At 37.9% G+C, this 72,089-nt stretch overlaps 1 protein-coding gene across 4 annotated transcripts; it reads right to left on the minus strand.

Moving 5' to 3' along the window:
* Positions 1-805: 805 nt before the first annotated feature.
* SLC36A4 (solute carrier family 36 member 4) lies at positions 806-45,484 on the minus strand. 4 transcript variants are annotated; one of them, XM_067750694.1, is made up of 11 exons: positions 45,306-45,439; positions 35,683-35,806; positions 34,427-34,517; positions 32,884-32,972; positions 31,763-31,858; positions 29,621-29,705; positions 24,545-24,772; positions 22,508-22,606; positions 19,330-19,499; positions 10,945-11,114; positions 806-5,076 (listed from the first exon to the last, which is right to left on the minus strand). In XM_067750694.1, the coding sequence occupies exons 1-11, from the start codon at positions 45,355-45,357 to the stop codon at positions 4,769-4,771; spliced, it is 1,512 nt and encodes a 503-aa protein (XP_067606795.1). In that variant the 5' UTR covers positions 45,358-45,439; the 3' UTR covers positions 806-4,768. The 4 variants fall into 4 exon arrangements, with proteins under 4 accessions (XP_067606795.1, XP_067606797.1, XP_067606796.1 ...); XM_067750696.1 differs by lacking the exons at positions 35,683-35,806; positions 45,306-45,439 and having other exon boundaries at positions 32,913-32,972; positions 34,427-34,488; XM_067750695.1 differs by lacking the exons at positions 32,884-32,972; positions 34,427-34,517; positions 35,683-35,806 and having other exon boundaries at positions 45,306-45,484.
* Positions 45,485-72,089: the final 26,605 nt, after the last annotated feature.

A 72,089-nucleotide genomic window follows, 5' to 3' on the forward strand; every position in this document is an offset into this window, starting at 1 on the left:
TTGTTCCTCTCTCAAAATCTTCTTTCTTTTTCTCTCACAGCCTTCCTTTAACTAGTCACTTAAAAACAGTAAAACCCATCTCTTTCTCCTACCACTATGGTTCCACTTTCTGCCAATCCTCCTTTCTTGGTCCAAAAGCATATTTTTACACAGCTGCAGTTAAAAATGAATTGTATGTATTTATTCTTTATCAAATTACTAATCTTCAATATAACATTAGTATAATTAATATGATCCCCATTGTATGCTAGGCTAAGATATCAGAATTTATGATTTCCTTATTGTTGAACATTTAGGTTGTTTTCAGTTTTTCACTATTAAACATAATGTTGCCAATGCACCTTTAGGTATAGGGTCTTTCTCTTCTGATGAACTATAGTATGTCCTTTAATTAAGTTCAAAGAGCAGAATTATTGATGTAAAAGTGTAAATACCTTTATGGTCTCTGACTTGGGGTTGGCATAATGCAAGCAAAATATATTAGTGGGACTGGTACATATTCTTGACCTTAAGAGAGTGGTAAATGACCTCATGGATGCAGCATCTGCAGACTGCCCTCCCTGCATTCACTCTGAAGGAAGTTCTGGTCATGGTTTTGAGTATGACCTTTCATTTTTAGTCAACTTCTGCTCTTAAATCCCAGAGGTGCATAATATCAGCTTCCAAGATTGAGGGTCACATGACAAGGAATTAACCGCAAAGACTTATTAAAATGTTATTATGAGAATATACTAGTGCCTTTTCCAGTTTATGACTTTTTCAATGTCATTTAACCTTATAAAAGAAAAATTTATTTAAAAAGGTATTTGCAAGCAAAATAATATTTTATTGAAAATTCAGAAGTTACAGTACTTTAAGACATTTTTTCATATTATAAAGAAAAATAAGTTAAAAGAGAAAGAATTAACTCAAGTGCACTGATATTTAGTTTTCATTCAAACAAACATCATTTTGAAAAACCAAAATCCATAGCTTAATTTATTCACGGTATAAACACATATTTTCCTATTTCTCATCAAGAAAACTAATGGAATAATCTTCAGAGTAATCTTTCAACACATCACCTTCCTGGATCCAATTTAAATGGCAAATTAGTATCTAACTCCACAGACTACTGGAGTGTGTGTATGTGTATACATAAGAACTAGGTAAACTTGATATAAAATTTTAAGAATGAGAGTGATCTGTCACTTCATTTTATCATAGGACAATAAACAGCATTTCTAAAGCATGTTTTCTTATCCCCTAGGTCAAAACCAACCACTTTCAGAAAGGTGTTTAGCCTAGTGAGCACTAGTGGCATAAATAAGATTAATTAAGGTTAATCATACTGCCAAAGTGTTAGCTATTACAGTCAGCCATTTAGTATTAAGAAGTATCTTGTTATGACTTTTAGATCAAAGTCTCTCAAATTTTCTTATGAAGGGGAGCTAGTTGAGCCAAAAAGATTAAAAGACTCATTTTTTAAAAACTCACTTTATAGTATCAATGGTCTATATTTTTACCAAATTATTTTCTCAACAGAACTTATTCATTGAGCCACTGGTATCACTTACATAATTTTATTTGTTATTTCCATTAGCTCTATTATGTATCCTCTCCCTTTCAAATGAAGAAAGGAGTGGGTATATACTTTTAGTAAACAAATGCAGTACTAAGCTGCTGTACTGCCATCTCTGGCATGTCAGTCCCAGAAGATGCCACGGGGAAGCTACAGTAAGCATGTCCACAGCTGGACACTAATGTAGGACGTCAATTAATATTTGTATAGTACTTTACAGTTAGAGAGCTTTTCTGTAACTACTATGAAAACAGTGAATGAAATCACCCCACGTTAGGACATTTACAACATGCACGTTGCATAAAATGCTTACAAAAATGTTAATTGCATTACATAGGCAAAAGGCAGAAATTGTTTTAATAGAGGAGAATCCAGAGAGGACAGAATTAAAACATAATGTAGCACTTGCTAACACAGTGCTTTTTTTCATTTGGTAACATCATACAAATTTGTCTTTAACTAAGAAAAAACTAGGTCTTCAGTTGTGGAGAAATCTGGCCATGGCGGGACAAGAAAATACTCTGATAAAAAATAAAAAAGTCTGAAAGCCACTGTTTTGACAAGTTGACTCTGAAACTGGTGAAACCCTTTTGGCTGTAAGGGAACAGTGATGACTGACTTAGCTCAGAGGTCATCAGAGGTGAATACAGCTTTCCTTCCCCCACTCCCCCGACTCCACTAGTAGAAAAGGCTCGTAGGCACCTGATTAGCTTTCAGAGAAGAGGATGCTTTACTGTGGTGGCAGATGAAATGCTGAAGTCATTTAAGCAATAATGTAATGGACCAAAGATACTGGATACAAAATTTGACAGGTGCAATCACTCTCATTTTTCCAGGTCCCAAAGTAAAATCAACAGCTGGTTTAATCAAAATATCTTCTCCAAGCATCTTAGAAAATGTTGTGACTCATTAAAACTAAATTTTCAGAGGAAAAATACTGCTTGATTTTTTGCAAATAAAACACATCATTAAAAATCCTTAAGTAAGAGTGCATTTATACATCTAAATAGTATTTCTTGTTAAGAATTAAAACCGCTCTCTCCCTTCTTAGCCCCTCTTCCTTTCTGCATTTCAACTTTTCTCTTGTATTTAAAGTACTGATAATTTAGTGAATTGAGTACTGTATGTCGAGTCAGCACTCATTGCTTAAGGAAGCCTGGTTGATAATGTACTCAACATTTGTTCATTGAATTTAAAATTTATATATTACTATTATCAGCTATTTGAAATTTCATTAAATGTGATAAATTCCATAAGGAAAATAAACAAAGGCGAAAGTATAAAAATAAAATATCACACATAGACTAGAAATACTATCTGAAGACAGCTGACAAAAACCTAATAGTGCTTTCTATTAAATAATAGTCTTCAAGTCATATTATACCAAGTTATACATTAAAAAACACCTAATTTACTCTTAGATTCAAGATTATATAACATTAGTTTCAATGACAATTACTTTGCCTATAACTTCTTCCGCATTCTCCCGTGACTAAAGGTTCAACATAACAGATTTGACATAAAAGTGTCACAATTATTGGTGATTCTCAATGCAAATGTTTTTTAAAAAGTTTTGATTCTTAAGAATCTGTACCAAAATAAAGCTTCTGATATATCTTTGGATTATACTTGATGACTCAATGATGTAAGCAAAAAAATACTCGAGGTAACATTTACATATAAAAATACAGAATATATACACTACTGTGATCTTGGTGATATCTTACAGTATTACAAATTAGAGTATCACCAACCTGACTAAAAAGTTCGATGAATTTTAAAGTATGAATTAAAAAAAATATATCAAGATTCTTAGTTTTAAACTTAACCATTTTCATATTCCATGCCCACTGAGATTCTTTGTTTTGGTTAATAACTGGGCTTGAAGAATATGGAGGAATAAAAGGTATTTCTCTGGAAGAAGCCTGGAGTGTCTCAGTATCTAGCAGAGTTTATTATTGTCTTGATTTTTTCCTAGGCCTGAATCTTTCTCTTATTCTGCCCATTCAGATCAATGGAAGGCTATGATAAGGAAAGCCATGAGGCCGAAAAGAGTACACAAGTCCTGTATTGTGTCAGATCTCTATTTTTTGCCATTAGGAAAGATAGTGCCTACAAACCTAGAAAGAAACAAACAATAAGGAGAGCTGAATCCACACATAGGACAGCTGGGCACCTTCTACCATCCAGCAGTTAAACCAGCAAGCATTTCTATTCTGTTTAAAAAGCATTGCTTCTTTCCCATGTTGAGGCTTACATGGCCATAGTGCAGGCTTTTTAGAGTTCCCTGACTTTCTGCTCAGGTCACATATACTTGTCAAAGATCATGACTTACAAAATACTGAAATATAATTAAACAGACTTAATACTAAAGTTAAACAACATAATTGATTCTTTTTCTAGGATGTGAAGTGAAAGATAAAAAATCCTGGACTGGGAATCAAAAGATCAGGTTCTCTTCATCTCAAGGCTGAGTGGTCTTGACCAAGTTACTTAGCCATCCTGGCTATTCATTTCCTCAGGTAAAAAAAACAAGGGAATATGTATTGGATAACTTTTAAAGTCTCTCAAATTTGGTTGAAACACTAAGTCAGAATCTTGCACAGTGCCTTTTGGTTTTCAGTATGAAGATCAGCTACCATTAAAGAATAGTGTCAAAATAATTCTGGTTTGGGGGATTTTCTGATTCTTACATTATGGCTAATGAGAGTTTTCTAAACTTCCACGGGGAAAACGTAAGTATTTGGCTCTCTAATAAAAACATAATCGAGATATTTCTACATCATATACAAAGTATACTTTAAAATTATTGGGATGGTCAGATTTTAGTCACCTATACTTCTTTCATTCTCTTATTGTTGAAACCCTGTTCTCTCCTCAACTGGGTGGCAACAGAGTAGCATGGAGGTAAAAGAGAGAATCCTAGTTAAAGTATTTGATTGAGAGAAGAATAACAGAAGCATTTTCATTCTTTAATTTTTTTAACATTTTAATTTTTTCAATTTTCAGAACTAAAATTTTTGAAATTGCTGCTAATACGTAAAACCACAAATCTGTCGTAGTTTATCAGTATTGGTAAAGAATTATAATTTATTGCCAAAATATCAACGTTGTGCCGAAAGAAAACGGTTTTTAAGTGTATGGCAATGTGTTCCAATGTTCTTATTTTCAACATTTTCAGACTTGAGACTCATTATTCTGCTTCTACTATTTCAAACCAGATGTAATGCATGTCGAATTCAAATTTAAAGAGGAACTTTGTGGAGTGCCAGCGAAAACTTTGACAGTAGGATAAATAATTTCTTCAACAGTCACATATGCACCTAACAAGAAACCAACAACTCCAGTGAACGCGATAGAAATATTTTTCAGGATCATCCATATACTGTAGTGCTCCTTAGAAAATGTAAGAATTTCAACCAGAGGCGGCAGGATCAAGGCCAATGTGCTGCTGCTCACAGCTCCGACGAAGGAAATCACAATGTCTAAACGAGGAATCAGAATCGCTCCAGCACCTAGAAAATTGAAAATACAAATTTTCCTTATGTAAATATTTAATACTTATATGAACACTAACTGTAGATACATTCACTACATTAAAATTAATTGATGCAAGTAGGCACTACTAAACTATTGCTTGTGGGAGAATCTGTCACATTCTGTTCTGAGCTAAAAAAGAAAACAAAGAGAGAAACCAAAACAGTGAGTGATATTTCTCGGACTTTGACTTATCAACAGAGTTTCTTACATAAACGACTTTTAATTTTTGCTATGAAGTTCTGGGTGAAGAATGTATTTTCATTACTCTGCCATATAGCTCATTCTATAAAGCACAAAACCTGGGGTGGTGTGATATAAATAAATCATTAAATAAATGAGAGAGAAGAGATAGCTATTCCTTACATTAGAATTCCAATTAACCAAAATAGAAGAAACAATGGAAATAGAAAATCATTATTAAGCAAACACCACGGTAATAACTGTTGCAGGAAAAGTCGCTGAAGGATGCTAAAACTGTATGAGAACAGGATATCTCTCTACAAGATATTTATCAATTATAAAGGGAAAAAGAGTACCTTTACAGTGGAGATATCTGACAGACACCACCTTAACCAAGTGATCAACGTTAACATCACCAGTAATAAGAAATACTGATGCCACGATGTGATGTACTGAGAAGTGCAAAGCATCACCTGTGGCACTCTTGTTAAAAATGCCTAACTTCAACCTAATCATAAGAAAGCATCACACAAATCTACACTGAAGGAAATTCTGCAAAATTACTGACACTTCAAAGATATCAAGGTAAATAAAGAAAGATAAAAAAAGATAACTGTCAAGACTGGAGGAGACTAAGTAGACATGACAACTAAATTCACGTGGGACCTTGGATTGGCTCCTTGATCAGAAAAAGGGTATCAGTGGGAAAACTAGCAAAATCAAAATAAGGTCGATTAGTTAACAGCAGTGTATTAATGTTAATTTCCTTAACTATACTGTGGTATGTAAGCTGATAACATTAGAGGAAATTGAGTAAAGGGCTTATGGTAATTCTACTTTCTTTTACAACTTTTCTAAGTGATTTCAAAATGAAAAGTTAAAAACAAATAATGTACCATTATTGTCAACAGGATTTTAGTCCAAGCTACCATCAAGTCTTCTGCAAGTTTTGATCTGGAACTTTCTTGATCTTTATCTTTATCTTACCAAATACCGACAGAAGGTTTGCAAAAATCAAGACTTATATTTGGGACTTCCCTGGTGGCTCAGTGGTTAAGAATCCACTTGCCAGTGCAGGGGACATGGGTTCCAGCCCTGGTCCGGGAAGATCCCACATGCCGCGGAGCAACTAAGCCCGTGCGCCACAACTACTGACCCTGCGCTCTAGAGCCCGCGTGCCACAACTACTGAAGCCCGCGTGCCACAACTTCTGAAGCCCACGTGCCTAGAGCCTGTGCTCCACGACAAGAGAAACCACCGCAATGAGAAGCCCGCGCACTGAAACGAAGAGTAGCCCCCGCTCGCTGCAACTAGAGAAAGCCCGCGCACAGCAACGAAGACCCAACGCAGCCAAAAATAAAATAAATAAGTTTTTTTAAAAAGACTCATATTCTTTCTCCAAATTGTCCTTAGATGGTTCATTGAATGATCTGTTGAGGGTTGGAGCTGCCATCAGAAATAACAGCTGAGTTTGCTCACATGAAAGCTGTGACAACTATATCACTACTGCCACCAGAGGTGACTACGTAACCACAGTTCCAGCTGTGAGGACTCTAATTATGTATGTGTTGGCTTTCTTTACTTGTCTTCAAAAGGTATCAGTTTTCTCTCCAATCTTTGTTATCCCTCTTTTATTTCTAAGTTTACCTCCTTTTGCTTTTCTTTTTTCTCTGTCTTTGTCTCTTACTGAACTTTCTGTGGTATATGTACAATTTAATTCATGCTCTTTGTAATTAAGTCTTGAGTTTGCAGTCTACTGGCTTCTTTGCTTCTTAATTTTCAGTTTATGGTTTTCTCCCCTCCCCTATTCTCTTTGTGGCCCTCGATGTTTTTCAGGAGGATGTGGGATTAATTTGGAAACACCACATTTCTTAGAACCACAATTATTTACCACTTTTTATTTACATTATTACAAAAGCTAAAACCCTAAAAATTATTTTGAGATCATAAATCTAGCTGCACACCTACAAGGCTGAAGTACAAGAAACCTTCCTAAGTAAAACAACTGAATTTGAAGAAGTTGGAACTCTAAACTAGAAATACTTTGTAAAGTGGACCCGTTTAATGGATGCGTGCTACACCCTTTTAACATTTCTCTCAAGGGAACTATAAAGTATAACTGTCAAACACAATCAGAACCTTTTAAAATTCATTGACTATATCCATTTTGTGGAAACATGCTTCACCTACTTATAGTAGGTGGCAGTATTTAAAAGGACAACCATACAAACATGACTACAACCTTGCCATCTGAAGAATGGAACCTATTTTTCATCATTAGTGTCTTCCGATAATCCAATATGTTACTAGTAAATCAAGTGAAATGTTGGAAAACCATGCGGAGGAACACTATAGTATTTTAGAATTTACGCATTCAGACTAAAATTCCACTTATCAAACACTTTTAATTTTTTTTTTTTTTGGTGGTACACGGGCCTCTCACTCTTGTGGCCTCTCCCGTTGCGGAGCACAGGCTCCGGACGCGCAGGCTCAGTGGCCATGGCTCACGGGCCTAGCCACTCCGCGGCATGTGGGATCTTCCCAGACCGGAGCATGAACCCGTGTCCCCTGCATCGGCAGGCAGACTCTCAACCACTGCGCCACCAGGGAAGCCCTATCAAACACTTTTAAATCATGAAATTTATTGATTAAAGTCATTCTTTCAATGTTATATAACCATTAGATATCTGCAAGTAAAAAATGGCTTGAAACGTTATTTGATAATGTTATTAGTCAGACAAGGAAGAGAAATATATACACTTTAGGCAAATCCAACATAGAAGAACTCAAAAATCACAAAAACAGTAAGTCAAAGGAAAGTTTGGGATAAGGATAGTTTATGCATTACAAATATTCGCTATAGGATTACTATAAATAGGTTGCCCCATGTCATTTACAGACAGTTGTTATGAATATATCTATTAAGTACTAATTAAGCTTATCCAGTATTTCCCAAAACTATATTATAGAGAAAAAGAATGTATCCTTAAGGTACAAAGTTTCCTCTAACATGAAAAAGAAGCCTATTTAGGTCCATTTTTTTGCATCTAAATGGTGAAAGCAGATATATCAGAAAATAAAATAAAATGCTTGATATTGTAACATCAACAACAAAACTGTGAGAAACACTCTAGCACATAAATTTTAATTACACAAAGAGTGAATGGTCCTCTCCATATACCTACTGGCTCTTAAGATAGAATATTAGGGTACAGAATGGTACTTTTTCTCATCTGCAGTGACAACTAACTTAAATGAAGGATTTTAGTATGTCTTCTTAGTATTCTACAAACTACCAAAGATTTATGCTTTATGTCGTCATAGTTTACTAAAAGTAGAAAGCACACTCTCAGATCCAAGGGCTTTTCAAATTAGAAATAGTAGAAGGATCAATGAATTGGACAATAACAGAAATAAGCAGTATTTAACATATTTTGCAGGTTCAATTCAAACAGGGAATCAAAATACTCGTGTCAAATCAAAATTTAACAGCTTTTTCTACAGGTCTGCTTTTAAAATAAAAGGCATTTCTTGTAGTCCAAGGTGGCCTCTGGCCAGTTTCTATCCACCCTTCTCCCTCACCTGTGCAATGCCTATCTAGCAGGTAAGTGCCTACAGGGAACATGCAGGAAGAGTCTGACCCATCCTTTCAAGCTTCTGAGTTCCACCAAGAAGATACTGTGAAACAGTGATTCAAATACTAAATGGAGACTTGGACATAACCAGTATAACCCAAGCTGATGAGCCCACTACTTTGAAGACCCATCCTGTAAACGTGGATTCAGTACTTGGAAGGGATTATGGAACGCTGAAACATGCAAACCCAGCTGAGCCTCCACTCTCATTGCTAGTGCTGCACTGCCTGCTCTACAGATATGACAAGGTCCCATCAGCTCTCCACGCATTCATCAATAAAGAGCCTGACCCAGAGTCTTATCAAGTGCTTTGGAGAACAGATTCAAAACAGTCCCGTCATGAATATCACTTGGCTTTTACTTTAATTTGGAAGGATGGGCCAAAGACGTAAATGAAGCTCAGTGTCCAGTGATGTGTTTCAGTGAAGTAGGACAGAATGTGGCACGCTCTGTGTTCTCTTTGTTCAAAGTATGCTGTAAATATAACCCTCATATATGGTTAAGTAGGTTTACCTACTTTTAACTAAAAGAAAGAAGCAGCAAAGAAGAAGCTGCAATCCTCTGTGACATGAACTCAGCTCCTGAGGAAAAGCCCTGGCTTCTGGGAATAAACCCTGGTAACAGATGTGCAGTATGGTCTGTACCTCAGCAGACAGGCAGCTCAACATAACGACAGCAGCCCATGTGCAGAAACGGATGAAGTTATTAAAATTCAGTAACTAACTCTAAAAGGAGACATACTATCAGAATAGAACGGTCTTACATCTACTGATAAAAGGACTTTGACTGAAATAAGTCTTTGTATTTAGTAGTTGTCAAAATGTCAATAAAAGCAATGTGTAAAAAATATTCCAAAATGTTTTAAAGTAACTTTTTCCTCCTGAATGTTTCATTAGTCGTCAAAGTATGGGCTTATTGACGTCATTCCTCAATGTGATTTCCCTTCTTAGTTTACTTATTTCATTTAAGTGATTACTTTGAAAAATAAGTTTTATCTAATTTTCCCAGTTTTGCTTTTTCTTTGAACACAATGTAATACACCCAATTCTTTAAATCTAGGCATAAGCTCCACCCCAAGCTGCTCAATGTAATTGACAGAGTTGCCCAGAATTTCTAGTTCTACCATTCTCTAACCTTGAGTGGGCCAAGATGGTTATTCACATCTTCTATAGAATTTCCAAAGCCGCTTGTTCCCCAAAATCCCCAGTAATCTGGTCTCTGGTATCATTCTAAGCAATCCCGTTAGTTCAGTGTTGCAGTCATCTTTCTATTTGAGATTATCGTAAAAGTGGTGGCAATAAAACAATTATTTCTAACTACTTTGTTAATATTTTTAAATGTCTTATCTTCATTTCACAGTGGAGGAAAGCAGGACTCAAAGGTGGTTTGTAACTTACCTAAAGACACCAGCAAGTGAGTGGGAGGCCTGAGTTTGAACCGTCAGTTCAGTGTAACTGTAAAACTCATACTCTCTCCACTATCCCAAACTCAAGCTCCCTCTCCACGAGCCTCCATCCTTAATTCTACCTTGTGGAGGCATTCTACAATGTGAAACTTTAATAAAAGATTATACACACTCCTTCAAATAACAAGTAAAATAAGCCACTGAAATTATTAAAGACCAAAACAGAAAAAAACCCATTTGTATAGGTAGACATGGAGAGTTAAAATGTTAAATATACAAAAGTTAACAGATACAAAAAAGTTGAGGAAAACTAGAAAACCAAAGTAAAATGTGTATCAACAATATAAGGGGTCTTTTATGCATATGATTTAAATATACTTATATTTCAATCATGAGTGAGGTCATTTCCAAAATAGTAAGTTCATTAGTTGTTTTAAGTGTGATAGGAGCTAGTTTGTGTTTTTCTTCTATAGATATAGAATAACAGAATTTTAAACCAAAATGTATCCCAGCTAGGTGAACAAAATTGTTTTAAAAATATTAAAAAAATACTTTTAAGTAGCTTCATTATAAGAAATTCAACAATAAAAATCATTATGCTACAAATATGCAGTGATACTTACAAGTAATAGTAACCAAGAAGGACCTTATAGCAAATTCACAGATTTGCTTCCATTTAGCTTGAAATTTGGATGTGATCACAGGGATAATTATCTCTGCTGGAACATAGAACTGAATTGAATATGTCACAAAGATGCCGAAGGAATAGAGAATTTTCACTGATTGATATAACCTGTTAAAAAATTTCAAAATTTAGTCATTCTTTTATTTCCAGCTTTATTGAGGTATGACTGACCAATAAAATTATAATACATTTAAAGTCCACAACATGATGATTTGATATATGTATACATTGTGAAAGAATTCCCACAACTGAGTTAATCAACAAACATATCCATCACCTCACATATTTGCCTTTTTTTTCCGTTTTGGCGATAACACTTTGATTCTGCTCTCTTGGCAATTTCAATTATATAACACATATCAACCACAGTCACCATGTTATACATTAGATCCTCAGACCTTATTCATCTTTTAACCGAAAATTTGTACCCTTTTACCAAACTCTCCTCTTCTTCCCCATCCACCAGCCCCTGGCAACCACCAGTCTATTCTCTGTTGATTTGAGTCATTAAAAAGAAAGTTAGATTAAGACAACAACATGCATGAACCTGGCAGGCATTATGCTAAGTGAAATAAGCCACAGAAAGACAAATTCTGCATGGTATCACTTAGATGTCAAGATTATAAACAGTTTCCTAAACTGTCGTCAAGTAAGAAGGAATTCGGTAAGTCTCCTTCTATAATGTATTCATCATACGAGTGAAGGAGGAAGGAAGAAAGCTGAGTAGAAATAGATTTGAGGGAGGGGATATGGGGATATATGTATACATATAGCTGATTCACTTTGTTATACATCAGAAACTAACATAACGTTGTAAAGCAATTATACTCCAATAAAGATGTTAAAAAAAAAAATGAAGTCCCCAAAATACAAAGTGAAAAAATTGTAAAAAAAAAAAAAAGAGAGAGAGAGAAATAGATTTGAAAATACTACAAACAGCATAATTAAGGCAAGAAGGAATGCCTTAGGGCCAGCAACAATACTATCTTAATTTTAAAATGATTCAAGATATATTTCTCAGCTTGATGCTTAAATATAAATGGTCAAGCTACTGAAATGTACAAAATAACCAAAAGATTGCTTCATATACTCTGATACGTAATTGTGGAGAATTAAATGAATATTCTTATCAGTTTATTATTACAACATTTCTTTTTTTCTAATTATATTTTAACTTACATGTTTTAAAAATATGATTACCAATATATCTAAAAATATATCATTATGTATATAAATATAATTACTTTTCTATTTATATAAAACAAATTGTATGGGTTAAGAATCTGGTTATTATTAATACCATTCAGTAATAATTATATGTAATTACTATCACTTGGCGCTACACAGAGTAGAAATGGGAAATAAAATGGTTTGGGTCTTTTAGAAGCTGGTATATTTACTAATCATCCACCAAAGAGTAATATAGAAATGAGTGTTTAAGAGAAGCGCTACAGTCTTTTAAAATCAACTCTTCCACTTTTACTTCTTTTTTAAGAACCCACTAATTTCTATGTTTGATATCTACATTTTCAAGTACTATTTTTCTCTACTCAACTTTTCTATATCTTATCAACCTTTGTTCTCATTTTGGTTTTAAGCATGTATCTGTGGTAATTGTCCATAGGTACTAAGTTTTAGAAATGAAGAGTTGAAAGAAGAATCTACCCAGTAAACTGTCTCTCAAAAGGATAAAAAAACTTGCTTAAAGTGATAGGAATTTGTTTTGATGATATAGAAGAATATAAAACAACTTTTAAATAACATATGGTACACGTTAAAAGGTATTTTAAAACTCAGTGCCAGGGACTTCCCTGGCGGTCCAGTGGTTAACACTGCCTTCCAATGCAGCAGGTGTAGGTATGATCCCTGGTTGGAGAACTAAGATCCCACATGCTGTGGAGTGCAGCTAAAAATTTAAAAGAAAGAAGAAAGAAAGAAAGAAAGAGAAGAAAGGGAAGGAAGGAAGGAAGGAAGGAAGGAAGGAAGGAAGGTAGGGAGGGAGGAAAGAAAAAAACAAAGAAAGAAAGAAAGAAAGAAAACAAGTCTTCAAAACAAAACAAAACTCAGTGCCAAAGTTCTTGAAAGTTAGAGGCTATGTTTTATTCTTCTCTGTATAACCCCCCATGCACTTGGCAGGGGATAGATACTTATTAAATGTTAATTAAATTAATATTAATGATCAAAAATGGTTATGGATAGGTGATTCTTAGAAACTACGTCTAATCATTATCACAAATAAAAATACTTCAAAAATGAAATGACTCTTGCTTGAAAACAAAGTCTGTTATACTGGTAGCAAAGAAATGTAGTATCTTAGTAAAGAGCAGAAATATACTTTTTAAATAATTATTTTGCAGTCAATATATAGAATCAGATTATGGGGGAGAAAACAACTCAACAGTCCAGTGAAAACATAAGTTTTGAAAACAGAGGATTTCAAAAACTGCAATGTTTCTATTCTTTTCCCCACACTGGCTAAGAAATCAATACCTAAACAAAATTCATAGATAAGAATATCTTAATTTTTTTAAAGCTAACCTGGGAAATAGGTGGCTGACTGATTCTCTTTCTCTCAAGGTTGAATACAGAAGCTACTCTTGGAAAGAATCTAGTAAGTCACTTTCCCTCTTGGACCTTTCATGACTGTCAAGAATCTCGAGGGTTAAGATCTGTCAAGAAGTCTTTGTGAGAACTAGCTACAATCCTGTAGCATGTTCACTAGAATGTAAGCACTACGAGGGAGAGATTTTTTTATCTGTTCACTGCTGTTATCACTAGTGCCTGGGAACACTTCCTAGTACAAAAAACACATACAATAAATATCTGTTAGATGAAAAATGAATTTGATAGACGCCCTACATTTTAAATGTAATAATATTCACTGTGAGGAAGAAAGTAACAGACAGAGGAAAGGAGAGGCAGAAGCCGTTTGGGCCAGGACTCCTAGATACAGACAACTTTAATATTGGAAGATCATGAAGACTTACTGAGGGAGAGGACAGAGGGAATAGTCCAGAATATACAAACCTTCTTTTTCCAGTTTCCCTAAATTTACTGCTCTACTTCCTTGTTTACTGTGCCTCTTGGTGAGTCCATTCTTGCCTAAATATTTTCATCTCAGGGGACAAACTCCTCAGAGTTCAGCTCCCTGATTGTGTGGTAGGGTCAGTTAAGGTGTAGTGTGGCTTGATTACCTGCCACTATTTGTGAGTTTTATTTCCCAGAATACTCAGCCTCCTATAGCTCCTATATGCTGCAAGCATGAGCTCAGACTGAAGGTTTGTTCTGTTTTGGGGGGGAAATGAAGTCCCAGTTCAATATTCTAAATAAATTAAAATACCTACTCCATACCTTCCTGGTTCTTACATGCTACTTTCCTATTTTTGGTTGAATCTCCCCTATCCATTGTGTGCTTCACGAAGAATGCCACGTGTGAGGCAGCAGAAGTCACCTAACTGCTTCTCAGTGTTTGTCTATATGAAAACCTAATATCCTTGATATCTGTTAGTGGAAGTGTGTCTGCTATTTGGGTTACTTTAGTGGAAACCTTGGAAAACCTCTGCTAAAACATCATTCAACTAAGACTAGTAGTAGTAATAAGAGAAATGCTTTTATGCCTAGAATACTATTTAACAAACGTTTACTAAGTGCCTCTTAAATGCTGAGTTATGCGCTAGATTGTGGAGATGCATCACAAACCCAGAAGATGCAGGGTTCCTGCCCTCAAGGTGCTAATGTTCTAGCTCAGAATTGTGAATTTACTTCATTATCATCTTTAAAATACACCCTTTACTTCAAAAGCTAAATGCAATATATTGAACAATATTATTCGTAACTAGTTTTAAAAAATGATGCCTCACTAAGATTGAGGGTAATAAATAATAATAACTTGGAGCCTCTCTAATCCATACTCGCTTTATTCTGGGGCTGCTTTCTAATTCAATCTTTTCTTGTAGAACTACCCCGTATGAACTCTGAGACTTTAAGTCAATGTGGCATCAAAAGCCCTTTACAGCTTCCCATAGCTAGCGGCTATGAGTTCCCTAGGCTCTTGTGACAGTCATTGGATTTCCTGCCCAGCCGACAAAGAGTACACTGTATGTTCTCTAAATTGCTAGGCCTATGGCCTGAAGCACGGGTGGGTTGCATTTCAAGAAAGGAACATTAGATATAACCCCATGACTGTTCTAGTCCAAACTTCTCATTTTGGAAGACTATCACTATAACAGACAAGCATCTCCTCTCCAGCATCCCCCAGCCATGGCTAGTATTTTAACTGTCCCAGCTGAAGACCATAAAGGCCACAGACTATAGGCCACAGAAGGCAAATATACACAATGAGAAGGTGTTACAAGTTCTCTGAAGGAGAGTATCTTGACTTGCTTTCCTGTTTTTTCCAGATTTTTGTTTCTTAGGATACAAGGCTCTCCTCTTCTAAATAAAAAAGCAGGTGTCTAGCTAGGCTTTCTTGAATAGAAACTATGATCTGATAGTCCCTTTTTAATCAAGGCTTGCGACTAGTTCCGTTCTAACTGGGGAGCCACAGCAATTAGGGATAAGGCAAGAGGTGGGAAGGGGATGCAGAAAAAGGGAAGGATTAATTAAAGCTACTGCAGGGACAGTATCACTCGCTCAGGATTTAGTTGTGAATACCAAAAGCACTCCCTCCACAGCCTTGCCCACTGCTCCTTCACCATGTTCTTAATTCCCTGCGGACAGGAACATCTCAACTTGACATGCATGCACTCTCACCTTCGCCCTTAAGACTTTCGGTAAATACTTTCGTGAGTAAGAGTAGGGAAGAATTCTGAGATTGTTTCCCCACCTACATTTTATAGTTGACATTAAAAGTACTTGTCAAATTTATTTATAAATTTGTTTTCAGGATTTAGTCTGAATATTATTCCAAGTGGAGAAAAATACCATCCTATTTTCTAGACATTATATTGTCTTTGAAAGAGGAACTAAGCTACCATAATTTTTAGCCTTGATTCTCTTATATTAAGCTACTTAAGTTTCTACTCCACATTAAACTGTTACCAAAAAAAAGAAGCACATTTGAAGGAAACAAAATTACATAATCAACTATAAAATAGGTTAATGAAATAAATGCTGAACAACCGTATATCTTGTTTGTAGTCATGTCTCCAGCTTGAAACAAATGTATGACATTAAAACATGTTCCATCTTGAAATACCTTTGTAAATATGTCATAGCTAAAGTAAAACTATAATTAAAAATAAATAAATAAACACACTGCATGTATGCCTCTTGTGCAACCTGGAAACTATTCTAGGTACTTTCTCTCTGTCATAAATAGTTCCCTACATACCTTTGTTCTAACAACATTCTGGACTCCAGTGAAGACCCAGGATTCAAATGATTACTGAATAGCAGTCAAACTCTCATTAGGAAGCCAGCCAAAATATATACTATTTATTTTATTTATTTTTTTAATGGGAAACAATGCTTTATTTTTTCTTAACATCTTTATTGGAGTATAATTGCTTTACAATGGTGTGTTAGTTTCTGCTTTATAACAAAGTGAATCAGGTATACATATACATATATCCCCATGTACGTACACCCCCTTGCATCTCCCTCCCACCCTCCCTATCCCACCCCTCTAGGCGGTCACAAAGCACTGTGCTGATCTCCCTGTGCTATGCGGCTGCTTCCCACTAGCTATCTATTTTACCAAATATATACTATTTAAACTTAAGGTTTCACAGACTTCTACCCAAGCAGCTAAAGGAGTGGTGTGATTTCAATTAAATCAGCATTTATTCTTTGCATTTATCAAAACTAAGGAGTTACCTTCCATTTCATAAATAAGGTAGCAAGTCTGCATTGTAATGACTGCCAATATCTTTTTTAAATCTCCAAAGACCAATCTCTGGAAGAAGAAAAAACCCTGTATATTGCTTCATTTAGCAGAATATGGTTCTAATATTAAAGAAAACATTAAGATGTATATAATATTAATATGAATATTAATACTATTTACTTACAGTTGACCCTTGACCAACATAGAGGTGAGGGGTGCCAGCCCGCACAGTTGAAAATTTGCATATAACTTTTGATTCCCCCCAAAATTAACTACTAATAGCCTACTGTTGACTGGAAGCCTTACTGATAAACAGTCAATTAACGCATATTTTGTATGTTATATGTATAGCTACATATATTTTATAGATTTATGACATACCTAACTTTTTAATTTTTTTGATATTTCTAGGCTATGTAGTCTCTGAGTTTTTTCAAATTGTCGCAAATCTCAACAAGTTTTTCAAGGAGGTGGGTCAAAAACATCTTGCTGCAATTTATGTCAAAGAGTGTTCTACCTGTGTTTTCCTCTAAGAGTTTTATAGTGTCTGGCCTTACATTAAGGTCTTTAATCCATTTTGAGTTTATTTTTGTGTATGGTGTTAGGGAGTGTTCTAATTTCGTTCTTTTACATGTAGCTGTCCAGTTTTCCCACCTCCTAGAGTAATGCAAATAAAAACAAAAAGAAAACCATAAAGAAGACGAAAAGACAACCCTCAGAATGGGAGAAAATATTTGCAAATGAAGCAACTGACAAAGGATTAATCTCCAAAATATACAAGCTGCTCATGTAGCTCAATACCAAAAAAAGAGACAACCAAATCAAAAAACAGGCAGAAGACCTAAATAGACATTTCTCCACAGAAGATATACAGATGGCCAACAAACACATGAAAAGATGCTCCACATCACTAATTATCAGAGAAATGCAAATCAAAACTACAATGAGGTATCACCTCACACTGGTCAGAATGGCCATCATCAAAAAATCTACAAACAATAAATGCTGGAGAGGGTGTGGCGTAGGGAACCCTCTTGCACTGTTGGTGGGAATATAAATTGATACAGCCACTATGGAGAACAGTATGGAGGTTCCTTAAAAAACTAAAAATAGAACTATCATATGATCCAGCAATCTCACTACTGGGCATATACTCAGAGAAAACCATAATTCAAAAAGACACATGCACCCCAATGTTCACAGCAGCACTATTTACAATAGCCAGGACATGGCAGCAACCTAAATGTCCATCAACAGAGGAATGGATAAAGAAGATGTGGTACATATATAAAATGGAATATTACTCAGCCATAAAAAGGAATGAAATTGGGTCATTTGTAGAGACGTGGATGGACCTAGAAAGTGTCATACAGAGTGAAGTAAATCAGAAAGAGAAAAACAAATATCGTATATTAACACATATATGTGGAATCTAGAAAAATGGTATAGATGATCTTATTTGCAAAGCAGAAATAGAGACACAGACATAGAGGACAAATGTATGGATACCAAGGGGGAAGGAGGGATGGGAGGAATTGGGAGATTGGGATTGACACATATACACTATTGACACTATGTATAAAATAGACAACTAATGAGAACATACTGTATAGCACAGGGAACTCTACTTAGTGCACTGTGGTGACCTAAATGGGAAGGAAATCCAAAACAGAGGCTATATATGTATATGTACAGCTGATTCATTTTGCTGTACAGTAGAAACTAACATAACATTGTAAAGCAACTATATTCCAATAAAAATTAATTAAAATTTTTTTTCTAATATGTTAATTGAAAAAAATCCACGTATAAGTGGACCCATGCAGTTCAAATCCATGTTGTTTGAGGCTCAACTGTACAATGTGGCCTAATTGTGTTCAGAAAGGACTTGGGGCACATACAGTATTAAAGGTGACCAGTAAAACAGTGAGGGCCATGAGTGATGGGTTGTATTATTTAATCAGGAACCCAGAGTGTTGTATTTTTGACAGCAAGGATAAGTATTAAATTTTTTTAATAAGGTGAGTATATATTAAAAGATTCATGTTTTGTATGGACACCAAGGGGGGAAAGCAGCGGGGGGGGGGGGGTGGTGGTGTGATGAATTGGGAGATTGGGATTGACATGTATACACTGATGTGTATAAAATGGATAACTAATAAGAACCTGTTGTATAAAAAAATAAATAAAATTCGAAAAATCCAAAAAATAAAAATAAATAAATAAATAAAAGTCATGTTTTACTCTTATATGTTACTCAAATTTGGAACACCCTATAATTCTGAATCTTTTAAAAAAATCCCACAAGAATATGTAAAATCACAGGTGAGCTCTTCTGGAGATTATGAAAAAAATTTAGATTACACAAATAAAGAAATCACAGTAAAGATTTTAAATGTTTAAATCATAAAACCAAGAATACATCTTTATCATGAAATATTGGTAAATTATACTACAAAATACACAAACTAGGTTAACAAACTCTTGTCTACCTACCACACATCTTGGGGAAGATTTAAAGTTATGCTGCCTTTGATTTCATCATGGAAACACATATATCCTAAGGTAGCTAATGTTACATACAGAGTTGTAACAATTCCCATGCCAATATTCAATGCTTGGGTGAAGCGTTTTGATTCTTTCATTTGGTTTTCCAGTGGAAGGACCTAAGAAGAGAATGCAAATAATTTAAAACAATCTAATATCCCGTCTTATATGTACACAAATTAATCTTTCTATAGTTTATATGCAAACATAATTGTTGATGTATTTTTCTACGTGTTATATATTTTTTCACACTACAGATTTTTTTATTCTTAAAATAAAAAGATTTGAAATCAGCTCTTAGTAGGCAAAACTATGTTAGGTTTTTTAAAATAAACTTCTTACTCTGGAATAATTTTAGATTTACAGAAAAGATGCAGAGATAAACAGAAGACTCCCATATATTCCTGACCAGTTTCCGCTATTGTTAACATTTCACACTACCTAAGTACCTGTGTTACAACTAAGAACCAATATTGGTACATTACTATTAAACTCCAAACTTTATTTGCATTTCACTAGTTTTCCCACTAACGTCCTTTTTCTGCTCCAGGGTCCCATCCAGGACAGCACATTGCATTTTGCTGTCCTGTCTCCTTAATCTCCTCTGGTCTGTGGCAGTTTCTCAGTCCTTCCTTATTATACATTACCTTGACAGCTTTGAGGAGCATTGGTTAGGTATTTGGTACACTGTCGCTCTATTTGGGTTTGTCTGATGTTTTCTTCGTGACTAGACTGGGAAAATAGGTTTCAGAAAAGGATACCACAGAGGTGCAGTGCCCTTCTCATCACCCATGCTATCAACGTGATTTATCACTGGTGAAGTTAATTTTGATCACTTGGGCAAGACAGTGTTTGCCAGGTTTCTCTGCCTGTAGAGATTTTTCCTCCTGCCTCATCATACTCTATTCATTGGAAGTAAGTCACTACAGATAGAGGGGATTAAATTAGAGCTCCTGGAGGGGGGGTATCTACATAAGTTATTTGAAAATCTGCCCTATGTATTTATTTATTTAATCATTTATTTGTATAAGTATGGATTCATGTATATTTGTTTTATACTTTGAGTATGAATCCCAAACACTTATTTATTTTGTTGCTCATATCGTTCCATCTTTGGTCTCATGAATTCTATCAGGTTGGGTCCTGTGTCCCTTTGACATGCATCCATTCTTTTGTTTTTTGAGCACTTCCATACTTTCTGGCACTACAAGATGCTCCAGACCCACATTGAATTTCCTTGCTTCAGCCCTACAATCAGCTCTTTCTCCAAAGAACTTTGGTTCCTTTGTTGGAGAACTGTATTTAGAACTCAGGATCTGGGCGCTGAGTGTGCTCATTGCTACTGGGTGCCACTGCTTCCAGTTCTCTCAGCAGACAGAGTTAGGAAATATATGTATGTATACTAACCCATGTATATACATGTCTATAACTGTTCCTATATCTATCCCTCTGTATCTAATGTCCGTCAATTTAATAAGATGAATATTTTCATTATGGGGAAAAAAAAACCTTTAAAGGAAAAAAGGCTAACTGAAAGGTTAATTTTTTAGGCAAATATTTGGAGATTTTGACCATACAATTTGACCATGCAGTAAAAGACACTAAGTAATAATAATAACAAGTATTTACTGAGTGCTTACAATGTGCTAGGTATTTTTCAAAAGCTTTGCATGTAATACATCACATCGTATTTACAATAACCTCATGAGATAATAACTAATTTCATCTCCACTTTTCAGGGGCGTTAGTCAGGTCTACGTGGAAATTTTAAGTGATTAACAGAAACAGAACAGTGAACAATCTGTATGTTCCGGAGATAATCCAGACCTGAAATAAGAAGCTAAAGCCAAGAACGGTGTCAATGCAGCTAGAAAAGGAGGAAGAGAAGGAAATGAACATTTACAGAGGCTCCCTCAAGCAGCATTAAGTGTTTTACACATAATCTCCTTTATGGAATAGATTTGGGGAAATATGAAAAGAAGACTCAACATGTCTTAATTACTGACTGGAATGGGGAAACCAGGGACACAGTGAAAAGAAATACTCCAACATTTCAAGCTTAAGTGACTGGAAGTAAAACTAAAATAAATAGAGAAATGAGAAAGTGAAACTGGTTTTAGATTTAAAAAAAAAAAGGTTATCTGTCAGACTTCGGAGTTGTTGAATTTGAGATGTCAAAGGAACAACACTTAACTGGAAATGTCCAACAGTTAACTAGAGCTTACTAGTTAAAGCAGAAATGAAAATCTACACTTATGTCTGTAACACAGATAAGTGGAGCTGTAAGAATTAGTGAGAATTCTATAAAGGAGAATTCAGAGAGAGCAGAAACCCAAGTAAAATGGCATAAAATTGTCTTTTAGTTCTGTTTTGTCTGCGGTTCATATAAATAGATGTTTATGAGTGGTTTTGCTCCCATACCAAACCATCAGGCTATGAAACATAAGCTGTGGAGTAAACAGCAATATTCAACTTTCCCCAAATCTACATATTCTAGGCTTGAAATGAACTGGAAGCATCTTTAATGGAAATATTTAGGATCTCAGAATTCTCAGGATGTTTGTATCTCTTGGTATTAGCTTTATGATAACATCATTTCTCAAAACAAGTATGATACGTATAAATCTAAGAAGAGAATTTATATTTGACTCTTCTTATGCAATAGTAACTTTGTAACAATTTCAATTCATTTAAAATCATCTAGTCTATAAAATATGATGTTTGGGATTTGTCTGAATATAACCCAGACTTGCTAGAGTAGACAGAATACAGATCAAACAAAATTAGCCATAAGTTAATGGTTTTTGAAGCTGGGTGATGCTTACATAGGCGTTCATCACACTATTCTCTAAGTTTTGTATAGGTTTGAAAATTTCCACGATAAAATGTTAAAAAATCATCTATTCAAGTGTTCTCACTTCACAGATTAAGAAAAAGTGATACATCTAAGATAAAAGTCTTGGTAAGTAGAAGTAAACTATAATTCAAGTCTATCGTGCCAAAATGCAAATCGTTTTCTAGGAATAAAAAAATAGAAACAAAAGAAAAACAGGCATTTTTAAATGTAAATAAGTCCTTGTGTTAACTTAAGATTTTAAAACAACAGTAATAAAGACTAAATCCTTACCACTCCTATGCCTTCAAAAGCAAATACAGCAGTACCAAAAAAGAGAGGGTATTTTTTCCAGCCAGCCACTACTGGAAGGTTGTGGGGATCTGGCATATTCTGGAGAAAGAAAAAATAAGATGTCAATAACTTACATCTTTACTTACTTGAAAGAATTTAAAATGGAAGAGCGAAATCATATACTTCTGAGCTTCACAGCAGCAAACGTGTATTATAAATGTGAATAACTCTTTCAATAAAAACTTTAAGCATCCTATGTTAAACGTAGCCAAGCCGTTAGGATTTCACTGCCAAAAGCAATTGTTTCCCTCAAGCCCATACATTCCATCTGAGCTAAATGCTCCTGATTACCTGTTTCCACCTGTAAGTCCCAGGCTGTTCTCACTGGGTATGGCTCCTGCCACAATAGGAAATACATAAGCATATTCAACGTCTGAGCTGAGAGCCATATAGTCAGTTATCAACCACTGCTGATGGTGTCCAATGAAATTCATTCCCCACTCTACTTTCCTTGCTCTTTTGGTCTCTAAGATTTCCCGACTTTGGCTTTCTATCTCAATAACACTGTGCTGTTCTCTAGAACAGGTCTCCTCGTGGTTTCAGCATCTTACTCTTTGACCTGACAGCTGCCATTACCCTTATTACTTGTGCCTATGCCTTGACTCTGGCTTTGATTTCTTGGTCCTGACTCATAGCATTCTTCTAACTCTCATTATCTGGAAGCTCACAGACTGCGCATCTTGTTCAAGATCCCTGGGTCCACACTGGCCACTTCTTCCAGTTAGCCCAAGTCTCCTCACCAGCCTGTGTTCTCTGCCTTTACCTGACTAGAAGTGGAATTCAAGGCCAATGAAAGAGGATGAACAAAGAAACTGAAGTGTGACAGCACAGGGAAAATTTGGGGAATAGATTTAGAAGATCTGAAGCATAGGTAGAACTGTGTGATATAATGGTGAAACATAAGCTAGGGTCAAAATTTAAAAATTATTAAAATGTTTGGATTATTGGATAATGCTAAACTGTACTTCAAGGCTCACATGGTTCCCTCTACCTAAGGAGCCTCCTTTTCTGCTCCACTAACTCCTACATGTCCAGCCAAGGGGTCACGAACTCCAGAAAGCCTTGTGAGATCTTCCTGCCTGTCCCCTTTCACTCTCACATGCTATAACAAAGAGTCTACAGGCTTTGTAATTAAGATGGGGCAAAAAGGAAACATACATCCATCATAAAAGAATTTGTAATGAATTGCTAATGGAGATTTTAGGACAACTGCTTTGGCAGCAATGTATAAAATGGACTGTATCAGGAAAAAATAGGATTCTCCACCTTTTTTGAGTCACTGGCTCCTATGAGAGATGAAGGCTATACAGCTGCTCAGTAGAAAGATGCATATATACATACAGAAACACTAAATCTTATAAGTAATTTTAAGGGATTTGCAGATCCCCTGAATCCCATCAATAGCATATTTTAAGGAAACTTGGTTAAGGATCTCCAGACTGCCGACAATGAAATGAATTGAGGTTACTGCATACATCAGATAAAGAGGTTACAGCCTAGTGTAGTGGCAGTGAGCTGAAGTGGTGGCAGCAAATAAAGGTTCAGAAGTGAAAGAGAATTATAAAATCACGTCTATATTCCCATCTCTTGTGACTGGTTTAAATCTTAAAGGAATAAACAGAACACTAATGAGTTCTTTGTTTCACGTTAGGTAGTGCACTAAGGCATGATCCTAAATCTCACAGCTCTAATAAGTCAGGCATTACTATCTTCTGAAGCAACATCATACAGCCCAGAAACATACTTACCAGGATTCAAAACCAGATCTGACTACAAAGCCTATGCTTTCAATCTCTATGTCATATATTGCTTATTCAACTAAACAGTGTCCCCGAGAAGGAAACCAGAGTTCCCTGATTATCTCCTGTGTGACACATATGAAGTAGAGTCTTTACTTATCATTACTTTTACCTCCAAAGTGAAAAATATTTACTTGTTAAGAAACATATGACACGGTTAAAAACATGTTATACTTACCCTAACGATGTACTGATAAATTATCACAAGACTCACAGCCATGGAAACGTTGGCAAGGAATGAAAGCACAAATAGATTCTTGAGCTCACGAATGAAGACCAAAAGAATCAGAAATGGAAGGAAGCAAAGCATATATATCCTTAGGTCAATAGTTCTTCTCTCACATGGATCTGATGAATTGGTACTATTCAAAACAAACACTTTACTCTCCAGGAACCCTTCATGAACCTATACAGGATTACCAGGAGAATAAGGAAGAGGGGGGAAAAAAACTTCCATCAACTTATAATAATAAAGGAGAAATATGAAGAAAATTATGATCTATATACACTCTATGATAAATTCATTTACAATAAATAAAATACACAGTTTTAAGATACTCTAGTGTCTTAGAAATATATATATCAAATTTAAGGATAATTAAAATAGGATAATCTTCTTTGCAAAATAACTTTATCATACTGTGAAAAGAAAGTTCACTAGAAAATTATGAGGATGGATTTACTAATTTATTGTGAAGCTTTGTGAATGTGATGCTCATGATGACTAGAAAGGCTCAACCTGCTTCTCAGATAATCAAAAATGGAAGCATGCTTGTCCCAAATGGCCACTGGGTATTCTACTAACATACTTTTCTCAAAGTAAGAAACAATCTCTAAGTACCTCTTAGAAATGTACAGTACTCAAAATTAAATTTAGAAATCAGAGCCTAACTTTAAAGGTATTTTATAAAGCAACTGCTGATGAATTATCATTACTGTCAATAAATATTTGTTAAAAATCAACTATCTTCATGCATGCTAGACACTAAATAAATTTTTATTAGAGCAAAAAACTTCCACAAGTTAAATCAACTTTGCCTCAGAATTTATTTAGCCACGTCTATAAAACTATATTCAACTTTCAAGAGATTCAATGATTATAGGCTCCATTTATTAAAAATTGCCCTTGATTCAATTAATCACATAATCCAACTTACAAAAATAGAAATGGAATTATAGAGGACTTTAAAAATAATCTTTAAAACTCACAGCACAGGCAGATCAAACTATAATATAAATTCCAGTGAAAATCTATTTGCCCCAAATACTGTACCCTCCTTTGAACACAATGGAACGCAAAGACTTATCAAGTCTCTGGATACATAAATTCTTAAGAACCAGACCCTATAGTAATAACAGCAAGTATTTTCTGAGTACTTTCTATGTGTCAGGTACTGAACTAAATGTTATACAACATCTCATTTAATCCTCAAAACAACACTCTGAGGTGGGTGGTAGTATTAATATCAATTTATAGCTGAGGAAACTGAGGTTTAGGGAGGGTAAAAAAAAAAAAAAACACCCTATATAATATCAAGCCAGTAAGTCCTGATTCTAGGATTCAAACCCAGGCCTGAGATCCCAGAATCTAGCTTGTGACAGGTACATGTTTACCTGACCAAAATGCTGCAATCCTTAAAGAGGGGCCCTGCCCAAGTAGCCACCTGGCCTCCACCTTGACATCTCTCTCTCTCTCTCTCCTTAAATACAGTAACAAAAGGCCAAAAAGTCAGAAGTACAGAACAAAATCCTGATATGAATAATAATTTAAGTGTTTAATTTTACACTTATCCACAATAAGCAATGTTTAGTGTCACTACAAATGTACATATCATCTTAAACTGCAGGGAATATATCTACTAGTTTTAAGTTATATTGGCAATTTATAACTCACACAGGACTAACAAACTCTCAGGTTACACCATGTACCATTTAAGAAATGCATAGCTCTCATTTATATTGTAATTGTCCATTAAAACTTTTAATTTTATTTTCTATAATTTGAAATAGAAGCAAATTTGATAATTCACATTACTTGGCTTTTAAGAATGTATTTTATTTGTTGACCCAATTTCCTCTGTAATCAAACTATTTACAGCCAAATACTTCTGTATCAAAGAAGTACGTCCAATAATCAGATTAGATAATGATCAAAGTTAAGCTCTAACAAGGATACCTGGTAAGAGAAAAGCAGTTATATAACCAATTTTAGAAAGGACTGTTTGAGTCTTTAGGTGCTTGGGAATTTGAAATCAATTCTACCACAAATCTCTCATAATAATTAGTATTCTTTGGCAGAAAGATGATTATAAAAATTCTCAAGATTAAAAAATAAAGTAAAATAAAAATGTAGATACATACCCAGAGCAAGATTCAGGTAAACATTTGAATCCTTTGGTGCCCTCTAGAGACAGAGACTGGCTATCTAATAGGACTTCCTATGATCTCACATGTTTACCAAAATGCAAAACACTGAAATAAATATTATAAAATAAAATTACTAAATTCAGTTGTTTCCATTGAGATCTCAAATTTACTAAATTCTACTATTTATTAACTTTTCAATTCAGTAATTTAATGGTTAAAATTCCAAAGGCAGATTATGTTCTTCAGCAAAGCTAAAATGTAGAATTAAAGACACAATACGCTACATTTGCATACTGCATATAAAATGCATAATGCATTTTATAAAGGCTTTTGCAAACCTTTGTCAGCTGAGCCTCACAATAAATTTATGAGGAACATGGGGAGATTCTGCTACCGTTCCCATTTTACAAATAAGGAAACCGAGGCTTGACGAGGCACAAGAGGGTCTTACCCAATGTGTGAGTTAAAACTGAGAGCACGGATTTGAATTCAGATCTTCTGACTCTAAAGTCCATGGTCTTTGGTATCACAACATTTTTTTTCCTCTGAATGTAAAATCCCTTCCCAACTCTTCATGCTCATATACACTATTTTGTCTACCTGACATTTTCTTGAGTGTCTTAGAGTGAGAACAGAGAGGAGCTACTATAACCACCACGGACTAGAATCACTGGAAGCACCACAGTTCTTTTCCCCCTGTCGATTGTCCACAGTGGCTTAACGGGATCAAGAACAGCCATGTGACAGGTACAAAGCAGGAGATGTATACGTTTGTATGCGAACTAAACTCTTAATTCTTTGATTCGATGAAATACTGAAACTTTAATTTTATGTAGATTAAGGAGGTAAAAATCTTACAAATTTTAACTGTAAAAGTAGTAGCAATTAGTAAGGTTTAATCAAACCATGTGTCTTTTATTGGAGATTGCTATCAAGTGTGAGAACCCCTCTGCAGAGAGGGAAAATCTCTGATGATGCTGTTTCAATGACCATCTGTCTGCTCTGCAGAGGTGAGGTGCTCAGCGTTGCGAAATCAGCTTTTCAAGTCTCAAGTCTGACTGAATGTCTTTTCCCATATTGCTCTTCATGCCTCAAAAGATCTTTCATCTATCTACAGCAAGCTTCTCCTTACCTTCCAGAGAGTCACTTTTTCTACCTGGTCTTCTTAGGATATGTGCAAATGAGTTAAATTCTTCCATTCAACTTTGGAAGCATCTGATATCATTTCATAGGAGAAAGTCACCAATCCTAAGCTTATATTTATTTTATGTACTTAACACAGTCTGTGTCACACACATACACATACACACAACTAAAATCAGACAATGTCCTGCCCAGTGATGAACAATTAATATACTGTGTGGCAGCTACGTCAGGCACCTAAGTTTCTGCCCAATTCACATGACCTAGGGGACACTGCTCATGCTCTGTGAGACTAGGTTTCCTCATTCATAAAATGAGCGTAGAATTTATATTACAGAGTAGTTGTAAAAAATTAAAGGATATATATCATAGCTTATAAATATAATATTATAAGGCATTATTAGCATTATTTATAACTTTAAATCAAGCTTGTTGGTAGCTCTCTTAGGAGATGATAGAAAAGCTATAGTACCACCATGCTGCACAATCCTAGAAAGGCACCATTTCCACTGTATTCTATGTAAATGACTGCTAAGATGGTATGTCTATCTTGCCAATAAACAGCCTCTTAACTTAGTTAGCAGCCCTAAAAATATGTGACTTGTGGAACTAAATACTTGTAAACTCAAAGGCACATCATCTATAATGAGTCGTGCTGATAAAACCATCAACTCTCTTATTTATAAGAGAAAGACTCAGTGACCCTTTCCAACATTAAAAACCTAAGCTGGTGGCTTTATTAAACTTTGGCCTGCAGACCAAACCCATTCTACCACCTATTTTTGCAAATAAAATTTTATTGGAATACAGCCATATCTAATGTATTGCTGTCTATGGCTGAGTTGAGACAGAGATCATATGGCCTGCAAAACAGAAAATACTTATTATGGCCCTTTATAAAAAATGTTGCCAAATCTTGGTCTAAATATAAAATGAAGCAGTTTATAACTTAGAAAAATGAGTCAAATATATACTTAGATATATAGATTCTGTAGAACACATATTCTGCATTAAAATACTTATGAGAAGTTCTACATATTACTATATATAATGCCTACTACTGCACCATGCACTTGTGTATACTAATAAATGTTATTGATTAAAATAAAGAAGAGCAGAGGGTGAAGTAGGCATAATAGGCCAACTACCAGTTAAAGCACATAAAGAAATGTGCTTTGGCATTATTCTGATAGGGGAGCTTTTTTATTTCAGTGCTTTGCATGTTTGTTCAAATTGACAGTCTCTACCAAGACTGCAAACCACTCTTAAAACAAACCTTTATAATATGGAGAGAACTACTGTACATTTCTGGACACAGTATCTTTTTAGACAATGGCAATAATTATGAGATTTTAATAATGCCCACTTTTTAACTTCACTTTTTAGGCTGCTGGCTAATGCCTTATATACTTTTTTATAAAATATCAATGTAAAAAATATGCTACCAAAACATCCGTGTATCTGCTTTTGAGGTCTAAATTCCAAATAGCCAAGAATCAGTAAATTATGCCTGTTTTGATCTGAAAGAACAAGCATTATTGATATAATAGCAAGAAACGTAAAATTCAATTATAGCAGAATCCAACTTGCAAAAAAAAAACGACTAAAGGAAAATCTGGAAAGATACATGATTTATGAAAGAAACACATTTTCATATTCAACCACAGCTTACTCAGAGGAAATATGATGCCATAACCATGGCATCAGAAGAAAATGATTTCAAAAACTGGAGAAAAATACTTACTTGTTTCACATTTTCAGCTAAGAAGACAATATAAACACTACAGAATCCCAGCTGTGTTATCACCAGAAAAAAATCAACCACACTCCTGAAAAGAGATACCCACAAATAAGTATTAATAAGAGCTGCTAAGATGTCGATGTATTTTTTCTCTTTTTAACTATTTTAAAACATTTCATAATAGTATTTATTCTTTTTACTTCATTACAATAAGAAATAGGCTTAAAGCATTTATTTTCTACAAAGAGCACATATTTATGATCTGTTTATCACCAGAAATATTATTAAGCAAAAATATGTTACATAAGTTAAAAGCCCATATTTTCCCATCATTTCCTTCTGAAATTCAACAGTTTAAGAGTATCTGTCTAGGGCTTCCCTGGTGGCGCAGTGGTTGAGAGTCTAGCTGCCGATGCAGGGGACGCGGGTTCGTGACCTGGTCCGGGAAGATCCCACATGCCGCCGAGCGGCTGGGCCCATAAGCCATGGCCGCTGAGCCTGCACGTCCGGAGCCTGTGCTCCGCAACGGGAGAGGCCACAACAGTGAGAGGCCCACGTACCGCAAAAAAGGAAAAAAAAAAAAAAAGAGTATCTGTCTATAAAATGATTTCATGAAAACATTTCATCAGTTACTTTAAGCCCATCTCTCCTACTTCTCAAGATCTTTTTCAGATCAACCCAGTGTATTTCCCAGCAAACAGGATGAACATATTCCCTACTACCCAAATCACTAATAAGAACAGGAATGGGAGAGGACTGGGGGCATGGCCCTAAGTCATTCCACCAGAGACCTCTCCAGGAGCTTAGCTCTGTTAATATTCTTTTAGATACTCTAAAAAATTCCAGCTACATAAAACAGCACATGGGAGTAGGAAAGGGGAATCACCGGTCAAATGAGCTTTATTTGGGTATTATTATAATCAAAAGTCGGCCTACATGTTATTAGTATACAGCCCATACCTTTCCCTATTGTTCTGGGAACAATTAGTGACACAAGAGCTTGCATTTACTAATTCGTTATAGTCTCTTGTTTGACCATTAATGTCAAGCTGTCAAGCAACCTAGTCTAAAAAATCTACAGACCCTCCTCCTCCCATTTGAAACTTGAAGCGCCCGTGCCCATCTTCATTCTTGCCATAACTCTCTAGTTCTCTATCGTTCTTCAGGGATCTCATTTAGTTAGTAATTTTGGTACCTTGAAATGAATTCAAGTTTCTTCTCACTGATGAATTACATATAAGGTATTCCCTTAAGATCTCTTCATCCACCTTTGATTTTAGTATCCTTACCAACAATCATTCCAGCCACTTCTATCTGAAAGCCATTCTTTTTGATAGAAAAAAATAGACAAAGTTGCCTATAGACTGGGGGCAAAGAAGGAAGAAGACAGGGTTCTGGGGGCAAATCCCTAGGGCATTAGGCTCTGTTTTCTTCCTTCTCCTACACAGCATATCAGGCTGTGAACTCTGAGCAGCTCATAAACACATCTAACGTCCTGAAAATCCCCAGAAAGGCCATATTGAACCATAAACTACTCTACTAACACTGCTCTTTTCCTTCTTTTAATTTCCACCACATGTATCATTGGTACCATAGCCAGCGTGTTGTGAATTGCCTGTGCTTATTTTCCAGTCCTGTATTTACCTGATTTTGATTAGCCGTGTCCACCAATAATAAAGTTACATTTAAACAATACAAAAATAAAAACAAGATTATGCTAAAATACATACTTTGGATGTCTTAAGAACATGTAGCTAAACACCACAATTTTATTTGAAATAGAGATAGCAACATTTCTCTTGCTCTTTTTCCTTTACTTAATTATTGATCATGATTATACCAGAGGTTAGCTAGGTGCTTTATAAATATCATTTTATTTAGACTACCATAATAATACTTCACAGGATTACTCATTTGATAGTGAAAAACTAAAACAAAATAAAAATACTTGGACCCAGGTCATAAATTCGTAAGATGGTAGAGTTGAGATTTGAATCCAAGTCTGTCTAACTCTAAATATTGTTTCCTCCCAACTTTATCACACTCTTGTTAATGTATCTTGCCAGGTTAAAATACTTAAAATTAATGTAAGTTTAAATATTATTAATACTTAAAATAATTACTAATAACATAGCAAGTACTTACCGTCCCCATGCTGCTTGCTTCTGCAGACAACTCCAAGGACTTACTTCCATAGCAAAACTCACAGTGTCACTATACCCTAATGTTGACCTTTTAAACCTGAAATTTAATGACATACATGCATATGAAAAAGAAAAATTTTTAATTGGTCCATAAATCCATTTCTTGAAAAGAACATCAGATAAATGGGCTATACACTGACAGAGGAGTTTTTGAAATTTTGAGATCTGCATACTTCTAAAGTTATCTCATGAAATTAAAAATTTTTGTATACCCTTCTTACCAGTATATTAGTTTTTATCCACCGTTAAAGTTTATGTATTTGTTGAATTCATATAACGTAGTATTTGTGTTTCACTGATCTAAATGTTTCAATTATCTAAAAACATCAACTACACTGTTCATGCTTAAATTATTCCATTCTTATAACGGCATTATTTAATACATCTGTACAGGGCTTTATAATATATTGTTACACAAACTACCCTATTTAATCATCAAAATAGCCATGTTGTCTCTCCTATTTTTTTTAAGTATATATTGTTATTTAAAGATCATAAATGACGTGCCCGAAGTTTTAAGAACATTTAACAACAACAAAAAAGAGTTAAGATTAGAATGTTAGTTTATCAGAATAGACAGTATTCGTTTTTTTAAAAAGTTGGTTCACTATCCAATAGAATCATTTTATGATGCAAAAATAAAGAAAACAAAATATCGTTTCATTGACTATCTACCAACCCACATATCAGCAAAGAGCAGCAAAGGCATTACACCCAAAATGAAATTACTAACAAATTAAAGACCATTATTCTTTAACTAAAAGTAGCCCTGCTGCCTCCACTTTCCCCATATAACTTCCCTGAGTTTTTTCACTTACACTAAATAAAAGAAACCATTCTATTTCACTTCTTTTAAAAGAACTATATATATTCTGACTAGATTGCAATCATATGAAATCCTACGTTTTCCCATATTCATTATCCTAGACTTGTCTATGTAACAGATTATAGGAAATACAACTTCTAGTTGCAAAGCACAGTAGAAATATAAGACTATCTGATACTTTAAATAAATATATAGATTTAAAATAAATTAAATAGACTTGACAAATCCACATTTACCTCTGACATAGAAAGTGACTGCAACGTACCAAAATGTGCATACAGTGAACAGAAATAATTCCTATAAACACAAGGCTGATTGGTCCAAGCTGTGAGGGAAACATTTTATAATATTTAAATATTTCAGTTTAATAAAAATCAAGTTACCTTATAAACAATGAGACAACAGACTACTAATTTGCAGTGAGTAAATATTTGTTAGGCAAAATGATTAAAGAGTCATTTGCATAAGGGAAATTAGTGAATCTGATACAGAAAGAATTTAGTAATATTTAAGACAACCACATATGATTCCATCTTATCGACTTGGCTATCCAAAGCTATGAATGTAGAGTAGAGGTATGCAACAAAGTAGAATAGAATACAACATCATACTTAACATCGCATGGCAAATCTGTGACTATCAGTGTCTCACCATTATAAGTATATGCAACTATGAATCATTATCTAAATGACTAAAAAGCACTGTATCATCTGGCATTGTGGGCAATCTACTTCTTCCATAGATTGCTTGTTGAGAATTACGTGTGAGAAACTGTGCCTAGAAAATAATTATTTGAAAAAGTGGTACATAAAAATTTTCAAGTACTTATTTACTAAAAATAAAATGATGCCTGATTATTGAGAGATAGACAAAATGCTGCCAAAGTTTATTTTTATAATCAGAAACTTTAAAGTTTCTCTAAATTAGGGTGGACAAAGTCCAATGCAGAGAAAGATGATAGTTACAACTGTTGTTAAGAAAACTGGTCAGTTAAAAAAAGTTAAATATAATTTCACTACTTCATAAGTGAATTCTCCCCTACCAGGATTCTCTATAATTACAATAATTGGTTCTAACAAAACTTTGAATATTTGTTTTCAAAAGATATTGTTATTCCTAGGGGCTTCCCTGGTGGCGCAGTGGTTGAGAGTCCACCTGCCAATGCAGGGGACTTGGGTTCGTGCCCCGGTCCGAGAAGATCTCACATGCTACAGAGCGGCTGGGCCCATAAGCCATGGCCGCTGAGCCTGCACGTCCGGAGCCTGTGCTCCGCAATGGGAGAGGCCACAGCAGTGAGAGGCCCACGTACCGCAAAAAAACAAAAACAAACAACAAAAAAAGATATTATTATTCCTTTTCTTAACTATTATTCTTTAAGTCTGAAAACTACATATTTTATTTGGAATCTAAAAAACTATAAAATTTCACCAATACAAATACTCTATAAATGTTTGTTGATATGAACATATTACTTAAATTCCTGAAAATCCAAAAGAATAATAAGATATAACCATATCTGGAAAAATCAAATAGTGATTTAGGATCTTTCTGTCAAATATTATAAATAAGTAATTAAGTAGAAGTGAAAAGAGTAATTAACTCTCATTTTTAGATATTATTATCACAGTTCACATAATTTTATCAGCAACAGCTAAATGATTATCTAGTTGTCACCTGACCAGGTTATATTTGACTAGGTCAGATGTTAACTTGTAATTTTTGCTGTAAATTAAGACTGATAACTGTATTTTAACTAGAGATTACAAAGATGAGTCTTACCACTATGCCTGCATTTTTTATTGCCAGTGGAAGTCCTAAAAGACCAGTTCCAATATTTCCCTTAAGAAGATGCATAAGAGTTTGTACAAATCTGAAAAGTAAAAGTTGTAAGATTTAAACATTTTAGAACAAAAGCTATTAAAATCACATGACCATGGTTTTAGCATTAAAAGGGAACTAAAAATTAATCTAGGCAAGGAATCAAATTAACATTTCCATTCAACCAGAAGTTGAATGAGCCAAAAGTTATATTTGGTTCAAGTCCTATCTTTGCTACTTAAAAGTGGAATACAGAGGGTTACTATGGAGATTAAATGAGTTATTTAAGTGAAAGTATTTTTGTATTTATTAAAGTAATAAAGAAAAGGTAATTTTCTCATAAGATTCTTTGCTGCTATGATATTCAGAACAATGTTGAAGACTATATACAGCTAAGCTGGTAAAACAGCAATTTGTTGCACTATCTATGTAATCATGATATTAAACATAGCTGATCTATGATTATCAACCTCAGAGGAAGTTAATTAAAAGAAAAAACATACAATTTCTAAAACTATGTGTATCATCAGGTAAGATAAATACTAATTAACTTTCAGACAACATGAACTCCCAAGGGATTTCACCTAAGAAAAGTTTCCAAGAGGCATTTGAAGGAGGTCTCTTGACCAAGAAAAAACAAATTAAACTAGGAAGAATAGCACAAATTTTTATCTTATGAAACAAAAATGCTTGCCTAAAAATTTTTTTACTTTATTCTTTTTTGATCAATTAAAATGTTACTTTGCTTAACTGTTAAATCACTATTAGAATAATACCTTATTCAAATCTATTCATGATGACAAAATAACAAAAAAAGTTTAAAAAATGTTCCACTGCTTCCCTGGGACCATGACTTTGTTTCATACCATTCACTCAACATAAAGAAGTGTTTACTACCTACTTCCCACGGTCTAACTCCTAACCATTTCAGAAGCCCCTTCTCTTAAAATTTCTCTTCCTCTCAATCTGATCTCCCTTCTTTCAAGATCCATAGCATTTGATACAGATCATCATTTTAGTAATTCCTACACACGGCTCTGTAATTTAGATGTGTTTCTTCCTTCCCAAATAGACTATAAACGCCTTGAGGGTGAGAACCGTATCTTATTCATCTTTGTGTCTTCTGTAGTATCTACTTAAGTGCCTGGTCCATAGCAGATGATTACAAAATATACACTGAGTGAAAAGAGAAAATGACATTTAACCTTAACACTTACGAAATACCCTCTTGACCATCAAGCTGGTAACGCTTCTGAACAGGCAGGAGCTCTTGCTCGTGTTCTTCATCTGATGTCCCATCAAAGTTTTGCTCATTTATTAAGGGTCTCATTATATCCATATCTTTAAAAAGAAAAAGTGCTTCACTACCATTTTAAAACTTGGCTTAAAGCTGGTATAAATAACAGTTTTAATAGGACATGCCATTTGTACGCATCTTTACTATTTCCACCCTAAGTTAACTCACATTAATACTTTTGAGTTCTACCGTATTTAGAAAGAAACAACTAGACTCATTTGCTGGATATTTGGTTTGGACTAAGCAGTGCAAAGTGAAAAGCATAAGTATTCAATGCAAAATGTTTTCTGTTTTGTCTACCTGAGGTTTATAGTAAATGATGATAGAATTACGGGGTGAAAAATGTGAAGAAATAATAAAATGAACTTCCATCTCTTGTTAGCTTCAAATCATACTGAGTACATAAATGGTAATCATATTTTTATTTATTTTTATTCTTAAAAATTAAAAAAACTTTTTAACTGAAGTAGAGTTGTATAATATTATATGTTACAGGTGTATGTATAGTGGTTCACAATTTTTAAAGGTTATACTCCATTTATAGTTATAAAATATTGGCTATATTCCCCATGTTGTACAATATATCCTTGTAGCTTATTTTATATCTAATAATTTGTACCTCATAATCCCCTACCCCTATATTGCCCCTCCCCCCTTCCTTCTCCCCACTGGCGTCCACTAGTTTGTTCTCCATACCCGTGAGTCTGCTTTTTTGTTATACTCACTAGTTTGTTGTATTTTTTAGATTCCACATAAGTGATATCATACAGTATTTGTCTGTCTGATATAATACCTTCCAAGTCCATACGTGTTGTTGCATATGGCAAAATTTCATTCTTTTTTATGGCTGAGTAGTATCCCATTGTGCATACATACCACATCTTCTTTATCCACCCATCTGTTCATAAACACTTAGGTTGCTTCCATATCTTGGCTATTGTAAATAATGCTGTTGTGCACACTGGGGTGCATGTAGCTTTTCAAATTAGTGTTTTGGGTTTTTTTGTACATATACCCAGGAGTGGAATTGCTGGCAAGCATAATTTTAAATGCTTTAAAAAGATTATAAAGCCATTCCAATCTTTAAATTTTTAGTACCACAATCTATTCTTATATCTAGCAATTTTTAGCATGATTTTGCTCCTTCTGAGGAGAAAGATAACACTAGTCATCACTGTCTGTCTTGTTCTCGTAAAATTCACTAAATTCAAATTTATTGAGATGACTGACATGCATTAGTAAGGTCTGAAGTATAGGATATTTTAAAGAAGTGAAAGTTTGTTCCATTCAAATACATACAATAAACCTACGTAACAGGGAATTGGGGTAACCTAAATGATTTAGTTGGAAGTGACTGATTGACATAACTTTTTAAAACTTATTTTGTAATAATTTCAAACTTACATTAAATTTGCATGAATAGTACAAAAAACCCTCCCATGTACCCTTTACAGGCTCAACAAATTTTAACATTTTGCCATGTTTTCTTTTTCTCTCTCAAATGTTCATCACTTGTTATTAACTATTTGAGAGTACATTACATATATCATGCCATTTTACCTTATCACTAGCATGTATTCCCTATGAACAAGAATATTTTCCTGAATATTCACAGTAATCAAGTTCAAGTAGTTTAATATTGATCAATACTTTTACTTAATCCACATTCTATTTTCCAGTTTCATCAACTGTACTAATAAGGTTCTCTTAGTAATTTTTTTTTGGATCATGTATTGCATTTAGTTGAGCTATTCTACTAGCTACCTTTGCCATTTTATCTTTTATGGTGCCCTTAATCCTCTTTTTTTCTTATTCTTTTTTTTTTTTTTTTTTTTTTTTTTTGCGGTACGCAGGCCTCTCACTGTTGTGGCCTCTCCCGTTGCAGAGCACAGGCTCCGGACGCGCAGGCTCAGTGGCCATGGCTCACGGGCCCAGCCGCTCCGTGGCATGTGGGATCTTCCCGGACCGGGGCACGAACCCGTGTCCCCTGCATCGGCAGGCGGACTCTCAACCACTGCGCCACCAGGGAAGCCCATTCTTATTCTTTTACTATCTTGTTTATCGGTTTTAAATGGTGTCCTCTGACTTCCACCTATACAACAATTAATGGTCTAATTCTAATTTGCCTTTCTGTGTCTCTTATTCTCTCATCTTTCAGTTGTATTCTTTCTATCTACTTTGGCAATTTACAAAATTTGAATTTAGTGAATTTACAACTCCCCGACCTGACCTCTGTTTAGACTTTTAACACTTTAGTTTAGATTTTCTCTTTCTAAGGGAGATTTTCACTGTGCTTCTTCCAAGCCTCCTGCTCCCCCTCCTCCTTTCCACAGAGATTCTAAAGACTCCTCCTCCATTCTGCATATTTGCAGCAGTGACAGGAGCTCTGTTTGAAATTTTGTTTATTTTTCTATTTACAGATTATTTGAAGTTTGTGGTATCCTTGGTCTCCTATTAATGCTATAAGAATAATTTCATGAATGTGTTTACTTGTGCTCCTTGTTGAATTAACAGGTTTTGGGGGAGGATATGTGAAGAGATTAGGATTTAGGCAGCTGCCATTATCCCAGTGCTATTTGGAACTCAGCACAACAGTTTTTCACAAGAGTAAAGTTATGCTTTAAGATACTGAAAGATTCTTTAGCTTTGTAATATATTTTGAAATCAAGAAGTGTGATCAGCTTTGTTGTTTTTCAAAATTCTTTGGGATATTTAAGGTCTTCTGTAATTAAAGCATTATGATATTGGCATAATGACAGACATACAGACCAACAGAACAGAATAGAGAGCCCAGAAATCAGTCTATGCAACTGATCTTCAACAAGGGTGCCAAGAATACACAATGTGGAAAAGACAGTGTTTTCAACAAATGGTGCTCAGAATACTGGGTATCCACATACAAAAGAATGAAATTGGATTTTTATCTTGTACCATACACAAAAATCAACTCAAAATGGATTAAAAACTTACATGTAAACTTGAAACTGTAAAACTTCTACAAGAAAACATAGGAGGAAAGGTTTAGATATTGGTTTTGGCAATGATTTCATGAATATGTCACCAAAAGTACAGTTAACTAAAGCAAAAATAGGTAAGTGGGACTACATCAAACTAAAAAGCTTCTGCACAGCAAAGGAAACAATCAACAGAGTGAAAAGTCAATCTAAGGAATGGGAGAATGTATTTGCAAACCATATATCTGATAAGGGGTTAATTTCCAAAGTACATAAGGAACTCCTTCAACTAAAGAGCAAGAAAAACAAAAACAAATAAAAAGAGAACCTAATAACCTGATTAATAAATTGGCTAAAGATTTGAACAGACATTTCTCCAAAGAAGACATACAAATGGCCAACAGAAAAAATGCTCAATATCACTAATCATCATGAAATGCAAATCAAAATCACAATGAAATGTCACTTCATACATGGTAGGGTGGCCATTATCAAAAAGCAAAAGGCAAAAAAGCAACAAGTAAAATTAATTTTAATAACATTTTATTTAACCCAATATATCCAAAATATTATCATTTCAATGATAATGTAATCAATATAAAAATTATTAACAAGATATTTTACATTCTATTTTTCATACTAAGTCTTAGAAATCCAGAGTGTATTTTACAATTACAGCATATTTTAATTCAGACAAACCATATTTCAGATCAGATACACATATGGCTAAAGGCTACCATGCTGGACAAAAGTAAAGTTTTGTGCAGAGGCGTGACATGATCTGATTTATATTTTACCCAGGATTCCTCTGGGCCTATCTTTTCATGTAGAAAATGAGAGTAGTAATTTCTACCTCACGGGGGTTTTGTGACAGTGAAATGGGATAATATATATGAAGCATAGAGCCTCGTCCTTGGCACATAATAAGTAATCAATAAATATTAGTTTTCTTCCCCTTCCTACATAATGAAATATTAGAAAAAAATTTTGCTTTACAGGATTTTAAAATATAAATCTGACGTGAATTTAATTCATTTACCACTAATAATAATTCTGAGCACTTATGCGCTACAAACGGTGCTATAATACTGAGTATGCATACAGACAAAATATGTTATACCAGACAGAAGGAAATTGAGACTAGTGAAGGAGACAAATACTTAAAAACCTAACATTGGATAAGCTTTAACAGAGGTAAGAACATATGAAATAAAACAGGAATACTCATGCAAAGTAATTAAAAATTACAAAATCCAACTTACATTACACATAAAGTCTATTAGTTGCCAATGTCTTGCCTTTGGCCAAATATTGAATTGGACAGCTCTGAAAAATGCTTGTGATTACTATAGTTAAGAATTAACAATGCTTTATATGGTGTTAGAGAATGTTCTGATTTCATTCTTTTACACGCAGCTATCCAGTTTTCCCAGCACCACTTATTGAAGAGACTATCTTTTCTCCATTGTATATTCTTGCCTCCTTTGTCACAGACTAGTTGTCCATAAGTGTGTGGATTTATTTCTGGGCTCTCTTTCTGTTCCATTGATCTGTATCTGCTTTAGTGCCAGTACCATACCGTTTTAATTACTGTAGCTTTGTGGTATAATCTGAAGTCGGGAACTGTGATTCCTCCTGCTTTGTTCTTTTTTATCCAGACTGTTTTGGCTATTTGGGGTCTTTTGTGTTTCCACACAAATTTTAAATGTAATTGTTCTAGTTCTGTGAAAAACGTCATTGGTATTTTGAAAGCGATTGCACTGAATTTGTAGATTGCACAATGGAATACTGCTCAGCCATAAACAAGAATGAAATTTTGCTATTTGCAACAACATGGATGGACTTGGAAGTCATTATGCTAAATGAAATAAGTCAGACAGAGAAATGTAAATACTGTATGATATCACTTATATGTGGAATCTAAAAAATACAACAAACTGGTGAATATAACAAAAAAGAAGCAGACCCACGGATATGGAGGACAAACTAGTGGCTACCAGTGGGGAGATGGAAGGGAGGAGGGGCAATAAAGAAGTAGGGAGTTAAGAGGTACAAACTATTAGGTATAAAATAAGCTACAAGGATATATTGTACAATGTGGGGAATATAGCCAATATATTATAGTAACTATAAGTGGAATATAATCTTTAAAAATTGTGAATCACTATATTGTACACCTGTAACTTATTTAATACTGTACAGCAACTATATTTCAGTTAAAAAAAGAATTAACAATGCCTTATAAAATAATTAATCAATGGATATCAAACTACCTAGACAAAATTATTTCTATTTACAAATAGAAAAATATAAATGAATAAGAAGTACTAGCTTCATTCAATATTATAAACCATACATTATACACCATATGTATACATTAATGGTGCATACAATTGGAACATTCTTAGGCAGTGCTTTTTATGCTCTCTTATGTTGCCCAGGCAATTGCTTCAACCTGAATTTTCTAACCTAAAATCAACCTAAATTTCCACCTGTTGTCAGAATAGAGAAAAATCACATTCATTTAGCAATATGTATTGAAACCTTTAAAATGTTTATCCTTTTCACCAAGTAATTCCACTTCTGCAAATCCAGTATATGGAGAAAAGGATTTCTGCACAAAGATCTTAATCAAAACACTATACTGGGGCTTCCCTGGTGGCGCAGTGGTTGAGAGTCCGCCTGCTGATGCAGGGGACACGGTTTCGTGCCCCAGTCCGGGAAGATCCCACATGCCGCGGAGCGGCTGGGCCCGTGAGCCATGGTCCCTGGGCCTGCGCGTCCGGAGCCTGTGCTCCGCAACGGGAGAGGCCACAACAGTGAGAGGCCCGCGTACAGCAAAAAAAAAAAACAAAAAAAAAACAAAACCACTATACTGAAAATTTGGAAACAACCTAAATGTGCAACAATCAGGAAACTGCTAAATTCACTACAGCAGTGGTCCCCAACCTTTTTGGCACCAGGGACCAGTTTCATGGAAGACAATTTTTCCACTGACTGGGAGGGGGAGGGTGCAGCGATGGTTCAGGCGGTAATTCAAGCGATGGGGAGTGGGAGATGCAGCTTCACTCGCTCACCTTCCAGAGGTCCCCATCCTCTTTGAAATAATGTGCAGACCTTAAGGAAACCTGTATCTTAACAACTCTACCAGTGCTTTTCACACAGACACCCCATTTTTTAAATTCTTTTTAAAATTAAATAATATTTGGTCATTGTAGAAAATCAGAAAATATAAAGATAAGCAACATTTTTGAAAATAAAATGACCTCATCACCTAGAAACTACTGCTGGCAACATTTTAGAGTATACACAAACACATACACTCACTCCAGTATATTTTCATTCAGTCCATGGCTTTAAATATTATCTTCATGATGATGACTTCCAAATTCATATCTCCAGCCGAGACATCTCCCTAACTCTAGACATAAATCCACCTGCCTACTCGACATCTACACTTTCATATCTAATAGACATTTCAAACTCAGCATGCCCCAAACTGAACTCCTCATCTTCACCACCAAACCTGCTCTTCCTGGCTTAACCCATCTCAACTGGCTATGGATTACTGTATAACAACTTATCGCTCACATCAGGATGCCTCAGTTCTAGGCAATGTGGGCCCTTCCTTACAATTGCTTGAGTATCCTTGCAACATGGCAGCTGCCTCTCCCCAAGTAACTAATCCAAAAACGAGAGCCTGGCACAATGCCTTTTAGGACCTAGCTTCGAAGTCAAACATCATCACTTCCACCATAATCTATTCAATAGAAGCAAGTTACTAAATACAGCCCACACTCAAAAGGAAGGAAATTAAGTTCCTCCTCTTGACGAGAGAAACATCAGAGAATCTGTAGACGTATTATACAACAACCACAACATCTCATCTGATGGCAATTTCATTCTTCTAGACACTCAGGTCCCTGGAGTTATCCTTGTCTCTGTCTCACTCTCACCCCTCATCTAATCTGTTAGGAAATCATTCTCATTCTACTTTAAATATATATCCAGAGTCTAACCATTTCTCTCCACTCCCACTGCTGCTACCACTACTGCTGTGAAGGACATGTACACCTGTCTCCTGAATTGCTGAAATACCCTGCTTCTACTATAGCCCCGTACAGTGCACTCTTCACACAGTATGATCCTTTTAGAATTTAAGTCAGATCATGTCTCTCCTCTGCTGAAACCCTGCACTGGCTCCCCATTCTCTCAGAGCAAAAGCCAAAGGCTTTACATGGAACTGCAAGACCCTACATCAGAGGCCTCCAACCCCCAGGCTGTGGACCGGTACCGGTCCACGGCCTGTTAGGAACCAGGCCGCACAGCAGGAGTTGAGCGGCAGGTGAGCAAGCAAAGCTTCATATGCCGCTCCCCATCGCTCCCGTTACTGCCTGAACCATCTCCCCCCTCACCCCCCTCACTCACCGGGTGGAAAAACTGTCTTCCACGAAACCAGTCCCCGGTGCCAAAAAGGTTGCGGACTGCTGTCCTACATAATCTGGCCTCATCACCACCTTGATCATTCTGCTTCAGCCTCCTTGCCCTCCTCACTACTTCTGTCTTTACTCCAGCTGTTCTTTCTGCCTAGAAGAGTCTTTCCTCAGATATCCACTTGACTAATTCCCTCACCTCTTCCAAGCCTTTGCTCAAGTCCTACCTATTCAATAAGGTCCATTCTGACTACTTTATAAAATGCTATAAACTGCCTAACTCCCACGCTCTCTCCGGATTTCCCTTACTCTGCTCTTTTTTCCATAGCACTTTTAGCCTAATGTACTTTAAATTAACTGATAATTGTCTTTACTGTTCATTGTCTGCTTCCTCTTACTAGAATATAAGTTCCATGAGAGCAGGAATCTTGATCTGTGTTGTTCACAAATGTATCACAGTTGTATCCCAAATGCCTAAAGCAGTGCCTAGCACATAGGAGAAGCTCAACAAATATGTGTTGAATTAATGAAGAGACATAATTTTAAAAAATCAAAATAATTTAGAAAACTTTTTCAGTTAGTAAAAATACATATGGCGAACATCTTCCCACATGACTTTAAAGGGCTATTCAGTATATGACTACATGGCTATATCACAATTTACCTAAACAATTTCCTTTAATTGGACATTTAGATAGTCACCAGCTTTTCACATTTATAAATAACGTAATGAACATCTATTGATATGTTACATGACTTATTTCCTTGGGAAATATTTCTAGAAGTAGAAATGCTGAGTCAAACGATGTGTGCATTTTTAAGGATAAGTATATTATACTGCTTTTACCAGCAATGCATGAGAATGCACATTTTCCCACCTTTAGCATTCTGCAAGGCACCTGGAAGAATGCAAAGTAGGAGGGAATTTGCCCCATCCATGTTGGAGTTCTGGTAAATTCCCACCTCGAATTTAAAACAGATAAACCTGGATTCCTATCTGGGTACTGCCATTAATGAGCTTAAAATTATTCTATCTATAAAACAGGGATAATAATTGCACCTACCTCCCCATTGTTGTGAGGATTAAAGGAAACAAAACATATGTCAAGCATTTACACTGCTCGACACAGTAAACATTCAATAACACGTTACGTTTATTTCTACCATTACTGTGACTTGAAAGAAATCAACTGCAAAGTGCCCTGCACATTATTACAGGACAGCAATCTGTTACTATAATAAAGTATTTCTTTAAAGCTCAACTTCTTTTTTAATCATTTAGCAGCGAATTACAAATATTCCTAACACAATGCATCTAACTGGGAGGAACAATATTATTACTACCTCGATCTCTATTTTTGTTTTACTTTTGACAGCTGGAAACCATAAACAAAGTTTCGCATTCCCTGTCGCCAAGGAGACAAGACACCAGAGGAAAGCAGGAAAACAAACTCTGCCAAGTGAGCCAACTACACGTCGTATCTCAGTCTGGTCAGCACGTCCCACTCGCCACTCCTGGGGTGGCAGACGGTAAATTAAGGATTCACCAGGGATTCCGAACAGGGCTGCCGTGTCTGAAAGGCCAAACCATGGCAACTTCCTTAAAGCATCGTTGGAAAAAAAAACCAGTGAGAGTCTGCGAAGGCTCTGCATTGCCTTTGAAACGTACACCAACGCACGACAACCGTCAGCGCGCGCTCCCGCGCGCGCGCGCACACATACACACACGTACATTTTGACGCCCTCTGTAGGGCCTAGCTTTTCGCCTGACCCAGCTCTCATATCGGACAACTCGTTCCTGTGCAGGTGCTGACTCGGAGGTCAGTCACCTCCTAAGCCTCGGCTCAACCCAAATGTCCCAGGGAGGTCTGCTTTGATGGTTTTACATTCAAACCTACGCCAGACCCACAACCCCAAGAACCCTGACCCCCAAGAAACCCCAACAACGACCGGAAAGCCACTCCGCGTTTCTCCCTGCCTAGGGACAGGAAACGCGAACCCTGACGCGTGAGGCAGGGTGCGCGGCCGCGCAGGCGCCCGCACCGCCCCCAGACCCCCGGCCGAGGCCGAGTGCGGGCTCGGGGCCTCGGCGCTTCCCGCGGACGCGCATCCCTGCGCCACGTCGGCCAGCGCCCCCGCCCGCGCCCAGCACCCACCGAGCTCTTCGTGCCCAGCCGCCTCGGCCGCCGCCGGCGCCGCAGCTTCCATCTCTCGGGGGTCTCCAGGACGCCGCCGCCCCGGGACGCGCGCTCCTGCCGCTGCGTGGCCAAGGCCTTCCCGGCTGAGCGGGAACCGCGCCCGGCCCGGAGCACCGCACCCGCTCGGCGGGGAGCATGCGCACTGGGGCGGCCCGGCCCGGCGGAGGCGCCGGGGCTCGAGGAGCCTTCCTGGGGCGTTGTGTTGCGGCCGGTGAGCAGCGCTCGGGGTAGAAGACCCGAGTGAGAGGAGGTCCGGCTGCAGAAGGGCAGGGTAACGGGAGAGGAGGGACGTTTTGGAGATAACTGGGGGTAGTAACTTAGAGCTGGCGGAGACCCAGGCCTATAGCTCCCTGGTGGGGATGAGGGTGGGGAGGGTGTCTTTACAGATGACCACGAGCTCAAATTCCAGGACGCCATCTACTTGCAAGGCTTTAGCATTCTGCAAGGCACCTTGAAGAATGCAAAGTAGGAGGGAATTTGCCCCATCCATGTTGGAGTTCTGACTACCTGTTTTTCCGTCTCTATGCCTCTATTTAGAGATAGAGGGTGCCCTCAAGTAGCGTTTCATTTAGTCAGATAGTTTCACTTTAAGGATTTTTCAGTGCCCTTCAGATACTTGACGTTAGCCGCAGTGTTGAAAGGAAATTAAGGTTAAGAGTAATTATACTGATGCAGTGTCAAATATTCTTAAGCACTGTACATGCATTGTCTTATTTAATTCAGATGACAAGCCTGTGCGATAATTCTAATGTGTATATCCATTTTACAGATGTGGGAACTAAACGCACAGAGCTAAGTAACCTGTCCAAGGATAATAAAGTAGTAAATGGCAAAGATGGAATTCTGTCTGCAGCCAGAGCTGGGGCTTACAATATGCAGCTGGCCCCTCAGGTGGGTACATCTGAAGCAGGCTTTTGGATAGAATGAAAGTGCTTTAATTTTGAAATTGCTCTTTTTTTTTTTTTTCATTTCATAGTTCTTTAAAGCCAGGACATAAGACTTTTTCTTTTTGTCCGTTCTATTTCAGTAGGGTCTTCTGAGGAAAGTTGGTTTGTTGTTGTTGTTTTGATGGGGGGTTGTGTGTCTGATTTCTAGGATCACTGATATAACTACATGGTGATAGTGATAAATATTTAAAATGCTAAGATTTAAAAAGTACGCAGTTACGTAATATCTGTACCTTTTCTCCTGTTGCATCTTTTGTGAGTTTTACTAGTGGTTTGCCAAAACCCTTTGTTTTCCTTAAATCAACCCCAGTCATTCACAAACATACACTTGCAAACCCCAAAGAAAGGTTTTCTGTAAAATGTTCCTGACACATAACAAAGATGTAGGGGAGATAGAGAAAAAAGAACTCTATCGTGGTGGATCATAACTAGAGGAATAGTCCCTAAGCCGTATTGGGGTGGGGTACCTAGTTACAGATCAGTGGGAGAGAAGACAGGCATCGGATAGGTAACTGTCCAAGAAACCACCCATTGTAGTGAGAACACTTGGGACAGTGTCTTGAAAGAGCAACATTATCCTTTGAGTGTTAAAAGGGATTAAAAGCCATTGTCCTCTAATATCAGCATCAGGAAAAGCAGATCTGGCAGTGTGGAAGGGAAAAAGGTCTGACCTGTAATGGAGGCCTGGGCCGAGGCAGGCAGCCAGGCTCAGTGTTTTTACAGACTGATATGGAGATAAGCCAAGTGATAGGGATGATCGTAAAATTCAAGACAATTATATGGTTTCATATTGCACTACTTGAGAAGATATTTACTGTGACTTCTGCTCCAGATCTTGTAAATTGGAAGAGGGTATAGGGAAAAGCTATATTAGAATAAAGGCATTATAAAGAATCTGACTATTTGAACCCTGGCGATTCCTTTCTTTCTTTTCCTCACTTTAACTTCCTGGATCATATGTCAATTACTTCCTCCTTTGTAACTACCATACTTTGTTCATATCTCTGTTGTAACATCTCTCCCTGTGCCTTATAATTATTTCCCTGTCCGAGTCTTATGCTATACTGTGAATGCCTGCAGGAGAGAAGCTGTATCTTTGTCTGTGTCTCAAAAGGCCTAGCAGAGTGCCCTGCATGTATCAGTGGTTCAGTAAATAGGTGTTGAAAGTTGTTGAATATAGCCTCATGGATACATGAAGGGAAATATTTAGAAAGCTTTAATTTATCCAAACACATTTATGGAGCACCTCCCCTGTGCCAGGGACTATGCTAGATGCAGGGTCTGTAATGGCAAAGAATATTGGTATGAACTGGAGTTCATAGTCTAGTATAGGAGAATGCAAAAGAAAAGAACTAAACAAAATATTAACTATGTAATTACAGTGTTGGTGAAGAAAATAGTAATAGGGTGCTACTGGAGAAACTACTCCAGATTGAATAGGCAGGACAGTCTTCTCGGAGAACATTTAAGCTGACACCTCAAGATTAGAAGGAGTTAGATGTATGTAGGGAGAAAAGCAGTTCAGGCTGTGAAAATAGCCTTCACCATTTCATAGATGGAGAAACGGCTGTGTTTCAGACGTGTTGATTTGAGACACCTGTGGAACATCTAGATAGCATCTTTTATACAGTAGTTAGATCTCAAAAGTTTCTTCATGTTAAAATAATATTTCCAACCTCACAGTTTGTTGTGAAGATTTAATGAGATAAAGTATTTAGAACATTAGTCCGTTGCCTAGTTCACAGAAAGCATCAAGTAAACTGAACATATTAATTAGGAGTTTTTTATTGTACTAGAGAGAGGGACCAGCTTAAACTAACTTAAGACAAAGGGGGACTTTTACTGAGATCCCCAGGACAGAGATTTGACTGGGGTCAGGAACAGCTGATTTTGATGCCTCTGAGACTCTGTCTCCTTCTCCTGCCATTGCTTTTCTCTGTGCACCTGCTTGTATATCTGTGCAGTGTTTTGCTGCAGAGGTCCTCTGCTTCTAAGGTTTACCTGGCAGGAAACATGGTTCCTAAACCCTCGCAATTTCTATAGTTTACAGTTCAGGTGTCCAGAAAGACACTAGTTTCTTTTTTTTCAGTTTCAGTTTTTAAATTTCTCAGGAAAGAATTGTGATTAGATCAACTTAGATCAGGTTCTCACCCCAGACTGGTAAAGTGAGGGGTGAACAAAGTCATATATGTGGTAGGTACTGATGAAATTATTGCAGATGACAGTGTGAAGAAGGTAACAGTTTCCAAAAAAGAAAAGCTGAGTGGACCAAATCCTCAGCATTTACTCTATTTTGATTCCCTCTGTGTAAAATATTATTTATTATGTATCTTAAATATGTTTTACCCTCTTATGTTTTCAATGTATATAGAGATAATTTCTCACCATCTTCTAATTAATATCCACTTTAATGACTTCTGTATTCTGTTGAAGAATTTAGGAAACATGCTGACCAGCACTGGTCCTCTTAAGAGTTTCTTTGTTGGAGTAATTGTTGCTGATAACCATACTTTTATTACCAATAAGTTTGTTTTATTTAACTCTTTATGACTGAGTTAGTAGATTAAAATTAACTGAAAACTGTGCCTAGGGGAAAGAGAATGCAAGTAGTACAAGATAACTAAAAAAACCTGATATTCTCAAATAAAAAATTTTTAAAAGATAGTGCATCCATAAAACAAGAATAGAATGCCACGGAAATAGGAATGTTCATGGAACAAAAAGTAGAACAAAAAGACAAAAAGAAAGGAAAATAGAAAAAATAATAAAATTAAGGATTCGTCTAGCAGGTCCAAGGAGAAGGAAAAAATCAAAGTAATAATACAACAGAATTTCTCAGAATTGAAGGGTGTTTGTTTCCAAATTAGAAGGATTGCCCAGTACAACACTGAATGCCTAGTACAGCAGATGAAAACAGACTTAAGCCAAGACATACCTAAATTGTAAAATTTTAGAACACTGAAAGTAATAGGGAGATCCTAACAGCTTTTTGAGATAATAAATGAATAAATAAAAGGTAAGGAAGGGATCACATTCAATTGCAGTTGCATCTAACTGCCCAGTAGCAACAACAAAAGCTGGAGGACAGTGGAGCACTGCATTACAACTTCCGAAGTAAAACACATCCAACTTAGAATCTGATACCTAGCCAAACTATCAATCAGATGAAAGCATAAAATAAACACATTTTAAGATATATAAGAGCTCAAAACATATACTTCCTATGTTCCTTCTCTTAGAAAGCATGGGAGGAATGCTCCATCACAATTAAGGGGTAAACCTAGGAAGAAGTAGACATGGGATCCAGGAAAGCAGGGATCCAACGCAGGAGAGGTGAATCCCAAGAAAATGCCAATGCCAGGGTCCCAGTTGTGCAGCAGTCCTAGAGAGTAAGCAGTCCCAGTGGGGGCAGGAGAACAGAAGGTACCAAGAAGGGATACCTTCAAACACAAAACATTGATAAAAGAAATACAAGTACAGTGCGCCATTTTCCTTGGCAGTGAATAATGTGTCAAGTCATAATAATAAAAACACAAAACAAAGCTTTAACAGAGAGTGTATTACAGCTCTGTTCGAAGATGTGGGTGTGGTGGGGAGAAATATTCTCTGTGAAGGCTGTGTAAAAGAGCTAAATTCTCACTTTTCAGAGTTGTGAGAAAATAGATAATATCTGAAGCTGAAACATCAGTACTACTGTAAGAGTGTTATTTACAGATACGGAGGTAAATACCAAATGAAACTACCAGAGGAGTTCGAAGTGGTTGCCTCTTGAGAAAGGGAATTGTAGGGAGAGCTGGTTTTTCATTATGTCTTGTTTGATTCTTTGAGTACATGATAAAAACAAACACTAAATTTACAAAAAGGGAAAGTCATGGTCCCTGCCAAACACTAAGTTTTGTCAAGACAGGTATTCAAGAAAGTCATCTATAGGTGAAGTTTGTTATTTTTTAAAATTTACGTTTTCCTGTTCTTAGTTGATTTCAAATACTTCATTTTTAATGTCAGTTATCTCTGTGACTGGGGAGACAGCAGTTTCAGAATTTACATTCGAATGACTGGGAACAACTGAAGAGAGGAGATTTTCTCAAAAGTCCTTTGAAATTTTATAGTCAAAATGAGAGGGACCCGTCTTGAGAAAGACTGCTGGCCTACAAGAAATAGAGTTTTTAAATATCAATTTACCCAGCTACTGCTACATCCTGCTTTTAGATTATTTATATGCAAAATTGTATCACCATCATAAATAATGTCTTTTTGTCATTTGGATTGGGAAAAGGTACATTCTCCACACAACGTGGCATTTATTGAAGACTCTGAATTGAATACTTGTTTCATTAATGGACCCAAGAAGGACTCCCTAGAAAAGCTTGACACTTCAGGACAAAGGGAACCCAAATGAACTGGGTGTCAGTGGAATTACCATTAAATCCCAGATCGACCACACTTAGGGTCTTTTCCCAGAAAGCTGAAGCAATACAGTTAAGATTGTGCTTGAAACATGTACCACTGAGCATACGAGACAATATTATCGGGAAAATCCTCTTGACAATAAGCAGACAACTGAAATACATTTCTGAAAATGTTCAGAAAGTCTACATTTATAAAGCTTTGAACATTTCTGAAAAATTCTTGGCTTATTTGCCACTCACGCCCACAAAGGTAGAGCTAGAATTTGAAACCTGGTCTGTGTATTCTTTTCTTTGCTGTAATAATTATAATTACATACCACCTAGGCACCAGACAAAATACTATGTGCCTGAAAGTGTTCTCCACTTGTCTTCCATTTCCCCCTCAGATCCTCTTTCCCACTTTTTCCATCCTGTTCTGGGCCCCAGAAGGCTGTCCTGTATAGAATGCTTCAATGGGCCTCCAATTGGTTTTGAGGTTTAGAGATAGTAGAAGGAGGTCGATCCTAGGACAGAGGTGAAGGAGGTCAGGAATTCATTTTTCTGGTACTCTCCTTACTAAGTCCCTACAGGGTAGCTGCACCCCTCTAAGAAAGTCACAGCTTCTGTCGGGCAGCCCTCTCCAGGGTCCCGGTAAACACTCCTTCTTATTGCCTTTCCAGGCATAGAGGCAGGAATGTTCCTCCTCCCCACTGCCTGCCCTCGGATACCACATCATCCCCTGTTGATGTTCTTGAAAAGCTGCCCATATCATTGTAAATAGTTCCTCTCCTCGACTCTCCTCAGTTAGCACTTTGTATGAGTATGTATGTGTATGCCAGCTGTTTCCTGGTGAGACCTTTATAACTGCACATACATAATCTCATTTATTTCCCTAAGAAGACTTCATGTATAATCTCCATTCTACAGATGAAGAAACTGAGAGTAAGAGAAGTTAAACGATTTGCTCAAAATCCAATAGTAGTGTCAAGTTTCAACTACACTGTCTCCAGAAACATTTATTCAGACAATGGGAAATCACATCCGTATCCCAGAAAGTTCTTAAAATTTGGAATCCTGTATGGCTTTCGTTACCACCTCAGTAACTTTCTTGGGGGTGGTTATTGATTCAGGCCAGTAATCGTCAGGTAGGAGGGCGGCAGTTAGTGAAGCAGCTGTTGCCTTGATTTTGGCGAAACACTCAGGCTTCTGACCAAAAAAATAAAGCATGCTGGGTAGAGCAGTACATGCGTACCAAGTGAGGGCCCCTATCATATGTCACTCACTCTGCCTATCCATCTATCATCTCCAGGCTCTTTCCCTTTCTTCAGGGCTGTTAAGTTGGGAATAGAATTTTCTGCAGTCCCCTCCTCTCATCTTCCCTTCCCCATGTCCAGTTCCTGGAGGGCCCTACTGAGGATATACTGTCCTAGGGCTGTATATTAAATTGTAAATTATCCTGGAAAAATTGTCCACGGAGGCTCCATTTTTCTGCCATTTGGCAGTGGGGCAAAGATGGGGTTAAAAAGGGGGTAAAATGATAAGAGCTAGGTTAGGTTAGTTCAGTTTGGTCCCTTTAACTAGATTCTTGCTCTTAACCTTTTCTTCTAAGTCACATTTTAAAAAGGTAAGAAAATGAGTTCTCACATCACAACGGTCTAGTTAATTTTGTTGAAAGTAGTCATAGTAATAAATGTAACAACAAGGGAATCTAACTTTCATGGAGGCAAGCCCCACGCTAAGTGAGTTTCACTCATAAATTACCCCATTTACCCTGCACAGCAACCCTATGAGGCAGGTGTTGTATTACCCCATTTTTTAGCTGAAAAAAACTGAGGCTTAGACAGATGAAGCAACTTGCCCAAAGTCCCACAGCTGAAAACCAAGTTCAGTTGCAGCGCTGGGATGCATGTTGCAAACCACTGAGCATCCCAGCCACTTGAGGGAGGGCCTGACTCCTGAGCTGGCAGGTTGTGGGTGCATTTCCACGCTGCAGGCCACTGGTTGGTGGTGTGATTGAGTCATCAGTGCATTGTACATATTGTCTGTCTGTTCTCATAGAATGAGAGGTAAGGAAGATCCTCAGGAAATCAGGTAATTGGGCTTCACTGTTGGGGCTTAACTGACATAAATGTCACTACCCACATATTCAACATTGTCCTCTGAAAATATTACCCTGTGAAGGGCAATAGAAAAAGTGACTTACGGCAAGTGCTAGGAAGCACACACTTATTTTCCCACATGCTATTTATTCCTTTTGGTATTTAATATAAATGGTAAGAAGGCTTAAAACTTGTACTTAAATAAATCCCAGGTGTCCTTCCAAAAGGCTTAAAAGAAGAAGAGTGCTTTCAAAACTGTGCTGCTTTCCATTTTAAGCATTATGTATTGGTTAAATATTAACCTATAAGGAAGTTATTTAACCTGCATTGCCTTCTAATGAAACTATTGTCATGCCAAGTACAGAAGTCTGGGTTTTCTCTGGTCACTAAGAATTCAGTATCCTCACGTGTAAAATTTAACCTGATAAGCCCCCTCCGTTTCAGGATTTTAACCTCAGGGTCTGGTTTGGGATTTGATTTGATAAGCCATACCCGTCAGTTTTTGTGTAGCCTACTTTTTATCACAGTTCAAAGGGAGTATGTGAAAGACTTACTTATGGTAAGTAGGTCACCAGAGACACACGTCAGGCCTGAGGAATCCTAGAATTTCCACTACTTAGAACACTCTCCACGGTGATCTGAGGAGCTTTCTCACGACTAAATAACGTTGAGTGATACCAGCTGCATTGGGAAGGAGTAGAACCATACCTCACTAGGGAAATCTGCCTAGGAGATGCCGATCCCCAGTGGACCTCATTAGAGAAAATAAGTACACATAATCTGCTTTTTTGTAATGAAAAAGAGTGGCATGGAAGTTAGAAAGTTTCCACTCAGGAGACAGGAGATGTTCCAGCTAGAGGATTGCATTCCAGCTCATGTCCTCAGAAGTTTATAAGACAAGACGTCCTTAGAAAAAGGTACCCTTTTAAAAAGAAAATGTCACCACCCTGTTTCCTTTAAGGCCAAGCTGGTAGCCAACCACATTAGGCTCCATTTATATGGTTCTGTTCCTGTCAATTTTGTTTCTCAGTCATAATAGCCCATAATTGTTCATTGTTTGATTTTTCCCTCATAAAATGGCTAAGCACTTTGACCTGATTTTCTCAATAGACTGCATCCATTTTATAATAAATTAGATCAGTGATTGACTTCTTAAAGATGGGCTATTGTATTAAGTCAGAGAAGTGAGAAATTGACCAAGGAACAGTTCATTTTGCATAATGTAAGTGTTTCCTAATTCATCCTCTAATCAGCTCTTTGGATCTACATTAATTGTGTCAAGAAATTCTTTACCATCTAACAAGTTTGACTTTATTGGCGATCATTCAAATGTGACTCTTTCAGGAAATAAAAAACAAAGCTATTTATATCACAACACTTAGGTTTTTAAAAACAAGACTCTTAATATCTTCATTTACATGTCAACTACCACAACTTGATTCTGACATAGAAAACAAACTTACGGTTACCAAAGGGGAATGGGGGGGAGGGATAAATTAAGAGTTTGGGATTAGCAGATACACACTATATATATATAAAATAGGTAAACAACAAGGACCTACTGTATAGCACAGGGAACTATATTCAATATCTTGGAATAGCCTATAATAGAAAAGAATCTGAAAAAGTATATATATATATATGTGTTTATATATAAACTGAATCACTATGCCGTACACCTGAAACATTATATATCAATTATATTTCATTTAAAAAATGTAAAAACAAAAAAACTTGATTCTGAAATATAGCTCTCCGTGCATAAAATTTGCCTGGCCTCATACCTTCTGGACTTGGACTAGTACAGTAGGAATGGGGACAGAGTAGACTTTCCATTCATGGCGGATAGGTTTTCCATGCATAAGAGGGTACCTCCTGGAGTTGACCATAAATTACAGCCTCGTGCTGTACAAAATAGTGCCTGACAATTGCTATGCATGTTCCACAGCTTGATTTCTTTAAGCATGTCCTGAAAAAAATGAAGCCACTAGCCCAAATTGGGCTGAATTCCAGGTTGTTACAACTGAATGGTCAAAGAATTTCCCCCAGAAAAGCTGCTCTCCTGTACACTATCCAAACCAATGGAAGAACATGTCGGTAACGGCTGCTATTCACAGGAATTGGTTCCTTGCAGGACTCCTGAAACCCATTTAACGGGTTTATAAAGATTTGCTGCTGAACCATCTACTGTCTTTGTAATTATCTTCTTTTACTGTTGAGAAAGAAAGATAAACCAGGAAACATTTAAAAAGTGTATTTTACAACAGTACTTTCCACCAGGTCTAGAGTAACACACAAGCATATCTTAATACCTTAAGTGAATGTCCCTCAAGCAAATTGCTATCCCCATGCCCCCATTTTCCCTCCCCTTCCACAATTTATTAGTAGCATTGCTATAACAGAGATTATTCATTGTCCCTTCTTTTTCTTTCATTGAAATACAACTTTAACTCCGCACATGGGAACCTAGCCATGTGTGCTGTATGACTAGACTCTGGCCAATACGATCTGAGCAGAAAGAATAAGTGCAGCGTATGAGTCTTGCCCTTGAACCATGCACGTAAGGGTAACACTCTAGGGATGACAAGCCACCAAAACAGAAGGAGCCTGGGCCCTTGATGATTTCCTAGAGTAGAACTAGTAACATCATCTTGGACTTCGTTGTGAGAGAGAAATCTTATTTGAATCATTGTTACGTTGGGTCCCTGTCACCCACAGCTAATGAATACAAGCTTTCATTCAGATGACTATAAGGTTTACGGTAAATCATACGAAGAAAAGATTACAGACTCTTACTCAAGTCTATGTTAGCCTGATAATGTCAGCAGAAAACTTGCTCCACACAAATCCTCTGTGAAATTTTGTGTTTGTCCAGATAGACAAAGGAAATCAGTTTACTTTTCTGGTTAACTTGGAATTTACAGAAATACTTACCAGAAGTTTTGATAGAAGGATGCCTCATTACTTGGAGAGCAAAAGAGCTTGGGCAGTATCACGTTCTATTGGTTCACTTCTCAAAGTTGGGTCCATGGACCAACAGCATCCTTGTCTTTCAATGAAGAATCTCAGACCACACCCCAGATCTACTGATCAGAATCTCTATTTATAAAACAATACAATGTGACTGGTGGCACATTCAAGTTTGAGAAGCATTGTTCTAGGAAATAACATGAGAGAGCCTGGTGGAATTTCTATATTCTATAACAGTAGTTCTCAAAGTGTAGTCCCTAGACCAGTAACATCAGCATCACTTAGAAACTTGCTAGAAATATAAATTCTTGGCCCCCACCCCAGACCTACTGACTCAGAAATGCTGAGGGTGTGTCCCAGCTATTTGTATTTTAACAAGCCCGCCAGGGTGATTCTGATGCATGCTAAAGTTTGAGAGCCACCATTTTAAAGCCGTATTTCCTGAAATTTGTTTTTGGAATAGTAAAGTCAGTGTAAACAAATGTCATGTGGAAAGTGTTCCATGGTCAAGTAAGTTTAACAAAACGAAACAGTTTTATTTAATGCAGAGTTTTCATAGTCTCTAATATGTTAATGTGCATGGCCATACCCAAGAGGGTGATGCAGAATGCAGAATTTAACAAACACACTTGACATCAGAACCATTTTTCATGAATTAACTCTTACGACTGGTGTTCCATGGACCAAACTTTGGGAAATGCTTTTCTGTAGTTTCTCAAATTTGCTGAAATATTTTCAAGCTGAGGATACAGTTTACAACTGATTACATTTAAAGTGAAAGGTTCCAGAGAAGCCAATCCAAACTCCAGGATTATTGTTTCTTTACCACACTCCTTTCCAGGCATCTGGCATCAGGTGTAATCACTGAGATTCTTTATTCCTCTTTTTCGTACAACCACTCTCATCTTCTGTCCTAGGCTTACAGGATTTGGCATCCCCTAAAACAACATAGGGAACCCATTCAGCTTGAGGATTATCTAACATTTACTGAGCACTTACTTTGTTCTAGGCCTCATGCTAAGTGCTTTCTTATATGTTATCTCATTTAATCCTTGCAACAGCCTTGCAAAACAGATGTTATTATCAATATTTTAGAGATAACTGATGCTCAGAAAGGAAGTGAATCCCAAAGCCCCATAGTAAAAACCAGACCCAGGACCCCAATTCTGATCTGATGGATTTTAAAGCTTCTACTGATTATACCATTTCCACTGCATACTTCAGGCTGTCAGCATCACCCTGCCGGCTAAAATATTGACTCCATGCCGCTGTGTCTCTAAGCAATCTGATTATCCATACCAGACTAGGATAGGGCTTTTTGGTAATGTGTTGAGAAATAAGGGGAAAGCTCAGGTAATTTTTGAAGTTAATAGCTCTTCCACTTGGAACAAACCTAGGATGGTTCTACATACAAAACAAGCTTCTCAAAATCAACACGTATTCATTGATCATTGAGTCATGTGCGTGGAGGAGGGACAATGGTTCATTTGCCCAATCAATTTGGGAACACAAAACAGTCCACGTGCAAGAACACTTACCCATGCACAGCTGTATATGCCAAGGGCGGAACAACTGGACTGAACAACTTCCCAATGTGACAGGGGTTAAAAATAAGTAGAGGTGCCTTCTAGTTGGGCTGGTGATGCATTTCCCCTTAAATCTCAAAATCTGTAGTAGAGGAGGTATAGCAGTTCTGAGGAAGTGGGAAGCGGTGGCATTTGAAGGACTGTGAGAATACTTACTAGAGCAGTTCACCTCTGACTGAGCCTTGAAGATGGAGTCAGGATTTGGAGAGGCCCTAGGATGACCCCTTGGCTGGAGAGTCCAGAAGACGGCGGATGCAGTCAGTGTGACGACCGCCCCCCACTGACACTCCCAGTTCAGGTGTTAGCTTCAGTGTCCAGGCAGAGTCCACGCCTCCCCATTGTCACAGGGCGCTCTTTACAAGAAGAGGCCTGACTCTCCTCAGCCGACCCAATGCATGACTTGCTCTTTTGATTGAGAAGCCTGCTCTCACGTGAGGTCGCAGTACAGAGACTTATTGAATAGTTCAGTCACTTCAAGATTAATCCGGCACATCCAGGGATCTCTGTACTTGCTCTCAGGATTCACACCTTCTCTTTCGGTGCTTATCTGTTGTTGAAAAGAGCGGCTGCCTCGACTCCATTTCCCATGGGGTGGTCCATGCTCTGATAGCAAAGGTCCCAGTTTGCCTGGGATAGCCCCAATTTACTCCGTTGTTTGGAATGTCCCAGTTCGAATAGTAAGTTTATGGCCACCCTATGCACAGTGCTAGTCACCTTCCAACATGGGAGCACATGCCCAGAGAGCCACTCTTGTCCCTTGTTCCAGCAAGTTGGATCTACATTTCTGATACCGTTCACAGGGACATAATGCCATGGGCCAATACTGTCACCCCTCCCAGGAGGATGGATTTGGGTAAAGCCACTGCTCTTTGAAACTCATCCTTCCAAAACAATTTAAATAGCCACCTAGCCAACAGTAAGGACAAATTATAGATATTTTGACTTTTAACAGTACGTTACACTTTTCAAAAGAGCACTGCTAACACATCAGTCACAAATTGTGCCCTTGCTCGACAGCTCTGGTCCCGAATTCTCAGAGGAAAATCTTGAGTACCTGGCGTTACCACCCAGTGAACTGTTTCCTCTTTACCAGGCTCAGAAACAACTGGGGAGGTGCGCTAAGCAAATGTCAGACGTAAATGTTACATTGAGCAAACAACGGGAGGGAAGAGTACATGACAAGGCAAGAGCAGCTCCACGCCACACAGCTGTTCCAAGGTCGAGCAGACCATGGTGTCCTGGCAGACGGTATGTACTCAAACAACGTTAATGTCTTCTTCTCCCCGCTCTGATTGGAAATTCTCTTGCCACTTTTAATTTAAAGGGCTCTTAGGCTTCTCCGCTGCTCAGCTCTGAGACAAGACGTGCTGGGCATGAAGGCTGGAAATGCCCCTTAACATCTGCTTCTGGCTGGATTGGCAATTAACATGGATCATTTAGAGCTCAATTTAAAAGAGTAAAAATTTGTTGAGAATATAACTGTGAGCAAGACTAAGTGGGAACTAGAGGTGTTTTTGTTTGTTTGTTTTTATAAATTTTATTTATCTATTTTGGCTGCATTGGAGGTTCATTGCTGCCCACAGGCTTTCTATAGTTGCGGCGAGCGGGGCCTACTCTTCATCGCGGTGCGCGGGCCTCTCATTGGGGTGGCCTCTGTTGCTGCGGAGCACGGGCTCTAGGCACGCCGGTTCAGCAGTTGTGGCGCACGGGCTTAGTTGCTCCGCGGCATGGGGGATCCTCCCAGATCAGGGCTCGAACCCGTGTCCCCTGCGTTGGCAGGCGGATTCTTAACCACTGCGCCACCAGGGAAGCCCCGACTATAGGGTTTTGAATATGATGTGGTCCTTGACCAGCACAGAATTCATCAACAAGGATGCACATACCAGGAGAGGTGAGGCTGGTACAAAAATAACTGGAAAATGAAATAGAATCTGACAAGTACCCTAAAAGGAGTAGAAACAAAGGGCAATGGAAACAAAAAAGAAGGAGAGAGTAGTTTTGACTTAGGGGAAGGTAAGGATTCATGGAGGTAGAATTTTTAAACTTATATCATCATAATAACAACATCCACTAGTATTTATGAGGGCTTATTATCACTCAAGAGCTATTCTAAGTGCTTTAAACGTATTTTTATCGAAATTAGTCTCATTTAAGCTTGCCCTTGAAGAAAAGGCATAATTGAGAGAAACAAATGGAGAAGAAAGGGTATTCCTGGTAACAAAAGCAGACTAATGAAAGGTATGACACATCAGGAGGCATTCAGGAAACAGTAACTGTTGTAGTCAGTTTGCGCCAGACTTTGGGATATATAAGGAGTAAGGGAGATAAGGCTCGAAGCAAAAATTAGTGCCTTAAATATCGCAATAACAAATCTAAGGTGTTTTCACTAGGCATTGAGGTTCCACTACAGCAATGACTCTTTAATCATCAGAATCCCATGAGGAGCTTTCTCAAAGTACACAGGCCCTTGCCCCAATACCAGAGACTAAGTAAGTCTCATTTGCAGTTCAGTTTTTCAAAACTCCTGGGCAATTTGGGGAGACATCCCAGTTGAGAACCACTAATCTTCTGGGGACTGCTGTGATTAGATTTTAGCTCTAGGAAGACGTAAGCAGCAACGTAGAGGATAATCAGGTGGGACACAGCCTAATCTCGGGGTGCTGAGTTAATACACCCCTGCAATACAAGTGAAGTGTGAGGAGGCCTGATGGGAGGTGACAGTGGGCATGCTCTGCTGAGGTGAACATAGCACAGTGTTAGAACCAGCTGGGTCTGTGCATTGGCCAGAAGGGGGGAGGGAATGAGATAACTCTGATATTTAAGCTCAGGCTAAATTGGTTTGTACTGGTTGGTTGGTACTAGTCCTGGCAGAGATGGAAAAAACAGAAAAAGGATCATATTTGAAAGCTCAAATGATGAGTCTGGTTTTGAACATACTGAATTTGAGATGACCCTGGGCAACCTTAGGTGAAGGGTACCAGACAATCAGAAATGTACATCTAGCCCTCATCCCTGGAAACCCGTCAATCCTGGCAACCTAGGAAAGTTGGTCACCCTACCACCCTTGAAGAAAAGAGCACAGTGACCTTAGAATGATCATTAGATAGCCTTAGATTTAACACTTTTTTTTTTTTTTTTTTGCAGTACGCGGGCTTCTCACTGCTGTGGCCTCTCCCGTTGCGGAGCACAGGCTCCGGACGCGCAGGCTCAGCGGCCATGGCTCACGGGCACAGCCGCTCCGCGGCACGTGGGATCCTCCCGGACCGGGGCACGAACCCGTATCCCCTGCATCGGCAGGCAGCCTCTCTACCACTGCGCCACCAGGGAAGCCCAGATTTAACACTTTTAACTGTTCAAAATCTGTTCTAAGGAGATTTTTCGCTATGATCCCACTGAAGTATAGAATAATAATAATTATTAACAATAGCTATAATAATGCATTCATTGAGCAATTGCTACTTTCTAGGCAATGTGATAAGTTAATGCAACAATGCTGTGAAATTAGTAGTATTATTCCCTAGCAAATGTCTAGTTCCAGTGCCATTTATCTGGACAAAAGTGAAAATCAAGAAACTAACAATTTATTCTATAAATTACAACCAAAGTAATTGGTAAACTTAGAATAGGAGGATACTCCCTTCACACAAATTCCTGTCCTAAACCAATAGCACACATCAATTTTTATGGTAGAATACTAGAGGCATTCTACTAAAGTCGGGAAGAAAACAAGCCAGCTATCACAGTTATTATTTAATTTTATCCTAGAAGTTTTAGACTCTAAAATAAGAATATTTAAAAGATTAAATAAATAAATATTGGAAGGGTGTCAACATAGTTATTAGTTGCAAATCATGAGTGTTCACCCGGAAAAGTTACACAAATCAGATGAAAAACTGCTAGCTCTAATAAAAGACTTTACATATATATCCAGAGGAAGATGTTTTGATAATAGTAACCACTGGAAATTTCTAGTTGAGGGTTATGGTGGAGTTTTATTTTCTTCTTTTTCTTGTGTTACAGGTGACATGCTAGGGATTTGATGGGACCCAAAAGAACTATCCTGAGAAATTACCCTTCTCAGCAGTAACTTCCCTTAGTGCTATTGAGTGCAGGCCTTTGAAGAAAGGGGATATAGGGATTTAGGACAACCAATCTTCGAAGGGAGGGCAGGGAGTTTCATTGTCTGGACTGGAGGTAGCCCTTTTATGTTCAAGGACCCCAGAAATAGGGAACTGCTAGACAGGAGAGGCCCCAGGGAGAGAAAGACAGTTAGAGCTTTGGGTACGTAAGCTGCTAGACTCCTAAGCCTGCCCTAACTCAGAGGTCCATAATCATTCCAACCCCCTGAAGGAGCTGTGCTGGGGAAGATGAAGCACAGAAGAATTGTATTTAGTGTGATCATATAGTTTATTGACAAACTTGGGACATTTTTTGTGACTGGAACAGGACGCAGTAATTACGCTAGGTGTCAGCTGAGATGGTCAAGCAGCATATGTGCTTTGTGAATGCACATTGGGCCAGTGCCAGGGGCTGGGGTGTGCTCGTCCAGCCTGGCTGCCACTCTGCAGTGGTTGTTCCTTCTTGTCGTTCCAGCTGACCTTGTGGGATCAGGCTCCTGGTGACTTTAGGAATCTCAGCTTTTCTCTCACGGAGACATTGTTTGCTAATTCTTGGGTCCATATTGCAGGGAGGAACTGCATCAAATATATACTCATATATACATGTGAAAATGCACATATATGTATGTGTGTGTATATATATATCTACACACACATGTATATATCTGCACTTACGTAAGGAGATATACTTAGCTGTATTTTTAAACTTTCATCTGAGAACATATGCCATTTCTATAATAATAGTACACTGAATTTTCCCAGGGCACATCAATCTATGGGTAGAAATAAGGCCATCTTCTCATTAATTCCCAGTTTTCTCTGGCTCAATTTCCCACACACCGTGACCTCCTAGCCCCTGAGAGTCAGTAGGAGGTGTTATGTGTTAACAGACTGCGCTATCTGAGCTGCCCCGAGCTGCTGTGTCAGGAGCCAGCATCTCTGTTGCAATTCTACTGAGCACAGCGGTTCTCTCTGGGTGCCAAAGCTGGGCAGCATTGGAAACTGTTAACTGTGGTTACAGTGGGTGCCTGTGGGGAATACGTGTGCGAGGGAATACTTACTTTTTAACTGTATGCCCTGTTGTGCTTTTGAAATTTTCTCTATACTTATAGCATTCTTTCAGATATAGAAATAAGTAACAAGTTTAACTAGCTGTGTAGGAGCCAGCTAGAATGCCTCTCTGGTTTCTGTGTTATATTCGGGTAGAATAAACCAAAGCAGGCCTGCTTGTGCCTCAGCGTGTTCCAGAACTGCCCTGTCGTTTTACTTCTCAGTCCTTGCTCTCCTCAGGGCCAAGACAAGCATTTAGAAGACATTTACGGGACAGAATCAAATGCCAGCCACTTGCTCTAATTCTCTTCCTTCTGATGGTTAAGGCTTTGCGCCACAGTGAGTCAAACTCACTCTGCCTGGCTTTTCAGCCTCAGCCCCTGAGAAAAAGATTCCATTGAGTCACTTAGAAACTCACCAGACATTCCCAAGATGAGTGAACCACCAACAGGGGACCCGACCAAGGGTTAACATGAGTTTGAGGAGAAAGGTTTTTAAAAAAGAAAAGCGCTCTGAGAAACACCAATTATAAATGAAATTGTTTGTACAGCCCTATAAAGGGCTCTTCGTATGCTTAGCCAAACTCCTCCTTTCCCAGGCAGGGTAAACTGTGAGGCCATGTTTATGTAGTTAGTGTTACGGTTACAGGAGCAGCACGGGGAAGGCTTAGCTCTTTATTAAAGGGGAAACTTTCTGTCCCTGAGAAGCCTCTAAGAAGTAGGGTTGTCTCAGGGGCCCTGAACACATGTAACAATGCCTGGCATGTAGCAAATGCTTAATACATGTTAGCTTTTAAAATTATTATTGTAGTTGTTTCCATAAATTCAAGTGACTTAGAATGTCAAGCACTAAAATTCATTTTAAAAATCTGGAGTTTAGGTCTCTCAGGAGACCAACAATGACATCTCAAAGCCATGTATCATCGTTATAGCAACAATTGCTCCCTCCAGAATGGCAGGATCTTTCAGAAGATTCTCAGACCTAGTTGTTGGAAAGGAACAATGATTAAGGTAATACCGTGGGCTCTGCTGTCACCTAGTGGAAAATTAGATTATTATAAACTGTCCTCAGTTATAACCTCATTGCGATCATTGCCAGCTGGCTCCCATTGACCTGCACTATACGGTTCATCACAATTACAAAACATGGACAGAGTCCATGTCTGTGTTGCCACGCTTTTTTTTTTTTTTTTAATCCTCCCAAAAAGCAAAGGCTCATGATCTTGTGTGAGCTGCCCAGTCAGAAACCAGTGGCTGTAGAGAGCGTTCTTGGCAACTTCCAGGTCTCCTGGTCACTAGAACATTGCCGGATGCTGAGGACAGAGGGTCTGGCACATGGTAAGCCTTTGACAAATAACTGCTGGATGAATCTTTGCCACGATCATAATAGACCTAAACAAACAAACAAAATATGCACACAACAAACAATGAAAACTGGAAGCTACTTAATCACGTTCGCTTTAGAGTTTTTAAAGTTTTTTCATATATTATCTTAAGTTAGTCTCAGAAAAACCTACACAATAAAGTATATTTTCCCGTTTTAAAGACGAGAAAATTGCTGCTCGGGAAAGATAACACAGGAAGTCAAGTGGAAAAATCTAAGCTGTCTTCTGACTCCAAATTCTGAGTCCTACCCAGATCGGTACAATGCTTTGCGGGATCCTGTGGGTGGCTCATCAGGGGAGATATTAGGAAAGAAGGGAACATTCTGGTTTGTTTTTGAGAGAGGAGAGGAGAACCCTATAGAAGAGAAAGGGCATCCAGGACAGAAGGCAGGACCCTGAGGACCACAGGCTGCGAGGTAGGAAAAGACACTCTTTTCCCCCCTTAGGGCTGGAAGATCCCCTGCCCATGGGTTCCTCTGCACTGTTGCTAATCTGGGAATCTCCCCTTTCCACTTCTGCAAATTTCCATGGGCAGATCCCTTCCAGCTTTAAAAATCAAAAATAAAAATCTGCCTTCACCCAGCTGTCACTATGATGCTACAGTTTTGCTCTCATTGTCTTCAAAATAGGGTTATCAGAATTGTAGACTCAGCAATTTCACTCCCAATACACCCAAGCATGATTTTGACACCAATCCCACCGCCTTCCCCCTGGAAGCTGCTGTTGACCAGGTCACCAAGGACCACCTACTTGCCAAATCCAGTGGACTTTGCAGATGTCTGCTTTACTCCTCGGGGCATTCACACTGCTGGCCATGGCCTCCATGCTGAAATTCTGTCCTTCCACAGCTCCTGAGACATGGCACCCCTGGGTTCTCCCTTCATGTGTGCCACTTCTTAGTCTCCTTCATTGTGATACTCTTATTCTCCAAGCTCCCCCCAGAAAAACTCAAAGTATCACCACCTGACACTTAATTCCATGTCTTAGCCTAAACCTCTCCCCTGAGTCCCTGTCTCATTGGATCTCTTGGAGACACTGTAAATGCACTGAATCCAAATCGTGCCCATCACCTTCTCTCCACCTTCTCTCACCTGCTTCCCAAGCCAGGGAAGGAAAAGTTATCAACAGAAAAGTGTAATAGTAAAACAAAATTAGTGGAAGACCCCTGGGCTTAAAGGGAAAATAATGTCATCTTGTTGGGGAGAGAACTTCACCTAAAGACTTAAAAAGACTTAAAAAATTTGTTTCACCTTTCTCTTTTGCAAAAGTCTCAAGCTTATAGGAAAATTACAAAATTAGAACAATAAATTCCCATATATCCTTCACTAAGATTCCCCAATTGCTAATATTTGCCACATTTGCTTTATCTCTCTCCATACATAACTATATGTATATATATTATAATTTTATTGATGAATCATTTGAGAGCAAGTTGCAGACATCACAACCATCTATTCCTAAATACTTTAGCATCTATCTTTTGAGAAGAGAGACATTCTTTTACATGGAGCAATGATCATTTAGAAAATGTAATGATGATATAACACTATTATGTAATAGGCAGTTCATAAAAATTTTTAGCAGTTGTCCCAGTAATGTCCTTTATAACAATGTGGGTTTTTTTCCCTAATAGTTCACCCAATAGTGAATTGTGGCTTGCATTTCGTTGTCATAGCTCTTTAATGTCCTTTAATCTGCAATTTTTTCCCCAGCCTTTCTTTGTCTCTTCTGATGTTGATATTTTTGAAAAGCAAAAACCACTTGCTTTATGGCTTATTCTTTTTTCTTTTTTTTTTTTTTTTTTGCGGTATGCGGCCCTCTCACTGTTGTGGCCTCTCCCGTTGCGGAGCACAGACTCGGGACGCGCAGGCTCAGCGGCCATGGCTCACGGGCCCAGCCGCTCTGCGGCATGTGTGATCTTCCCGGACCGGGGCACAAGCCCGTGTCCCCTGCATCGGCAGGCGGACTCTCAACCACTGCTCCACCAGGGAAGCCCTATGGCTTATTCTTGAATTTGGGTTTGCCTGATAATTTTCTCATGATTAAATTCTGGTTATACACTTTTGGAGGAATGTTACATAAGTGATGTTTTGACCTTGGTGCATCTTATCAGCAAACATGTGATACCAGTTTATCCCATCGATGATTACTTTGCTACAGTGTTGCCTACTGTAAAAGTAATTTTTTCCTCTTATAGTTAATAATCTGTGAGGAGAAATTTTCAGAATGTGTGAATATGCTTATCCCTAACAGACTTCCACGTAATCATTTTAGCATTCCTTGATAATTCTTATCTAAGCCAAATATTGGTATGATGGTTTAAAAATGGTGATTTTCTATTATTCCTTCTACATTTATTAGTTGACGTTCAACTATAAAGAACAGCCTTCCTGCCATCCTTATTATTTGTTTCTTTTTCTTTTTTTAGTATAATTAAGGACTCATGGATTCTTGGTTGTTTTTTTTCCCCAATGTGTTATAATCCATTACTATCATTATTCTTTATTATTATTATTTTGCTCAAATTGTCAATGATTTGGCCAGTAGAAATCCATCCACGCTTCTTCCTCCGTCTTTTTTACATGCCCTATTTTTTGTACATTTTTTAATTGAAGTATAGTTGATTTACAGTGTTGTATTGCAGGTGTACAGTGAAGTGATTCAGTATATATATACTGAATATATATATATTATATATATAAATATTCTTCTCAGATTGTCTTCCATGTAGATTATTACAAGATACTAAATATAGTTCCCTGTGCTATACAGTAGGTCCTTATTATTTATCTATTTTATATATAGTATTGTGTATCTGTTAATCCCTAACTCCTAATTTATTCCTCCTCCACCTTTCCCTCTGGTAAACCATAAGATTACTTTATACGTCTGTGACTGTTTCCGTTTTGTAAATAAGTTCATTTATATCATTTTTTAAAATTCTATATAAGTGATATCATATGATATTTGTCTTTCTCTGTCTGACTTACTTCACTCAGACATGAGTGTGACAATCTCTAGGTCCATCCATGCTGCTGCGAATGGCATTATTTTGCTCTTTTTTATGGCTGAGTAATATTCCATTGTATATATACACCACAACTTCTTTATCCATTCATCTGTCTTTGGACACTTAGGTTGCTTCCATGTCTTGGCTATTGTAAATAGTGCTGCTATTAACACTGGGGTGCATGTATCTTTTCAAATTAGAGTTTTTGTCTTTTCCTGATATTTTCCAAGGAGTGGGATTGCTGGATCATATGGTAATTCTATTTTTAGTTTTTTAAGGGACCTCCATACTGTTCTCCACAGTCAAGTTCCATATATATATATATTTTTAATTTCATTTATTTATTTATTTTTGGCTGTGCTGGGTCTTCTTTTCTGTGTGTGGGCTTTCTCTAGTTGTGGCGAGCGGGGGCCACTCTTCATCGCGGTGCACAGGCCTCTCACTGTCGTGGCCTCTCTTGTTGCGGAGCACAAGCTCCAGACGTGCAGGCTCAGTAGTTGTGGCTCACGGGCCTAGTTGCTCCACGACATGTGGAATCTTCCCAGACCAGGGCTCGAACCCGTGTCCCCTGCGTTGGCAGGCAGACTCTCAACCACTGCGCCACCAGGGAAGCCCAAGTCCCATATTTTTAAAGATTTTCTGCACACAAAATGTTCTAGTCTTATCTTGTACTTTTTTTTTTTTTTTTTGTAGTACGCAGGCCTCTCACTGTTGTGGCCTCTCCCGTTGCGGAGCACAGGCTCCAGATGCGCAGGCTCAGCGGCCATGGCTCATGGGCCCAGCCGCTGCATCAGCAGGCGGACTCTCAACCACTGCGCCACCAGGGAAGCCCTTATCTTGTACTTTTGACTCAGCTATTTTTAATGGGGAATGATATTTAAACACCAAGAGCTACATGCTAGTGCTACGTCTGTTCATTGCTACCAGGGTTTTTTCAGCAAACTGACCTGGGAAATATATACACATATACAGATTATTTTTTAATTTTTTAAAATTATGATTTCATACTGATATCTCCAATTTTAAGCAAATAGCATAGGTTCTTCCTTATTTCTCCCCATTCCATAAATTGTACTTCCTTTTCCCCACATGGAAAACCTGGCCCTCCAGAAGCATCACTATATTTACTCATTTGCTTAGTCCTAAAATGCACACAAAATAGTTTCAGAATTGCTACACACATATCACTACAAAAAACAATATATGTTTGCTTTTCTGTTTTTCTTTCGACTGAGGGTATATATCTAAGTACTGTGTTCCAAATGACTTGAGTTCATTCTCTTTTTTCCCCCTTCTATGTAGTTCTGTCATCCATTTGATATACTGTTAACTTAATTTGCTTCTGTTTTTATTTAATTCAATTTTTATTCAGTTCCTCTCCACAGACTTTTTGTGGAGAGGACCTGGGCTTCCCTGGTGGCGCAGTGATTAAGAATCCACCTGTCAATTCAGGGGACATGTGTTCGAGCCCTGGTCCGGGAGGATCCCACATGTCACGGAGTAACTGGGCCCATGCGCCACAGCTGCTGAGCCTGCGCATCTGGAGCCTGTGCGCCACAATAGGAGAGGCCGCGATAGTGAGAGGCCCGCGCACCACGATGAAGAGTGGCTCCCTCTCGCGGCAACTAGAGAAGGCCCTCGCACAGAAACGAAAACCCAACACAGCCATAAATAAATAAATAAATCGATTTAAAAGAAAAACAAACTTTTTGATGTAATTTTTTTATAAACTTTCTTTTTAAAAAAAAATTTATTTATTTATTTTTACAGCTGTGTTGGGTCTTCATTGCTGCACGCGGCCTTCTCTAGTTGCAGTGAGCGGGGGCCACTCTTTGTTGCGGTGCGCGGGCCTCTCATCGCGGTGGCCTCTCTTCATTGCAGAGCACGGGCTCCAGGTGCACGGGCCTCAGTAGTTGTGGCTCGCGGACTCAGCAGTTGTGGCACGTGGGCTTAGTTGCTCCGTGACATGTGGGATCCTTCCAGACCGGGGCTCGAACCTGTGTCTCCTGCACTGGCAGGCAGATTCCCAACCACTGCACCACCAGGGAAGCCCAAGATTTAATTTTTAAGTATGCAAAATACTAACATGCTTCCAAAAGTTAAAACTGTATACAAAAAAGTAGTATATTCAGAGAAGTGTCATTCTATCTCCTGTCCTTTCTGCCCCACTCTAGGTAAACATTTCTCTTAGTTTGTGGTTTATCTTTCCTAAGTTTCTTTTTTGCAGTAAATGAAGTTACCTGTGTATATTTTTTTCTCTTCTTTCGCACAGAACACGCAACATACTCAATATATTCTTTTTTGCCTGTGGAATTTGTACAAAGTACATGTTGAAGCTTCTACTTTTTCTTAAGGGTAGGAAGGCGAGATCAATGGTTTTCATGTCAAGGAAAAAACCTTAATGGTACTTTCTTAAATGGAAAACAATTGTCTAGACCTATGGTTCTCACAGTATGATTCCTGGAGCAGCTTCATGGCAACACCTGGGAACTTATTAGATGTACAGGTTCCCCAGCTGCATTGCATACCTACTGAATCAGAAACTCTAGGGTTGGGCCCTCCAGATAATTCTGTTGTGTGCTAAAGTTTGAGAACCAATGGTCTAGGAATAGCCTAGGAAAGAGGAAGTTGAGAAAATAACATTTACCTTTCATTGAGTGCTCGCTTGGTACCAAGCACAGTTATAAGCATCTTACATACGTATATTCCTCATATAACCCTCATGATAGCCCCAGTCAGTAGAGCTGTTGGTTATTCCAAGTTACAGATGGGGAAACTGTGGTACAGATTTGAAACCTGGGCAGAATGGCTTTAAAACCCATAAGCTTAACCATTACTCTATGCTGCTTCTCAGCTTAGCATCAGATAAAATGAGAACTAAAATTCTCTCTATAACAGAGTAGTAGACTGGCTGCCTGTTAACAAGTGTCTCTGGTACTGAGAGAGTTAGAGAAATGTTTGGCTAGAGGGAGGTGAAAGGAGTCCAGGAAACGATGGCAGGCAGGGCTTTGTGAAAGAGCTGAGATTGTCACAAGCGAGATATTCACTATGGTGGGGACAGCAGAGGGTCTTTAAAGTCAGTGCCTTCTACCAGTTGATTTCCAATTGTTTCCCATCTTGTGTTTTGCTGCATCCCCACACCCTCACCCCCTGTCATTCAGGAGGAGTCTAGTGCATGTAACATCCATGGTTGGCACTGCTTTAGACGGAAGGCGGGGGGAGCAGGGTCCAGGCATGCAGAAAGCAGTGTGGAAAAGGTCAGCAGCTGTGGGAGACCAGGGAGTGAACAGGGATAATGAATTCACTGGGAGCAGGGACTTAGCATCCAGGTTCTCCCAAAGGATATTTAGTGAAGCCACAAGACTCACCAACAGTACGATGAGACAGATATCATGTATAGGAAGTAAAAGAAATATCACCTACTTTCCAACCCTGAGCATTGGTGGGAAGAGGCAGAAGTAGCGAGCGAGAGAACAAGACGTGTGCGTCCCAGTAGACCTCATTTGGGTCTGGACTGGGGACGACTCATCAGGTCAGTAGGAGCATTACCGCCCTTTCTCATTCAGGTCTTTGGGGCAGGTCTCACATCTAGTGGTGTGGTCACAGATGGAGGCCGTGAGATTTAACTCTACTGAGACCTTTCAGTTCCCATATCGAATAGACGCTGAGTGAAAAGCCATTGGGTCCGCCATCAGGTCAGCCATGGCAGGTCACAATAGACGTCAGGAGTAGACTGTCAAGCCCACAGGCTAGAGAGAGAATGTGGCAAAGACTCGGGTCCGCCGGAGGACAGGAGGCACTTTGCAAGAGGCACTTTGCAAGAGGCACTTCCCTGGAGACTGCAAGAGAGAGAGGACGCACAGCTTGAGGACCTCAACTGTTGCCCCTGCCTCACATCCTATACCGCCCCACCTGTTTTGGAACTGAAACAGAAGTAAGGGAGGACAGTCTGAAAAGCTGAGCATTTTGCTGGTGATTCTGAGCATTGCCTGATGGAGAATTGTTTAAAGTATTGGTTTGAAAGGAGTTTTAAAATATTGGAAATTTAGTTAATGCTCCCCCCTGGATAATAGTTGGGGATTTCTAAGGACAAGATAGAAACTCTGGACAATACGAAACATCTGCCTTCTTTTCTGTATACTTAGCATGAGTTAAGTTTTGTGTGATTGTTTAATTCCCACCTCCCTCACTAAACTGTAAGCCCCTGTGGGCAGGGACTGTTTCACCCCCTTGCTCTAGCCCCAGTGAATGAGGGCAGGAACCTGTCTACATTCATCTCTGGTATCTCCAGCACCTGGAACCCTTCCTGATACATAGTAGGCACTAAATAAATAGTTTGGATGTTAAATTTTGCTCATAACTATTGTTTCAGTGATCTAATTAGAAAGAAATGAGAGAAAGAAGGGAAAGGGACACAGGCTCGTGGTTCCCGGGGCTATGTGGGTGACAAGCAGAGACAGTGAGAATTCCACAACATGAACGCACATTTTTTCAGCATCGCTATTTCATACATTTTTCAGACATGTAGGACTTAATGAAACTAATACTTTGTGTGTGTGTAGTGCTTTAAAGCTTACAAAGGACAGTTAATATACATACCATATGATTCTTTCAGCAGTCCTGTAAGATAGATAGGGTATTTTCATGTTTATTTTACAGATGAGCTAAGGTTCAAAGACATTAATCAACTAACCTGAGGTTTAATGCCTAGAATGGGCAGAGCTGGGGTTAGAACCCAGGTGTCCTGGCTCCCAGTGCCTCAGGCCACCCAGCAGTGGCCAGGACAGAAGTTTGGGGGACTGGCCAGGAGACTCCCTGAGGAAGGCGCTAGCACATTATTCCTTCTAAGGTGCCTTACCAGCATTTAAAGCCCCCTGGAGAGGAGAGAAGTGATGCCAATGAGGAGAACGTTTCAGTTAAGGCGTGCCAGGTCTTGGGATGGGGCGATGCATCATGTTCATCCAAGAATGGTTGCTAGGGACTTAATGTTTGTGTTCCCTGCCCCCCAAATTCATATCCTGGAGCCCTAATCCCCAATGTAATGATATTTGGAGGTGGGGCCTTAGGGAGATGATTAGGTCATGAGGGTGGAGCCCTCAGGAGAGGGATTATTAGTACTCTTAGAAGAAGAGACCTGGAAGAGATCATCTGTCTCTCTATGTGAGGACACAGCAAGAAGACAGCCATCTG

Source organism: Pseudorca crassidens, chromosome 9 (genome assembly GCF_039906515.1).
Source record: "Pseudorca crassidens isolate mPseCra1 chromosome 9, mPseCra1.hap1, whole genome shotgun sequence".
NCBI classification, from domain to species: Eukaryota; Metazoa; Chordata; class Mammalia; order Artiodactyla; family Delphinidae; genus Pseudorca; species Pseudorca crassidens.

Bases quoted from the DNA above. Each gene is read 5' to 3' on its own strand.
- SLC36A4 (XM_067750694.1), bottom strand. From the start codon at position 45,357: ATGGAAGCTGCGGCGCCGGCGGCGGCCGAGGCGGCTGGGCACGAAGAG. The intron at 34,518-35,682 runs GTAAGTGTTAAG...TTTACTTTTCAG, and splicing joins GATGGTCAAGAGGGTATTTC to ATTTGTACAAACTCTTATGC. The intron at 24,773-29,620 runs GTAAGTATTTTT...AATCCTGTATAG, and splicing joins TAGCTGAAAATGTGAAACAA to GTTCATGAAGGGTTCCTGGA.